At 39.8% G+C, this 70,246-nt stretch overlaps 6 protein-coding genes across 10 annotated transcripts in view; 3 read left to right on the forward strand and 3 right to left on the reverse strand.

The window, feature by feature from the left end:
• The first annotated feature begins 5,480 nt into the window (after positions 1-5,480).
• s1pr5b (sphingosine-1-phosphate receptor 5b) lies at positions 5,481-8,973 on the forward strand. The gene is made up of 2 exons (XM_034688196.1): positions 5,481-5,576; positions 6,924-8,973. Exon 2 carries the CDS (start codon positions 7,172-7,174, stop codon positions 8,399-8,401), a length of 1,230 nt encoding a protein of 409 aa, XP_034544087.1. The 5' UTR covers positions 5,481-5,576; positions 6,924-7,171; the 3' UTR covers positions 8,402-8,973.
• A 4,370-nt stretch (positions 8,974-13,343) lies between these two features.
• keap1b (kelch-like ECH-associated protein 1b) lies at positions 13,344-30,364 on the forward strand. Of its 2 annotated transcripts, none has more exons than XM_034688276.1 (7): positions 13,344-13,419; positions 18,222-19,357; positions 20,040-20,285; positions 21,809-22,485; positions 23,896-24,101; positions 24,447-24,623; positions 28,195-30,364. In XM_034688276.1, the coding sequence occupies exons 2-7, from the start codon at positions 19,052-19,054 to the stop codon at positions 28,458-28,460; spliced, it is 1,878 nt and encodes a 625-aa protein (XP_034544167.1). In that variant the 5' UTR covers positions 13,344-13,419; positions 18,222-19,051; the 3' UTR covers positions 28,461-30,364. The 2 variants fall into 2 exon arrangements, with proteins under 2 accessions (XP_034544167.1, XP_034544166.1); XM_034688275.1 differs by having other exon boundaries at positions 13,408-13,499.
• A 1,509-nt stretch (positions 30,365-31,873) lies between these two features.
• si:zfos-323e3.4 (volume-regulated anion channel subunit LRRC8C) lies at positions 31,874-37,645 on the forward strand. 3 transcript variants are annotated; one of them, XM_034688596.1, is made up of 3 exons: positions 31,874-31,990; positions 32,716-32,877; positions 35,062-37,645. In XM_034688596.1, the coding sequence occupies exons 2-3, from the start codon at positions 32,737-32,739 to the stop codon at positions 37,351-37,353; spliced, it is 2,433 nt and encodes an 810-aa protein (XP_034544487.1). In that variant the 5' UTR covers positions 31,874-31,990; positions 32,716-32,736; the 3' UTR covers positions 37,354-37,645. The 3 variants fall into 3 exon arrangements, with proteins under 3 accessions (XP_034544487.1, XP_034544488.1, XP_034544490.1); XM_034688597.1 differs by having other exon boundaries at positions 31,896-31,990; positions 32,719-32,877; positions 35,062-37,599; XM_034688599.1 differs by lacking the exon at positions 31,874-31,990 and adding an exon at positions 32,090-32,112 and having other exon boundaries at positions 32,719-32,877; positions 35,062-37,599.
• Positions 37,646-42,576: 4,931 nt separating this feature from the next.
• Positions 42,577-46,136, reverse strand: cdkn2d (cyclin-dependent kinase inhibitor 2D (p19, inhibits CDK4)). Of its 2 annotated transcripts, none has more exons than XM_034688601.1 (3): positions 45,932-46,134; positions 45,423-45,579; positions 42,577-43,537 (listed from the first exon to the last, which is right to left on the reverse strand). In XM_034688601.1, the coding sequence occupies exons 2-3, from the start codon at positions 45,561-45,563 to the stop codon at positions 43,184-43,186; spliced, it is 495 nt and encodes a 164-aa protein (XP_034544492.1). In that variant the 5' UTR covers positions 45,564-45,579; positions 45,932-46,134; the 3' UTR covers positions 42,577-43,183. The 2 variants fall into 2 exon arrangements, with proteins under 2 accessions (XP_034544492.1, XP_034544493.1); XM_034688602.1 differs by having other exon boundaries at positions 42,655-43,537; positions 45,423-45,575; positions 45,932-46,136.
• A 212-nt stretch (positions 46,137-46,348) lies between these two features.
• Positions 46,349-52,517, reverse strand: ap1m2 (adaptor related protein complex 1 subunit mu 2). The gene is made up of 12 exons (XM_034688600.1): positions 52,279-52,517; positions 50,537-50,693; positions 50,334-50,401; positions 50,074-50,204; positions 49,799-49,946; positions 49,375-49,501; positions 49,098-49,240; positions 48,060-48,131; positions 47,620-47,778; positions 47,336-47,461; positions 46,904-46,979; positions 46,349-46,750 (listed from the first exon to the last, which is right to left on the reverse strand). The coding sequence occupies exons 1-12, from the start codon at positions 52,318-52,320 to the stop codon at positions 46,725-46,727; spliced, it is 1,275 nt and encodes a 424-aa protein (XP_034544491.1). The 5' UTR covers positions 52,321-52,517; the 3' UTR covers positions 46,349-46,724.
• Positions 52,518-60,489: 7,972 nt separating this feature from the next.
• The window catches only part of ldlrb (low density lipoprotein receptor b), a 12,458-nt gene continuing 2,701 nt past the window's right edge, over positions 60,490-70,246 (reverse strand). Inside the window, exons 2-18 of the mRNA XM_034688595.1 lie at positions 67,782-67,907; positions 67,306-67,428; positions 66,556-66,933; positions 66,154-66,276; positions 65,910-66,032; positions 65,529-65,651; positions 65,247-65,375; positions 64,960-65,131; positions 64,539-64,766; positions 64,312-64,430; positions 64,063-64,202; positions 63,533-63,674; positions 63,284-63,436; positions 63,001-63,192; positions 62,454-62,528; positions 62,169-62,329; positions 60,490-62,058 (exon numbers count right to left, since the gene is read on the reverse strand). Of these exons, the coding sequence (XP_034544486.1) occupies positions 62,020-62,058; positions 62,169-62,329; positions 62,454-62,528; positions 63,001-63,192; positions 63,284-63,436; positions 63,533-63,674; positions 64,063-64,202; positions 64,312-64,430; positions 64,539-64,766; positions 64,960-65,131; positions 65,247-65,375; positions 65,529-65,651; positions 65,910-66,032; positions 66,154-66,276; positions 66,556-66,933; positions 67,306-67,428; positions 67,782-67,907 (2,546 nt within the window). The 3' untranslated portion in view covers positions 60,490-62,019. The remainder of the gene's footprint in view (positions 62,059-62,168; positions 62,330-62,453; positions 62,529-63,000; positions 63,193-63,283; positions 63,437-63,532; positions 63,675-64,062; positions 64,203-64,311; positions 64,431-64,538; positions 64,767-64,959; positions 65,132-65,246; positions 65,376-65,528; positions 65,652-65,909; positions 66,033-66,153; positions 66,277-66,555; positions 66,934-67,305; positions 67,429-67,781; positions 67,908-70,246) is intronic.

Consider the following 70,246-nt stretch of genomic DNA (forward strand, 5'->3'; position numbering starts at 1 on the left):
AAAGGAGCTTAATTGTGATGAATCATTGCCCATCGCTACATCTCCCAGCAACCGCTCAACTGTTGTCAGAAGAAGACCAGATCTCCTGTATCCCATATCCCACAATCCCCCCTCTCTCCCTCCTTCCATGGACTTTCCTCTGAATTCATTCTTCAACTCATTCCTCCTTTTTGAAGCTACTGTGCCCTTTAAGCACTTCTAAAGAACACAGATCTTTGTAAATCGCCCTGGAGCAGCCCCCTGACCACAGCAAGAAGTCGTCTGGAAAATCCAAACAAACAATACACTGATGAGTGGTTTTGACTGTCTGAGCTCATGCAACACAGCCCTGCGAGCCTGTTGAGTGATCGGATACTGGAAAGTAAACATCTTGCTCCAGTGAAGTTAGAGTAACGTGGGGAGGATAGAGTTAATGGGGTGAGGGACAATCTGCTGTGGCTGCTGTGTGTATGTTTAAAAGAAAATAAGGACAACATAGAGACTCAGTTTCAAGCAGTGAGGAATGTTTTTCTTATCACCACAGGGCTGGTCTGGCTGGTCTGATTTGGGGGGCTTATCAGTGGATTAGGCCTGAGGACTGAGTAGCGAAAGATTGCAGTCTGGGCAGAGGTGTGATAGCCTTGCAGAGCCGTCAGGCCTAAGAGTTGAGGGGATGAGGAGCAGGGCTAGAGATAACTTGGCAGGCTGTATGTTGGTGTTGTAGAACCGAATATGCCTCACTCATATTTTTAGGTCTTAGTCAATCAATACATCAACTAGTATGAATTTGTTAAAGGCAAATGATGGCACTGGGGACTTATGTCGGAGATATTCTAGAGTTTGAAAGGAGGTTTCTGTATCTATGGACCTGTACAGGTTTTAACAGTCTCAATTTTATGTATGTTTTTCTTTTCTATATTCAAAATAAAAAATTAAAAATTGTAAACACGTGTGCCAATTGTAATGTCATTGAATTCTGTTCAATGAACATAACTAGCAAATACAAAGGAAGGAGGAAGTGCAGGTCACGTTCATGTGCAGGCCAAAATTCACCATCAAAAACTGAAAAAAAAAAAAATGGTACATCGCAAGAGCAAGTGTTGTTCTGATATCAATGCCCTCGTATTGGTCACCACTAATATGTGTGCATGCCAGTCAATGCTTGGACCTGAAACAGTGGCCCAGTAGCCCCAAAAAGCTAACTTATTTCAGATGAATTATAGTGGAACTCTTACAAACACTGCAATGCTGGCTTAGAGTGTCATGTTCATCAAAGCTAGCAAAATGTCACCCATAAGCATGTCTCCTATCAATGGTTCAATATTAGTGCTACACTTTAGTTAAGTAGAACCATCAAATGTGACAAAAAAATAATTGTAAATTCTCCTTTTCTCATACTATGTGCTTTATCCCGCACTCCACAGACCAACAAACTTTGGTTCCTGGTAATGTGTGAGTGTTAAGTATCGTCCCACAGTCAAATCATCAAATTTGCAAGCTCCCTGATATAAACTCAAACACGGCAAATTATGCATTCTCGTTGAGTCTGCATTTCTACAGACTCAGCTGTGGGATTTTTCTAGAGTTTACTGTGAATTTGGTGACATGATGGATGCAACTGTCCAGTCCCCACCTAAATGTAAAAAAATGTTGATGTATTGAAGCAGTGTTCACAAGTGTCTAAATAAGTGACATTTGTGTCAATTGACTTTAGTTTCATTTAGTTTTAACACTTTTTTTTTTTTTGGCATCTTGAGACATGAAACAGTTAACCAGAAAGGATAGCTTGGAAAACAAGCAAACTGCTTATTCCGCCCACTGATGGATTTATATCTCACTGTGGATGTGATAAGGTATTGCACAGGAAGAAAAGGCTTAAAAATTGCAACTGCATCATGACTTTTTAAATATCAGGCATGATAGGCCACAGCTATCACAGAAAGTGCTTGGAGGGACTTTACAGCGTCTCTCCACTCAGGCTGAGAAATACCAAGGAGGTAAAAATATTTTCACTACAGCTGAAACTTGTAGCCTCCAGTGCTGCCAGTCAAAGATAATCCATCATACATCCCCCCTGCTGGAATCAAATTCCCCCATTGGGTCCACTGTGTTTAGGCCACATAAATAAACCCCTCATGCATTAAAAACGTGGTCACAGGGCTTGTCCATCAAGGTCAACACTACATTCCCACTTGAGAGGAGCTGGCTCAACTGAAAAATGTTAGCCCCACCGCAGTGTGTATGGGCAAATATATTAAAAATACCAGAGAAGGAAAATCAGGTGGTGTTTGTCTCCCAGTTGTAGTATACCAGTGAAGTGGAGAGTTCAAGGCAGAAACAAGAGATGATGATAAAAAAAAAAGAAAAAGAGTGACAAACTAACAGGAAAACAAACTGAGACAAGACAGAGTGATGCACAACTGATCAAGAAACAGAGATGAAAGAGGACAGTGTTTCCTTCCTGTTCAGAGGCCTAAGCGTCTGGTAGACTACTCATCCTCAGTGTCAGAGCCCTGTTCCTCTTCTGAGGCTTTGATGTTCCTTCACCCTGACAGGATATTACACTTTAATGATCTCCTGATAGGACTCCCCTCCTGCGCACTGTTGAGCAGACGGCAGGGAGTGTGGCTGAAACATGGAACACTTTAACATACAAACATACCCAAAGACGCAAAGAGAGGAAGAGGGAAGTTCAACCACAAACCTCAAGTCCTCTCACATAAACACATGCAAACATGGACACACAAATATTGTAAATCTCTAAGACACGCGTTCATGTATATGCAGGGACGTTTGATTACTTTAACCAGGCCTTTTAAATTACTTTATTATAAGGGACTATACTGAAAAGAGTGCAAAGAGGCTTGACATTCCTGATATCACACCATTTAATCTATAAACAATGCTAATTTTTAGTCCTGGATGAGAACATGGCTTTTTTTTCAACACTGTGTGGGATGAAACATTTAATTTATATGTTTTACTTTCCTGAATCCCCTCTGCCTAAGCCTCCTGTGTTAAAACGTAATCGATTATGCTTTTTTTATGCTTGATAGCACACACTTTAAATATAAAACCATGGACAAAATAACAAGAGGCCGAGTCAAAATTATAATACACAACAAATGTTTTTAATAAAACACCATTTCTGTCAAGGCACTCACTTCTTAGCATGCTGATTTATGAGCATGTGCTAATTTATCATAGAAGTTTACTTCTAAAAAGTTATTTCATGTTAAAAAGACAATTGAGTGACAGCTCTGTTTCAGCGTTTCTACAGGATTAGCAGAGCGTAAGAGGAGCGGCAAGAGAAAATGTAATGAAAATTAACACAAGAGCCATTGGGCTTCTCATAGCCATGAGTGCCCACTTCAAATCAGCACAAGTATCTGCTCTATTGTGGACTGCACCAACCTGAAGGATCTATTTTATCATAGGTATATATTGGCTCACAGAAGGAGTGTGACGTGAGTCTCACAGCTCCACTAACCCTGCATAGAAGAGTAAAGTATAGCATGACAGCATTAACTGTATGAACAATACTCGTATTTCAGGGTATTTTTATTTGTATTTTTTTCTCATTATTTTTCCCAGCATGAATGATTTAAGGTTTTGACTGAGGTTGCTTGTGGGTCAGATTGGGTCAATGAGTCGCCAAGGACAAAATCCTGCTGTTTACAGTACGGTTACTTTAAGTTTCCATGTAGCACTAATAAATAGTTGTTTGTGGCAGGAGGAAATCATTTTTTCACAGCTAGAATCGATCCCATATCAACTGCTTTATTGATACAAAGCCCCCAAGAACACTAATAAGTTTGCTCAGGGTGTTGAGATGGTTTGATCTGTCAGAATGTCAGCAGTCACATTTAAATGACATTTTCATGAACCCTCACACATGTCAAACACAAACAGAAACTCTGGATGAAGACCATGTGAGACAGAGGGTCTAAGAACAAGATAGAAAAGTTCTGATGACAGACAGAGAGAAAGAAGGAAGGATTGAAGGACAAAAGTACATGGGTGTGTACTGTCCCCCAGACACGGACATGTAGGAGCCACAGGACTCTTCAGTTAAACCAGTAAGTCTCAAAATAAACAGTTTGATGTTGGGAAAAGCTCTGTTTAAATAGTCAGATTGAGCAGTGTAATGAATCAGAGGAGCAACCGGATAAAGAGCCGGATTTCCAACTGTAAACAAACTTTGGGTGAGAAAAGTTACCAGTGAGAAAAATGGGGGAGTCATTGCTTAAGCAGAGTCACAGCTGCTGCAGATGTGTTTAAGAGACAGTGAGTGTGTGTGTTCCAGTATGTTTAATATTATGTACTGTATGTAATGCATTGTGTACTGCCTGTGCATCAAACTCAGCACTCTCTTTAAAAATACCGAACGACAAGATTTTTTTATTTTATCTCTGCTCTGTTATGTTTTATCCAGAGAAAGCATCTGCAGGCCCTGCAGGGAAAGCTTTGCAGGTAAGCTGCTAAAGCGTGTCTAAGCCTGCAGCACTCTCACTGTCAGACTCTGGGAACTGAAATACCACAATTACAACATACACCATGTGAATCTGATTTGCTTCACTTCTCTGGCCATAGAAGAAGGGGTAGTAAAATAGATCATTGTGGGAGTTATAATTCGAATTTCTAAAGAATTGAGAAACACAGAAGTTTAGTGTTTACATGCCAGTTGGAGTTTGGGAATATTTACTGGACCATGTCCTTTCAAAACTGGTTCTTCCAGCAAAATGGCAGATAGTTCTTTAGCAAGCAGGAAGAATGTGTTTATTGAGGAAATTAATTATCCTGCTTACTTTTCAATCGATCATTCGCCTTGCACTTTCAGATGTTTATAAATGTTTTGCTTTCTTGCAAATGTTTTTTCTGTTGTCAGGCTGGTCACAATGAAACAACTGTGGTGTTTTTGTAAGAGGCAAAATATATTTTACAAGAATACATCACATGGCCCTTCATTTTAGGAAGATGTGGGAGGAGAGCCAGCGCAAAAAAAGTTAACTAATTTTCTGATCTTTATGTTATCATTGTAAACAGAAGAAGAGTCTTCATGATGAAATCAGGAATATTTAGTTCCTGTCACTGTCCTGTGTTTTCCTTTGAGATGTAAAGAAGTCTTAATGCTGCAACTGTCCGGATGTTTTATAGCTGATAAACCTATTGATATTATTGATGAGCATCAATGGGAGCTTAGTGTGGTTATCACACTACCAAGACAATCTTAATGATATATCATACCTATATGCACACACATGTCTGTATGAATGTCAGAGGAAGAGAGAGTGAGAGAGAGAGTGAGAGAGAGAGTGAGAGAGTGAGAGAGAGAGTGAGAGAGAGTGAGAGAGAGAGAGAGAGAGAGAGAGAGAGAGAGAGAGAGAGAGAGAGAGAGAGAGAGAGAGAGAGAGAGAGAGAGAGAGAGAGAGTTTGGGTTAAGACCAGCCCCCTTGAGCCGCTGTTTGTGTCAGGTCTGACTTCACTCCCTCTGCTGTGTCAGTTTGACTGTGAGTCACTGGGTGCTCATGTTTGGATTCCCCTCACTGAGCAGCAGATGAAGAGCAGGATAAGGGCAACGACACAACACTTCCAAGGTAGGTTTTTCAGTTGCTACCTCCATCTGATGCAAATTGTGATAGATTATCATTATTGGCTAATTTATTTCAGATTAGTTTGATAAGCTTGCTTTAGTGTTTCTACGAAAGGAGTTAGTGTTAGCATTTAAGGACTCTTAGATATATGTGATGATATTGGAACTTTGCTAAAATGTTGTTACACCAATCTATTGCTGATGACACACTTGACTCTTTAGGGAAGATATACTGCCAAGACTTTTAAACTACATTTTACAGAGGATTGTGCTGTGGTGAATGAATTTACAATATTAAACCTTGTTAGACATTTTACCTTTTGTTATTTTTGTTTTTAAAATCTGTATATTTCTAAAGAAAAATCGTATAATTTTCCTAAACTTGAATGCTTATTCCTGTTACGGTTACACATGTTTCCTCTTGATCATATTCATGATAAGTAACTGGCACAGAGATATGGCAGTTCATTCATAACCTCCATTCATATTGATTTGTCGTGTGACACTCTAGAGACAAGAGGCTATAATCAGCTGTTCTTGGTCCATACTGTGTATTTGTTTCACAAATTCTTCCACTGACTGAATGAAGTTTTAAGTCTCCAGACCTTTTGTTAAATGCTAACACATGACTCAAAAAAGCAAGTAAAACGTTCCCTCACACGATAGAGACTCAGAGGAATGCGACCCTAATCCTTCCTCATTTTTCTCAATATCAACATCAGTTTAAGCTCAAATCATTAAATCTCAACCTTCAGCCTACTTCTGCTATACATTGGTCCTGCTATTTAAGTGTATTTGCATGTGCAGGAGCATTTGAGAAACACCTCATCTACTCTGTGTAAAACAGCTGCATGTGTGCCAAATTAGGTGCATGTGTTGTGATTGCTCTTGTCTAACAAGCTTACAGTGACGGACATGCACAGTAAACACAGGAGTACAGTTAGATGCTTGTTTGACATTTTCATTTGTGCCTCGAGTGTAACATTATAGAAACAGCAGTAATCACTCTCTTCTGTTTCCGTGGACGTTTTGAGGTCACATCTGTTGTTTAAGTTTAATGTTGTTACAATTTACACTTAAATGCCACAGGAAAGTATGCATTAAATTCACATACCAGCAATATATTTTACTATGTGTGTAAGGGAGAGAGATTTTCAGCTGATATGAACGCCACCAGACTGTTTTTCTAATGTGGAGTTATAACTCATGAAGTTTTTTTTATTTGGGGGGGGGGGTAATTTCAAAATGTGGAAATGGTGGTGAAATGGAAAGATGACTTTTAAATGTTCATATGGTTCAGCTTTCAGTAGTTTTTTTCATATTTTTCATGCTTTTTCTTGTGTCTCTGCAGCATCTGAACCAAGAAAACTCGACCAAAACAGAGCTCAATAGCATCCCCCTCTGGCCAAGAAGAACAGATCTATGGATTCTGTTGGATAAATCTGCTTCAACCTCATGTGACTGCTCCGTTTACTGAAGTTGAGATATTTTTTCATCTTTCTTTCCACTTGGACTGATTCTTTACAGCTCTTCCTGCCGGAAGTATGTCACCAAAGAGGACTTTATAGCATAGAGGAAAGAGGAAACGCATCGTAAAGCATGGAGGCTTCAACTTCTGCTCATGCATGGACTACCCCCTCATCACCCACTCTCCTCACCTCCTCTCCTTCTTCCTTCCATGGCTACCTGCAATTCTTCTGGGAGTACCAGGACAACTCTGTCATTGTGGAACATTACAACTACACAGGCAAGCTGCAGAAAGACCGCTACCGTGAGGGGCTCAAACCTGAGGGCATTGCCTTCCTGGTGGTGTGTCTTCTCATCGTCTTGGAGAATGCTGTGGTCCTCATTGCCATTTGGAGGAACAAAAAGTTCCACCTGCCCATGTATTACCTGCTTGGGAACCTGACTCTGTCTGACCTGCTGGCTGGGATCACATACATGGCTAACATTATCATGTCAGGACCTAATACTCTGAAACTGACGCCACTGCAGTGGTTCCTCAGGGAGGGAGGGGTCTTCATCACTCTGGCTGCCTCTATAATAAGCCTGCTGGCCATTGCAATTGAGCGCCACGTTACTATGGTGACCATGCGGCCATACCATGGGGCAAAGCGAGGGAGGATGTGGGCACTGATCGGTGCGAGCTGGGCGTTGGCAGGATTTCTGGGTGTTCTACCAATTTTGGGATGGAACTGCATTCATAGGCTGGACCAGTGCTCCACAGTCCTCCCCCTTTACTCCAAGAGCTACATCCTTTTCTGTGTTACTGTCTTCATCGCAGTTCTCCTTGCCATTGTGGTCCTTTATGTCAGAGTGTTTCGCATCGTCCGCACAAACACTCAACGCCAGAGGCTGGGCCTGTCCGGCAGCATGAGAAAGGGCCTAGCAAGGAAGTCCCAGAAGTACATTGCTCTCCTTAAGACCGTCACCATTGTGCTGGGCGTCTTTATCGCCTGTTGGCTGCCCCTCTTCTTCCTCCTCCTCTTGGACTTTTTCTGCCCCACTCGTGGTTGTTACCTACTCTACAAGGCTGATTACTTTCTGGGAGTAGCCATGGTCAACTCGCTCCTCAACCCAATCATCTACACTCTGACTAGTAAAGACATGAGGAGAGCTATTCTGAGGTTGCTATGTCGGCCATGTTTGATGACCAGAGATGGACAGGTGAAGAAGATCGGGATGCCGTTCCTAGAGTGCAGTTTCAGTAAAACCGAGGTGACATCGCAGAAGTTAGAGGGTGGGCCGGAGACAACCATTTCCTCTGGGAACAACGTCACCACCCCTTCTCCTATTAAAGCCCTTTACCCCAAGCTCTTCAAGTCATAAGGACTCTGACAAACTGAGGACATAATTGTGTGAATGGGTTTCCCATGCACAGAAAAGAGGACATATAGCAGCATGCTGTTTGGTGTTCTCAAATGTGGAGCCTAGAAAAACACAGAAGGTGTATGAAATATTGTGAGTCTCATCTGACAAGTCAGAAGTGATGGTGAGTGACTGAACTTTAATGTGCCATGGCAACAAAACAAAGGATGCCACTCAAATGTGAAGAGGCACAGTTTGAAGACTTATATGATGGCTCTTCGTAGCTGATTTGCACTGAAATATCACAATGAATGGAGTAGCAGCTTTTGAACTCCTTTGTTTTCTTTGCCTGAAAGACACTTCTGTAAATTCAAAGACTTGTGTGACTGAAAAGTGACATTTCTCCTAAATTTATAGGTCCAAAAACTTGGGTTTGCCTTTGCCCTTTTTGTAGTTTTACTGAAGTACCTTAAATAAAGCACAAACATATGGAAAGCATAATCTGCACACACTTGGATTTCGCTGGTTCGAAGGTCTAAGGTGTGCTTGGTTGGTTCAGACAACATCACACATACCTCAATGTGTGATGCAGGAGGACAGACACATACAGGAGAAGTTAAAGACATGAGTGCTTTGGTATAGATGTGGGAGGAAGAGCAAAAAAAACCTGAAATCCGCTGCTGTTTTTAAATGACAGTTTCTGTCTGAAGCACAGTGGAAAGTTGAATGTAAATTAGGGTATGACTTTTTTAAATGTCACTAAGAGCATTTACTGTAAAATTGCTAGCTGCAGCAACAAAACAACAACATGCCATAATATAATGGGATAAACTGACAGATGTGACAAAAAGGCTCTCTTTTCACCATCACATGCTGGAAGTTGAACTCAGATTCAGCAACAATTGCATCACAATTGAAAGTATAGGCCTAATACATCATGACTTCAGAGTTTGACATTTCACCACCACAAGTTGTTAATTTAGCTATTCATCATTTGCAGCTGCATGGGTACTTTTAAGGACATGAATGTGCCTGCACTTGTAAGCTAAATCATGCAGAAAACAGGGCTGAATGGTCTTTGTGAAATTATTCCAGTACTTCCTTTTCACCTTCAATCATTGTCACACAATGAAGGGTTAGTGCTATTTTTTGGACCTTAACAGATTAAAAAGGCAGTGTGTATTTTGTGTATATCATTTTGTATTTCTGAAGACTTTTGATATCAATTTTTATTATAAATTATGACTATTTTGTACCAATCAATGTGTAAAAAACTTTCCTTTCTTTTCATAAAAGAAATAAAATGTTTTATAATGACTCTAATTAACTTTTAGATATTATTTTTATTATGTGCACACTATAGCACTGCATTAATATAAGTGTGTATGGGCGTTTTCCTTTTTGTGCGGCTGAGTTCTTGCTAGCAGTACTGCAGCTCTTGAAGAAGCACCACAGGAAGTCAGTCCCTTGTCTCACATCTGGTAATGCTATTGGCCTACATACGCCCTTCTTCAACAAGATCTGCATGTCTCAGGACCGCTCCAGCGCCACACAATACACCCTTTATTAAAACACCCCAGTTCTCTTTCTCCTATTCTATCAAACCTGTGGGTAAGATGGGCCCTCACTCTACTCTGACCTGCTGTCTGCACTTGTCATGACTGAAACAGAAAAATATATACATCTGGCTTTAATGTTGAGCCATACCTTGACAAACTAAACAGGCTGCATAGTTGTTTCCCTCTTTCTTTAACTCTCTGTGACCTTAACACATGAACCTATCTTAAGTAAAAGGCATCACATAGCACAGAGATACCTTTAATATAATCTGTATGGAGGCAGTTGATACTCCTGATGTTGACTGTATCAACATTAGGGGTGAGTAATGGCAAGAACCTCACGATACAATACGCATCACGATACTTGGGTCACGATACGATAGCATCGTGATATCACAATATTGTGATATATTGTGATATTCTACACAGTTAACTAAGAAGAAAATAGAGATGGTGTATATGTACATCACACAATACTCAAAATTTAAAAGGACAAATTAAGTCAAAACTATTTAATTGAAAACAGCTTTTCCACTTTATTGTTTTTAAAATACGGAAGTCGTATTTTAGTTCCAACTCGGCTAAAATATGAATTCTTATCTTTACGAAAAATCGATATTAAGAGTTAAAATATCGGTATTATATCGGAGGACAAAGTATTGTGATATATTGCTGTAACGATATTTTTTCACATCTCTAATCAACATGTAGACAAGCATATGGTCAACAGGTCAGGAAATCTTTCCTGCCCCCTGTTTTCTCCCTGCTACTGAAATCTTACAACAAAGTGGACAGGTAGAAGTCATTAACCATGTGTCATGCCCAGCCTGGACAGTTAGGCTTGGGTTATAGAGGTAAAGATGCATGTTGCACTGCTCTTTGCCAAATCACAACAGTAGAATAATTCAGGGTAGTGAGATGAAGCTGAGAGAAGTCTGTGGAGCAGACAGGCATAATGAAGCTTGTCTGGGAGTGTCTATTTTGCTGCCCTGAGGATAACCTCACCCAATTCCTCTCACTGGAACTGCACACAGAGCAGGGGCAGAGTCATCGCTCAGCCGGAGAATTTCTGGTGAGTACTGACTCAGTGCATGTCATATCAGATTTTTCAATGACTGCTTATGCTTCATTATTCATCTCATTGACCCTGAGGGATCCAAGATTTAATCCCTGTAGTAATATCATATCAGCTTTGGAATTTGGCTCAACAACTTGTACGTATTTTACACATATATATTGTGACTGGAAGTTCATCACAGCACAACTAAACCTGACATGACAACATGTATTGTATGTCAGTGGCTTAAGAAGGGCCAAGCAGTTGTGCCTGCAATGTAACACTTAGCTTTAGGCGCCACCTTGTGACTGTTAAATATAACAGCTTGTGCTGTGTACTTGTTTGACCTAAATTAAGTATTTTCCAAAAAAACTTGTGTGTCAGCACCAGGCAGGGGCAAACGTATTTCTCACAAGCGTCTACAGTAGTCTCCTGTCCTTTATGTAATGCGGGAACAATTCTCAATCATCTTTTGGGGACGGAAATTTGAAAAGGGTGACGAGCAGATGATAAAATAAGGAAGAACATTTTGTTTTGTAAATATCATATGCGCCGTTTCAGTCATCACAAAATAACATCTCGTAATTCTCTGTCAGGATATTACATTTCATCAGGACTTTTGGGGTAGCATCATTTATTTTTTTCCCTCTAAAGCAAATCTGAAACAAGATATGCTTTGACTTACCACACAGCAATGTCAATATCACTCCATAACAAAGTTGAGTGGACATATCTGTGCAGTTTATCATGTCGGTGGTATTCTGACTCGCACTTTCCTGCTCTACTCTGGGAATCTGTGTTCAGCTCTTGAGTGACCCAGCACTTGGTACTTTGGTGATGTTAATTGTTGATGAAGATAATGGAAGGTCTTAAATGGTTTGGTTGCTTCATTGTCATGTTCCTTATTTTACAAAAAAAAATAAATCCTTATTTACTTTTGTGCATAGCTTTTACACTGCTTCGTATGGGGTTCCGTTTGTGCCAAAAATATGTCGTCATGCGCACTATGTCTACTGAACATTTGAGAAGACATTTGTCTATGTCCATAGAACGTTGAACTGTCCTTGTGTCATTTGACTTTTTCATTACATTGTGTCGTCATGATGTTTCATTTGATAAAGTGTCATTATGATGTGTGTTATGGTTTGTTGTCTTGATGTGTAGTTTGGCAATGTCTAATAACGTCTTGTTTGACAGCATCTTTACATCGTCACTATGTGTTGTTACTACGTGTCGTCTTGATGTGTTGTTGCTATGTGTTGTTGCTATGTGTTGTTGCTATTGGTCGTCTTGATGTGTAGTTACTATATGTCTTTGACAACGTTGTTGCTATGCGTCGTTACTATGTGTCGTTTGACAACGTCGTCTTGGTGTGTCGTTTGACAACGTCGTCTTGGTGTGTCGTTTGACAACGTCGTCTTGGTGTGTCGTTTGACAACGTCGTCTTGGTGTGTCGTTTGACAACGTCTTCTTGGTGTGTCGTTTGACAACGTCGTCTTGATGTGTCGTTTGACAACGTAGGGGGACAGCGTTGCTCCGCCTCTTCCCGTTGTACGGTTCTGAAGCCAAAAAATCACGCTCTTGGGCGCAGCCATTGTGCAGCCAGAGCCTGTGAAGCCACTGTAACGAGCTCCGCCCTACAGCGTAGCGTCACAAGACGCTGTGTGTCCTTTGAAGTTTCTCTCTACGGCGGCTGTGAATCAAAGGAAACCAGGAAGTAAAACCCCGTTTTTTAAACTCTAATAACTAACGAAAAAGAAACTTTTCAGGAAAAAGAGTCCTTGGACACAAATAATAACTACATATCACCACAGCATACGGATGTGAGAAGCATTCGTACGACATGTATTTATTTTTTAAAGTTTGACTGCTCCCCCATTCAAATGATTGGGGGAGACGGATTTTTTTACCTACACTGCAGCCAGCCACCAGGGGTCAGACACACTGCTGAAAGCCTCACCTCCAACCGAGGAAACTTCTCCCTTGACACAGACAGTGCGCATGACGACATACTTTTGGCACAAACTGAACCCCATAGATTGGCAGTACCTGCACCAAAATTGACTTGAAGCACTTTGTTACCCGTACTGATCTTGTTTCCTCTTGTCTAGATGTTTGCTTGTGTTGTTCTTGTTCTCGTATATACGTCGCTTTGGATAAAAGCGTCTGCTAAATTACATTGTAACATTGTAACATTGTAACATTGTAATTATCTGTAGGTTTGATGGAAAAGCTACAGTTTTTGGCACCTCGCCATAAATTGGCAGTTTATTTCCTACAATCTGAATGGTCCTTCTCAATAAAAGCTTCCTCTTGTTGTATGTATTCTGCTGACATTACGTGTGTACGGAAGCGGGCTCGCTGCTGTGGAGTCAGACTCTTATTGTGAAGGCGAGAGGAGGCCGGTACAATGCTTAGTCACGGTGAGTTACAGCTTTCCCCCCCTCCTTTCTATGTGGCGCACAGCTCGGCACACCGAGATGGAGGAATTGAACTAGACTACGTGAGTTTCTTTGCAGACTGAAGCTATCAACATATGAGTGTTTTTAACTTGATTTAGGTAGATACAAACGAAGAGCAGGCTAGATGTGAAATGTGTTTATGTAGCTCTTTGTTAGCATTCTGTGCTCGGTTCAGCTCACAGTCGTTTCGCTGCTGTCTATTATTAGGAGCCGATTTTGCTGTCAGCTCTATTTCCGACACGTTTAACTTGTAATTTGTGTTGTCTCCGGCTATTTATCATGGGTACAATTACTTTAGTCTCGTCCCACACACAACATAGGATACGAGCAGCTTCAACAGTGCTCCCTGTTTGTTTGTGCATGCCAGCGCTGTGAATGTATTTGATCAAAACAAGCGTAGAAAAGATGAACATTACTGATTGTAGCTGGAGGGATATACGGTGCTTTGTATGTGAAAGCTGTGAGGAGATGGCGCGGAAATCTTATTCCATCTGGGTTTATGTAAGGACTGGCTTCACTTCTGGGTCATGTTTTGGTACAGGCAGTTCCACTGTTTGCTCGGTGAAGAGTTCAGGATGAGTCATTGAGGAGAGATCCCTGCCAAAAAATGCCCATGGAGCAAGTTCATCCCCGTTATTTGTTTATTACTCCTATTTAACTGTTCATGCTTAAAGTTTGAATAACTCTAGTTGTTGTGCAAGCCCTGCTGAATGTCAGCCAACTCTAGCAGGCCTGGACTGTGGTTGTCAAACTGGGGTGCAGGATCTATCAGTCGTCTTTGAAGGTGTTGCAAAGGAGTAGTGAGACCTTGTTATCATCTCTCAGTACTATGAGAGGGGATGAGGGTTTGCTTCATATCATCATACTGAAATTACACTACATGCTGCATGAGATCTGAATGGATGTCAGTTTGAGCAGCAGTACAGGATTATGTGCATTTTCTGTAGATCTTCTTGTTTCAGGTGTTTAGTGGAGTGCATAAATTGAATGAAGGGTGTCCACTTGATTGCATTTCTCTTTCTCTCGCTCTCTTTTATCCTAATCAGCCTTTTATTGGAGTCACTTTTGAGCATTCCTATTTAAGCTGTTGAGTATTAGCCATCACGCTGACTCAGATGTTTTTGTGTAAAGACATGAAGCTGTTTTTTGAGGATCTTTGTGTTTTTGTGTTTCCTGAAGAAAGAGAAACTGCTCCACACAAGAAGCTAGTTCAGGTTATAATTTGCCATTCTCATTGTTTCATTGCTGTTGTCAATACTATTGCAAACTTTTTTGGACAGTCAGTCTACATTCGAATAGGTTTCCTTGAACTTAAGACAACTGTGACATTTTTGATTGATAGAGGACGTAATCTGCAAATAGAGAGGGCAATGGAAATGATTGTTAGTTGCAGCCTTGACTGTTAAGTTGATGTTTTTAAAGATCAACACATTCGCAGAAACCGTTGGGAAGCCTTAAGAAAGATTATTTTGCAAGAATTATTTGTCCAAACTAGGGCTTCACAATACGTTTATCTTTTTACATATATCACATTACAACCATGGGCTACAAACACATTTGAGTAGACTGCCCAAGTCACAAATATTAAGAAAAAAACGGTTGGAAGAGAATATTACACCGTGAGGTGGAAGAACATGGCAAATCTATTGAATAATTGCAGATGAAGATGAAGACAATATATTACTAACAGGTTATGTGTACAACATATCAAACATTAGAATGATATTGTAACTGTTTAGTAGCCTATGGCAAATATGCAGGCAAGAATATATTTATTTACAGCGCTTCATATCTGTGTTTTGATTCTAGCATTGTGGACTGTTTTCATACATGTTAGTACCAATTTATCATCCGTATCTCAAAGAAAGGAGTTATTATCACACCAGATAGATAAGTAAAGGAAATTGTCATGTATTAGAAGTAGGGATGCACGATATTATCGGTATCAGCCGATATGGGCTTTAAAATAATATCAGCCAACACGCGATATCTGCCGCTATAAGTAACCGATAAAGTAATGGGCTGCTGCACACATTTTGGGCTCATGTTTTGAGTTAAATTTGAATTAAAGCAGCAGTCTGTAAGGTACATGTAGCTGACTAATTTAGGAACATTGACTGTCAAAGAGTAAACCATTTTATTTAATTTGGGTTTAATTGCTGTACAGTTGCACTTTTCACATGTTCCCTGGGAACAGAGGTAATGTTTACTTACAATGTCAAATGTGAAATTGGTCAAATTTGTCCTGGTTGTGGGTATTGTTATGCTTGTCTCAGGGAGAGCATCATCAAAGTTTTAAGTAGGATGTATCGTTTTGGGTGAATTTTGTTTGAAAGCAATTGTCATAAATAAATATGCAGTTTTAAGTATTGAGTATTTTTCTTATTTTGCACAAGAAATGAATATTACATAACAAATGTGATAAGAGTATCACCGCAACACTGTACGCTAATTCCAATACAGAAGATAATTGATGATCTCTGCTATTAGGTGTGCGGAAAAAAATATCGGTATCAGTAATCGGCTAAATGAGTTGTAAAATATCGGCGTATTGGATATCGGCAAAAAATTCAATATCGTGCATCCCTAATTTGAAGAAAAAAATCAAAATCCAAATATATAAACTTGATTTGAGATTAATTATTTATTTTTAAACTAACTTTTGAAACTAGCTTAGATAGCCAGAGAGGTACAATCGGCTTGGCATTAAGAAGGAAAACAGCTGCCCATGTTCCTAAAGTCATTGAGCTTTTTTTTTCTATCATACCTGAAAATATTGTATCAAATGCATGAATGAGCAGAGCCATGCAGCAGGTACAGAGCAGAGTCAGGGAGCCTGTTTTCCAGTGAGTAGCTCTCTCTTTCTGCCTCTGAGAGAAGATTGAGCAATATGTTCCCCTGTGAAACTATTTTACCCAGAAACCTGCAGGGAGAAAAGCACAGCGGTAAACAGAAATGGCTGTGTGTTTCATATTACAGTTGGATTAATTGCTGGCTGGCTGCCGTTACGATAAGTTCACTGGTAGCCATTGAGGTCTTTCCATCTGTTGATAAAATAATAATATTCAGACATGATAAAACTTAGTTTGTATTATGTCACAGATTAAAAGTGAGGGCATAACTATCAGCATTTAGGACAGCAAGGTCGTAAAACCTGGCCTGTTCACTGCATCACGTTATCTCCACTTCAGGTAATGATTCGTTCACACAAGCTAGAGGTGCGTTGTTATATAACAGAAAATTGTTACCAAGTAACTCTTCACCAGACAGACAACTAGCAACCATGCATTGCTCTTTGTACTGTATCTCTCTTATGAGCAGCTGATATTCTGAAAAGACGAAGCTGAAATGACAGAAAAGAGATGCCCTACCTGTCATTTCAAAGTGTGCAATAAAGCAAGTAGTCAAGTATTCTTTCATCAGACATCACATGCCATCTTCTGCTCATAACTGCAACAGAGTTCCACAAGTATACCATTTTACTATTTTGTCTGCTAACAGGTTTGACTTTATTTTAATGACTGCTGCACCAAGGACTCCCCCCTGCTCTGACCTCTCATCTGGACTGGTCACAGAGTAGCAACACTTAGTCATGCTGGCCAGATATAAGTCAAGCCATAGTTCTTTGAAACAGATATTCTTCTTTTTTGATGTGGCAATATTTAATCATCCTGGCTTGTGCGACACAGTTCCTAGCCCTACTAATGACATTAATCCTCTTTAACACTTTGCCTTTTAGGGTCACTTTGTCCTCTTCAGCTCATCACATACCATCATGTGATCACCTTTGACTTAGCAGTTATTGTAGAATTGTTATAACCTGATGTTATGTTTTATTGTGGTTAATTGGGTTTCTTATCTAGTCATATCCAAGCGACAACCTCCGGTCTCAAACTATGAGGCCCATGTGGAAGTGTTATAAACTGCAATTAATCGAGAATCCGCTTGAGGCTGGCTGCAGAAACACCGGAAACCACATAGAGACCAATTCGAATAAGACGATCTTTGCAGCATTAATAAACATGTTTACAGCCTGGTTCAAAAAATGGCTTGGCTCTAAGTAGCTAATTTCTCTATTGGCACACACTGTACAAGGGGTGAATTTTTTTCTAATGGTTCAAAAGATATTAAGATTACGAGTTTTTGCCCAAATAAGGACATGACTGACTTGACTCCCAGACGGGAACACATAGCTGTTGGCTTGGAGCCTCAAACCCTGCCTCTTTATGTCACACTCTGCCTGGTTGAGTTCTGCATTTCCAATATGGCTGCCGCCGTCGATTGGCTTCAAAACAGCGCTCAGGAACAGATGGGTGACGTCACTCAAGGATACTAAGTCCATTATTTATACAGTATATGGTCATATCTTATTGTATCATGACTAACACTGCAATGTCCACCCCTAAAAAAACATGCTTCTGATTTTTTAAATCTCTGCTAATATCAGAAGACTTGTAATCACTTACATTCTGCCTTCTTTATTAAGCTCTACGGTCAGGGAGGGACACCTGTAACTAAAAGTGGTACACTCATCATAAAAGTAAAAAGCCTTGACCCAGTGACCCACACCAGGAAGAGCACACCCAGAGTGTGAGAGGCATGATGACAGAACACAGTGTATTGTTGTGTAGATAAGCTTGTGTTGTGTAAGTTTATGATAAAGACCAGTGAAAAAGCTTCTTTCAATGTCACTAAGTGTCTAAAGTTTGTGTCCACTGAATGTACATTTAAACTAACAGCCTCTCTTTCTTTTTCTACCTCAGTGGTCAGCTGAGCCGAGAGCCTCCTGGTAAACACAGCAGTGCAAACAAATTCCTTAACTGGGCAACTTCGAGGAAGGCGTCTCCCAAGAAAGCACCCCCTCCTCCCTCCTTCCTCCCATTCCTTAGAGCTCCATCTTACGCTCGACACTTTTGGCACTCAACCCTGTTTTGTTTTGTTTTCACTCTTCCTCTCAGAAGCAGTAGTGACAAATCTTGCAGGCATTTAAGCTAATCCTCAAATGTGTTTTTCATTTTTGGAAATATGCTGATCCTTCTTACTGGAAGCATTTGGGCAATCTGAAAACAAGAAACTATCAAATAAAGATTCTCTAGTTAAGAGACAGTTTTCTTTGTCAGAACCGATTGACACGCTCCCCTCAAGAATGAAATGAAAACACTTCTGTTGGCAGCACAAACATTGTAACTTAAAGCCACTTTTTGTTCATGTGAAGTTTTTTGAGTTGCAAAACCCTCTGAACCTTTTTATTTTCACTGTTCTGCAAGTTGCTTTTCTGACAAAGCCTGAGGAATCTCAAACCCAGACACTTTGATCATGTTGGAACTGCAAAATGTTACAGGGCAACCAGCCAAATCAGGCTGCTCACATAGCTGCTGCTAGCAATGCGAAACTACGCAGCACGTATGGACTAAAGCTCTGAACAGAACAAGGAAATCCTCATGTCTACACAAACTTGAAGGTGAGCTCAAACCACACAGACCAAAATCATTTCCCCTATTTCATTGTATGCCTGCGCCTGGAGCAAGGATGCCCCGTACCACTGCCCACTGTTCTTGAGAGAGAGTGTAAGAAGGAGGAGAACGGGAAGGAAATGACAGAGTGTCTGACAGAATGCAAAGCGCTGGTGACGCCATCCACGCGCAACGGCCACCGAGTCTTCAGCTACACACTAGAGAGCCACACCGCAGCCGCTTTCGCCATCATGAATGAGCTGCGTCTGGAGCGCCAGCTGTGCGACGTCACGCTGCGTGTGCGCTACAAAGACCTGGAGGCGGTGGACTTCGTGGCTCACAAGGTGGTGCTGGCTTCATCATCCCCTGTCTTCAGAGCCATGTTCACCAACGGCCTGAAGGAGTGCGGTATGGAGCTGGTGCCCATCGAGGGGATCCATCCCAGGGTGAGTCACATGTCATATTCACGCACAATGTAGACACATTTTCATTTTTTTATTGGCAAAATCTACTGTAATCTACAACTAGAACACAATCCATACTCCTCAAGCATTGATCAGTGGTTTAGTTAACACGTTTTACAGTTTCAGCCACACAAGGAGAACACGCAGGTTTAAAAACAAACATCAGAAAGTCGGGGGAAAAAAGCAGAAGTGCCTCAGTGGATTGATGTGTTTTTTTCATTAATTTGAATGTGGTCTTTGCTTGCATGACTTACTATGCCTTAGTACAGTTTTATCAGTAGTTTGTAGAAATGGAAGGAATTTATGAGAAATACAACAGGCTGCAAAAGTAATTCATGGAAGTTCTGCATCAAACTCTGTTCTAAATGTAGCGCATATGGGCTTGAATACTTGTACAAGGACAGGTTAACTAGGAGTGAGTGCTCTTAATTTGACCTGTTTTAGTTAACCTGTATGATAGACTATGGAAAACAAAACTAATAAGGTTAGGTGTGGTGCAGACTTACTTAAAAAAAAAAAAGACAATTGTCAGGCATGGTTGGATAAACTTAGAGTCTTCATTTTCCTCTTTTTCTCTTTTCTGCTGTGCATTGTTCTGTCTCATCTCACTCCTCTCTCTTCTCTTCTTCACCCCGTTTCTCTCCCCCTTGCCTCACTCATTCAGGTCATGGACCGACTGATAGAGTTTGCCTACACGGCCAGCATCTCTGTAGGGGAGAAGTGTGTGATTCACGTGATGAACGGAGCTGTCATGTACCAGATAGACAGTGTGGTCAAGGCCTGCTGTGATTTCCTAGTTCAACAGCTCGATCCGAGCAACGCCATCGGCATCGCCAACTTTGCTGAGCAGATCGGCTGCACGGAGCTGCACCAGAAGGCCCGAGAGTACATCTACATGAACTTCAGCCAGGTGAGGCTCAAGAAGACTCTTAAAGGAATGTTGTTTTGACTGCAATCATAAACTATGTTTTTTGTTTGTTTTAGGAGTGTTCTAGATGAACTTGTTTAGCTGACTGTTATTGTAGGTAGAAGTTGCACCGGTCTCTGTCAGGTGCTGTGTTATTGTTATTCAGCAGCTAATGAGATGTCCATGAATATTAATGATACCATATAGAGGCCGTTCTTCGCTGTTATGGTACTTGGACAGCCATCCTTCTTGGTTAAGGTAATTACCATCATTTAATTTAAAGGCACTGGCGCACTTATTTTAAAAGTTGGAGCAGTTGCAGTAAGGCTCTAATTTTGTATTACCATATTTCCACTACTTAAATAGTCACATTTTTGTGAATGTATCTGCACAGTTCACAACTTAAAAAGAACAAAAGATTCTGAAGTAGGTAACAAATCATTTCTGTACCGTTTGGGGTTATCTAAGTGTTTCAAGTCGCGAGCAAATGCTGTCTCACTTGTTCCATTGTGTTTTCTGCTGGTTGATTTTTTTCCCGCTTCAGACCTGCACACAACTTGCCCGTGCACTTCTGTGATGACTGTAAAGAATGCAAGATATGAGTCATGGTGAGAGTTTACCTGTGGTGGGAGCATACTTCACTGCAAAAGATAACAGAACAATGCAGCACAGAAGGAATGAAACAGCACTCATGCTATTGATCACTGACAGAGAAGACAGAGACAGTTTTGGCATCTCAGAGTCACAAATGTGTCATCTATTACTTGTTTGTTCAACGGCTTTTTTTTTGCATTTTGTTGTTTAATTTTAGTCTTTTTTGTATTGTGTAGTCCTCAACCTATTTAACATTTTCAGGGTGTTGTGTTTGTGTTCATGTCTAAATACGCCTTGTTCCTGTATTTCCCCCCCAAGCAATCAGTATATTTGACATTTCCAGAGTCACACAAAGTCATGACTTTTATCCTGGTATGACTTTGCATTCATAAAATCTTTCTTCTGTCAATGTTCACTGACAGTATAGTTAATATTTAATCAAAAACACACCATGACTGTCTTCTTAGTGCTTATACATTTAGACAATCATTGGCTTATTTATAAAAAAAAGAATACATGAAACTTTTGTTAAACAGCTTCTTGCTTCTTCTTTTTTGTAAGGGTTCACTGCTTATTTTTGGTCTCATGTTTATGTTTAATATCTATAAATAAAGTAAAATTTATCTCTGTGTTTCAGATTTTTTAACAGTTAAACAATTTTTCTGAAGATTTCAACTTCGGCTAGAAATGTCATGGTAGTCAAGTTTTGGCTACCAAGATTTATCTGTGATGAATATATTTTAAGTCTTACTCTTGAATTCAAGCCTGCTTTCTTCAACAGACTAATTGAATTCATACACCTGATATTCTCTTGAGTTTATATTTGTTTGTATTCATTCTGTTTTACTTATTTATCCAAGCTAGGCACATTGATTTATACTACATTTGTACAAAATGTTCAGAGTGTTCCTCCCTGCTTCTGCTCTTTATAGGTGGCGACCCAGGAGGAGTTCTTTAACTTGTCCCACTGTCAGCTGGTCACCCTCATCAGCCGTGATGAGCTCAATGTTCGCTGTGAGTCTGAGGTCTTCCAGGCGTGCGTGGCCTGGGTACGCTACGACCGGGAAAACAGGCGACCATACGTCCAGGCCTTACTCCAGGCTGTCCGCTGCCATTCCCTCACCCCAAACTTCCTGCAGGCCCAGCTCCAGTCTCTGGACTGGGACCCCCAGTGTAAAGACTACCTTGCGCAGATCTTCCAGGACCTCACCCTCCACAAACCCACCAAAGTAATTTCTTGCAGAACGCCCAAGGTGCCGCAGCTCATCTACACAGCGGGGGGTTATTTCCGTCAGTCCCTCAGTTACCTGGAGGCTTATAACCCCTGCACAGGAGCCTGGCTGAGGTTGGCTGACTTGCAGGTTCCCCGCAGCGGCCTGGCAGCCTGTGTGATCAGCGGGCTTTTCTACGCTGTTGGAGGAAGAAACAACGCACCGGATGGCAACATGGACTCAAACGCATTGGACTGCTATAATCCTATGAACAACTGCTGGCTGCCGTGTGCACCCATGAGTGTACCCAGGAATCGGATCGGAGTGGGTGTCATTGATGGCATGATATATGCTGTTGGAGGCTCACATGGATGCATTCATCACAACAGTGTTGAAAGGTAAGTGAAGGAACCTTCAAATAGAAGATGAATCCAGGGTTTATTCTATCTCAAACAACACCCTTGAAAAGATCACAGTCCATTTATTCTGCCAACTGATACATAAAGTGTAAACGGAGCCTGACTTATTGTCAGTAATATCCTTTTACAAGCAACAGATACAAATACTCCACAATGGGCCACAGGTTGGCTTTGATTTGTGTCAGCTTGTTTGAAAAGCTCAATGAACTGAGATTTATTTGACTGTCAATATGTCTGTGGCTTGGCCGAGTGTATTCAGTAATTAATAAGCAATGGAATATGTGACTAAAGTTTATCTGTGAACATCTATAACACTGACTTATGTTCTGGTCTGTTCACTCTATTCAGTCAATGAATTCCCCAAGAGCAGGAATCAGAGAACTTCCTGGAAATCCAAAAGTTTTGTTCCACTTCCTGTAATATATTTTAATATATAATATAAGAACACAAAAATCTTCAATGAGGAAGCTTTCATCTTTTTGTCTTAAAACAAAGCAGTAAGTCAAGTGTTCATTGTTTTCTGTTTCAACTCTGAAGCTCTAATATCCACAACTTGCCTTACTTATTATAGAAAGACATGTTTTAGTTCAATTATAAACTGTCACCCAGTTTATCATTTGCTACTGGAAAATATTTTGTTGATTTTTATTCAAATTCAGCCAAGTCTCAGGAGTTGGCCTGCAAAAAGATAAACTGAAATGAATACAAATAAAAGCCGGAGCACATGAAGCCAACCAAAATAGTTCCACCAAGTGTATTTACCCTGCTTTGAAAGCATGACTCATACCCACACAGGGGCTTTCAGCACAATCTTTAACCTGAGAGGTCGGCTGGAATATTGTTAATTATGTAAACAGTCGTAATTTAAGGTTGAAGATTTACCCAAACTCTGACTTTGGTCCTCAGATGACGCAGACAAAAAGTAGACACAAATGGCAAATATTAACCCGACACTGGGAAAAAGGGAGCACGTCTAACTGGTCTGAATGCTGCTGTAATGACTCAGAACAGAGATGTGAATGAAGCACTGTCACTGACTACAGGTGCTACAAAACTGCCCAAAAGTAAACCGGGCAATAATGATACAACTCCCTGTGGCAGGATTTATTTTCTACTTTTGCATCCTATCAAGCAGACATAGACTTGTTAGTGGTTTGGATGCCAGGCAAGAGTTCTGTTGTTTGCATCTACCTCTTAGTTGGGTGTCTACACATCAAGGGATGAAAAAGATGAGTGTGAAAATCTCATGTATTATACCCTTTGTTTGAAGCATATCAGTGACAGTTGAAACAAGTAGAGCACTTAATTAGACAGAATGGTAAAAAAGATCATAAAAAATAAGAATATTAACAACTAAACAAATCAATCTGTGTGTTTCCTTCTCTGCAGGTATGATCCAGAAAGGGACCAGTGGCAGCTGGTAGCTCCCATGTTGACCCGGCGTATCGGTGTTGGTGTCGCTGTCATCAACCGGCTACTTTATGCTGTCGGAGGGTTTGACGGGGCCAACAGGCTCAGCTCCTGTGAGTGCTACAACCCTGAGAGGGATGAGTGGAAGACCATGGCCCCCATGAACACTGTGCGCTCTGGAGCTGGTAAGGAGAAAACTGCTTATTCATAAAAATCTGGTCTGATAAATTGCACAAGTCTGCATGTGCATGCAAGTTTTAATCAATAGATCAAAGATAAAACTTAATGATAAGATTTTGTGATACCTCAGCTGGCTTTTTAATTTGGTATATTAAGATCAAATGCAGGATTTGTATAGTTCAGATGAATGCTGTATAACTTATTGTCAATGTCAATAATCTCATCCTATGTTGTGCCCTGTGTAACACCACAAGAGACTGTATGCTTGTGTTTATGTGTGCAGAGTGTGATGTTGTGCCCACATCAAAATAATGTGAGACTTAAAAACAGTAATGTTTGATCTGTTATAGGTGTGTGCTCTCTGGGTAACCATATCTTTGTCATGGGCGGCTATGATGGGACCAACCAGCTGAACACAGTGGAGCGCTATGATGTGGAGACTGATACTTGGAGCTCTACTGCCTCCATGAGGCACCGACGCAGTGCTCTGGGAGTCACTGCTTTACATGGACGCATCTATGTCCTGGGTGAGTGAAAGCAAGACTAGAAACTGCATATAAACAGTCAGAACAACAAGCTGAAGCATAACTCTGTCTTCACTGTGATTAGTTTTGGTATTGTTCCTTTTATGATCAGTCACATCTTTATTTAAATGTTCGTGATAAGACACATTCTTGTTTATTGTGGTACAGACTAACTTGGTTAAACTCACTGGGAGAGTCAATGAGAACATTCTTGTCTTTGAGTGTTTGCTGTGTAGTTTAAACTATGGAGATAAGGGTCCGAATGCACCAGCTTGGGGTACCCCTGGCTGTCACCATATGCCTGACTTATGGCCCTTTTCCACCGGCCCTACTCTACTCGACTTGACTCGACTGTACTCAGTTTGTGTTGCGTTTCCACGGGCACGGTACCTCGTGTCAGATACCAGTTTTTCATACCTGCTCTGCTCTGGTTCCAAGAGAGCTGAGCTGATACTAAAAGGTGACGTCGACGGACTGCCGGCCACTGATTGGTCAGAGAATGTTGTCACCGAAGAGTCATGAATGCGACGCCTAACACAGGAATCAAACCCGCCATTTTTAAAAAACAACATCAGTGCTCTTCTTTTGCTTTCCTCTCTCGCTCGCCCTGCGACAAAAACGCCACAGATCGAGTAGCAAGTACACCATTGCCTCCATGTCCTCCATTGTTTGTGATTGTTGTGTTTGTGTCGCGTTCAAAATGACGTGAACGCAGTTTCGCGCAGCTGTGTTATGACGACCCTGCCCACCATGAGTCGGTACTCGGGCTGGTGGAAAAGAAACCCAAACCGAGTAGAGTCAAGTCGAGAAGAGCTGAGTTGAGTTGAGTAGGGCTGGAACTGTGTAGTGGAAAAGGGCCATTAGAGCTGAAAGCTACGGCGGACTTAAAGCTATGCCCTGTGCATCAGTTAGACTCATAATCTGGATGCGACTTTTACACCTGGGAGACTTAAAGGCACTATGAGGAGTTTTTCACCAGCTGAGAAACAGACTGAAACCAACACTGATGCCTCTTTATGATCTTCAAAAGCGAACAAAACCATAAACAACAACCCTGATACCTTCTCTGTTGTCATTTTTAATGCCGTAAACCACTCAGAGGGGGTAGGTGTCATACCACATGATTGACATTTGGCTTTAGAAACATCCATTTTCGGCTGTTTTCATGGCAAGTAATCACATTGAGTGATACATCTGGCTGTTAAAAGACAGCAGGGTGAGGTTTTTGTTGAAAACACTACTTTTGCATGTACAGAACAAGAAATAGGAGGTATCACTTTGTCCACAATGGAGCGCCTAAATTGATATAAATCAAAAGTTCCTCACAGCAGCTTTAAGCCTGAAAAGTCAGACTAGTCGGTCTATCCATAGTAATAACAAATGGAAAAGTAACGGTCACAGAATTAAAAAACAATGGCAGCGTGTCTTGTTTACAGAATGATTAATGAAAGTGCATTATGATAAGAGAGTAATTAATGGACACTACTCAGACAGTGAGCTGACTTAAGCTTTCCTTTTGCACTGTTTGAATTAAAAGCTCTACCATTGACTATGGCATATGTGCAACAGAAACAGGGTGCTGTCCCTGTCCAGCAGCCTGTTTGAACGTAATTTCTCATTTAGGATTGAGTTTAAACTCTACTAACGATTTTGGCGTTGCACCAGCTAAAATGATTCCAAGGTCAGCCTAAGCTACAACTTAATTCTTACACTTGGCTCCTAGTAGGTGTAAAGTCCTCTGTAGAGTACCGGTTGCTAGGAGTGTCGTTTTGAAAGGTGGGATCATTTGGAGGATGAGGAGATACAGAGGGTTCTTCCAGTTATATTACTTTGACAACACGTCATCTGCGAGAGATTACATCCTTTGGAAGAATATGATGACCAAGATTTGAGAGAAATTCTACCACTTGATTTCACTGTTACTATACACACTGTAGATAAAGGATTTAGGCTATAGTTATCACCTTACTATGACACTTTATCAAGATTTAGACATAGACTGTAAAAAATATGGACGTAGTATCCGTGACGTCACCCATCTGTTCCTGAGAGCTGTTTTGAAGCAAATCGACGGCAGCAGCCATATTGGTAATGCAGAACTCAACTAGGCAGAGTGTGACGTTGTGTGAGTCTCTTAGCCAATGGCTGTGTGTTCCCGACCGGGAGTCACGTCAGTCATGTCCTTATTTGGGCAAAACTCATAATCTTAATATCTTCTTAACCGTCATGTTAGAAAAAAAATCACCCCCCAGTACTGTGTGTGCCATTGGAGAGATTAGCGTTGTAGGGCCAAGCCGTTTTTTGAACCAGGCTGTAAACATGTTTATTAATGCTGCAAAGATCGTCTTTTTCCCATTCATATCTATGTGGTTTCCGGTGTTTCTGCAGCCAGCCTCAAGCGGATTTTCGATGTATTGCAGTTTATATCACTTCCGCATTGGCTTCATCGTTTGAGACCGGAGTTTGCCGCTTGGATTTAGATACCTTTTGTTGTTGTTCTGCAAATGTAGCGGCAGTTGGCAGAAGTTCGTTTCAGCTGTTGGTCAGTTCTGAGACGATTAGGCACTAAGAAAATGTAACAACCCCTGCATCAAAATTGGTGCTTTCCTCTGATTGGCTGCTGGAAGTGTAAACGTCATATCTGCAACAATGTTGTGGACTAGTCTACTAGTTAAGATGAACCTTACGTCTCTGTGGTGAAACCAAACCATGACACAACTTAAGCTACAAACTAACTAGTTTCAACGTATGGTTTTGTGTGGACTTTGCACCCTAACTTAGGACACAGCTTCCGAACAGCTGATGCAACAGGCTGCAGATCTATGACAGTGGGGGAGTTCTCTCTAAACATGTCAATGATCATGCAGCTGTATGATGATGGTTTTGATTTACAGACTTCCCAAACTGTCCTGTCAAAAGCTTCAGTTTGTTTGTGTTGATGCTGTTAAGTTTCACAGTGAGAAGGTTTTTATACAACTCTCTGAGTTTTCGTATTTCGCTTCAAGTATTTTTTTCTTTTGGTTAGTGTTATCCATATCCTCAGCAGATAGTAGATTGAAGTTTGTTACTTGGCAACACTCAGTGTTCCAGGAATGTTCACTTGAATGCGCATGATTAAGACCAGGCGCAACTACAGCCAGTCAGGCTTTGTGCACTGGGTGTAAGTCTGGGTGAAAGAGTAAAAGTCTTACATAAGAGATACGACCAACTTATTTAACACCCAGCTGGTGCACTCAGCCCATGGTCTTGGTTCAAGCTGTTTTCTAATTTCCTGAGGCATGTCTGATTAGTCAGTTCAACTCTACAAAAAAATCTATTATAAAAGAATGTAGATATTGTAAAGTTCTTTATTTAAATACCAAACATTTACCAAACCCTGTCAGGTTCATCAATCATTGATCTGTGCATTGCAGTTTAGATTGAATCATGCCAAGATTAGCAAGAAATGCACATTTGAACCTCCAACTAACTGTTAATACTGTTGCATTGTGGGTAATGCAGGCACTAAGTTGTATCAGGGGAGTAAAGAAGGAAATGATCATCTTTCTAAAAGATCATTCTTTTATGTTTGCAGGAGGCTACGATGGCAGCACTTTCCTGGACAGTGTGGAATGTTACGACCCAGAGAAGGACACCTGGTCCGAGGTAACCCATATGACTTCAGGGCGGAGTGGCGTGGGTGTGGCCGTTACCATGGAGCCTTGCCAGAAAGAACTGCCATCGTGTCAGGTGTCTGAGAGGGAGAACACTGCAACTCCACCAACCTATCAGTCATCTAACTCTGGGTTTAGCTCTCACAACAATCAGAGGCACAGCGGGTCCTTCAGCAAAGGCTCATGAGGATCAACATTAGACCTTCTCATACACACAAACACACGCAGACAAGCACTCAGAAACTCCTCTCTCCTTTTACACAAATCAAGACCTTCACAACTGATTAAAGACGAGGGTGATCTGAAACCACACATGCTGCCTCACTGATTCTAGACATCACACACTTTTAAAAATAAGTCACATTATTTGAAAGTTGCAGTAAAATGACAAGAGAAATTTGACTTTCTAAATGGTGTGTTACATCAGAATCTATCTGGAAAATGTTTTTATCAGCCAAATTTGAAAGACCTAAGTCTGTCATTGAAGTCCTCAGTTGGAGCATCATGTCCCTGGTGAGAGATCCTGGGAGAAAAGGGCTGCAGACTAAAATAAAGGGCCACTCACCGGCTCAAAAAATCACCAAGGGCTCTTCATCTTCCAAGAGCAGCCCATGCAAAAGTCAAAATCTGAGGGGAGAAAATGAATAAAGTAGCATTTGTCGGTATAAACCGTAGATTTCAAAGTGCCATTGTGGTGCCAATGGGCATTACCATCAACAGTATACTGATTGGAGGTGCTCTGATGGAGCAGTTCTGTCAGTCACTGTATGGTGCAAAGAACCTTAGAAACCTAGACAGCCATCAGCTGAAGCTTGAACACAATGATGGGCCTCATGCAAAAACTATTTCTGGAAACCTCTTTTGTAAAGATTTCTTCTAACAGTTCCAGGTCAGATTTAGATAACTCTTTTACAATGTTACAATGTTACAATGTCATTTACGCTTTTATCCAAAGCGATGTACATACGTTGCAACGTACATATCTCTACAGGTTATTTGATTGACACCTGTTGTGTCATATGTAAGTTTTATCATTGGGATAATCAATACAACACAAATTCCTGTTCAAGGTCACTTTTCATTAGAACAAGTTGTGTTCACAAAATTCTCAGCCAAGCATAAAATAAGAACAGCCTCATTTATTTTTGTCTTTGGCATCATTTAATCTCACTCCTACGTCAACTCGTGATTAAATGTGTTCATTCAGTACAATGTGTTTTTGCATGAGGCACAAAGTGTCAAGTTTGAGTGTTCACACAGGAGAAGCAGGACCTTAAAGTAACCGCGTAGTAACAAATATGTCCTTTCACTAATGTCCACTGCTTGGTTTATTAAATTGAATAGATTTTGAAAAAGATGTTGGCCAGGAGAGAGTGTCACCTCTAGTGAGGTTTTCAGATAGTTCAGTCCTGTGTAACTGGTGTGGAGTGCCAAGAGTATGAAGAAACAATTTTGGATTGTGTTAGAGGAAAGGGAATAATGTAGCATTTAAAAAATCTCACTGAATGTGTTTTTTAAAAACACTAATAGCTGACACAATGTGGAGCCTCCCCATACAGCTGACTCTTTGGTTCCTCTCTTCCACCAGACCTCAGAAACAGAAGTGACCATGTTTGTCCATTAGTATTCATATATTGTATGCTAATGACAAAAAAAACTTGCTTCAAGAAGTGTATTTGTAACAGCAATTTAAGCTACAAAGGTTTTTAATTGATGTTTTTGTACATTGATATTCAAAGAAGTCTTGTACAGAATTTCAGAGCTCACTTTTTTATTTATTTGTTCAGATCTTTTTGGTTTCTCGTTTCCCTGAACTAACTGACATCAGCTTTGTATTGACTTGGACTCTGGTGTTGTGTTTTGAATAACTAGCATGCCTTGTGACTAAGTAGGAATGCCTGATAATGCTAATTTTGGATGTTTGTAAAAAAAAAAAAAAAAAAAAAGCTTCACTTTAAAAGGGACTGCTTTTTCTTGTCCGTCGGTAGTTGGAATGAAATTTAGAATATTTAAGGTCTGCTTTGTACATTATTTTCAGCAAAAGTTCCCTGTACAATAATACATTGTAAAGTAAAATATATGTTTATTGTACTGCTGGAGTCATGTAATATTTTGTCAGCTCTGATCTGCAGACTTTTATTATTTTAAGACACTAACCACATGAACCTTTATTTTAAGTGAGGTCGTTATGTGACGTGGTCTGTCCAGAATTAGCAGGTTGTCACAGAAGCTTCGACCACTGGATGGAGCTACAACTCTGTTACACTGAACAAAACCTTAACAGCTTTCACTCCAGCATACATACATTTTCATTATCTTGGTATGAAAAAGTTTAGGTTGCCAATTTCACTAAAGATGTCAACAGATCAAGGCCCATTTTAAAATATGTCTTTCACGTAGTGTTAACTTGACACAACTGTGACATTACCCATCCATCCATGATTTCTGCCAACATGTCTCATTTCATAGAACATAATCATAATATTCAAGAGAATAATTGATCTGGATTTGTGTACCAAGAAGTATCTTGTCAAACACAGAGAGGCCCCAGCATCCCTCAACGAAACAAAAGCTCCCTAGACCTAATAAAAAAAAGTTTGGACGGATGACAGTGGACTTTCAAGCAAGCTTCCTGCCACATATTTTACATCGATGCTTCCAGCTTGAATGTTTCAACATTAATAATTTCATGTTACAGGCCCATATCTTAAAATTCAACTGGCAAACACCCACATGATTAAACAATAAATACAGGAATCCTCCCTCATTAGATCTTCATTAAGATATGAGATGAATTATAGAAAAACAACATGGTCAACATTGATGTTACAGTTTATGATATCTCAAGGCTTGAGTGTCTTTGGCCTTTATATTCTTCTAAATTCAGTTTTCTTTTTCAGCAGCACAAAAACAAACATACAAATAGCTGAAGTAAAAGAAGGAGACATGAAACTGAAATAACAATTAAAATTTAAAAAGTGGGGTGGGAGGGTAATAAGAGATAAGTGAAAGTTTCATTGTCAGATATGACTGAGGAACAATACGGAGTTTAAAGATAGTATTATCTTAATTTGATATACAGAACAAGTAACAAAAAAGTACAATAATATATTTCTATAAATCACATGTGATACAGAATTTGGTGAAGGAGAGAATAAATTATTTTCCTCACCATAATTGGTAATGTAGGCCAACCTAATGTATATCCTATACTATAAACTATTAAATTGCTCCCAGGGGGCAAATAGTCTTTTTTTTTAAATTGAACTTTGAACATTTTACGGCTTAATTCCCATTTTCTTTTTTCTTTCCATGTCAATAAACCTGCATAAAGACATAGAAGTTCACCGTACATTAAAAAGTTATCCTTTTCAGAAATACAATTACACTGATACACTTATTTTTCCTTTTTTTATATTAATAAAAGACAAACTTACAATTTTTATATTGTTGGTTTGGGGAAACATTACTGTTATCAAGTACTGGGTTATCAAAGCACAGAGTGTCTTAAAGTCTGCTCCTTTTTTATCTTCTGGAAAGTTTACACTCGTGGCCGTGGGTGTTAAACTGGTTTAAATAAGATTGGGTTTATTCTAAAAATCTTGTCCGGATGTCTCGCGTTGTTTCCTGGTAACTTCACACCGGTGCGCCTGTCCTCAGCGATGAGAAGAGGCTCGCGAATCCCTCCGGGTATCAGTGGATCCTGTGCGGACGCAGGTAAGTGAAACTCACCTGGTTTTAGGGAGAGAGGTTCCTGCGCAGTTTACAGTGATACTTTGAAGACGAGCTTAATCTACTTTAAAAGTGATTTAAGGAATTATAAACACGTGACGCTACAGGTTGGTGATTTGGCACACCTTTCAGGGTGTGATGTTTACACGCCTTTTCTGTTCAAAAACAAGTGGAGGTATTTTAAATGACGATTAAACTCCTGCTAAGTTTTTGCCTTACACTACCGCAATATTTTGTCTGTTATTTTTACATGAAATTCCTATTATATTTAGCACGATACAATTCACATCAGACATTAACCCGGCTAATGAATGTGTTAGGACGTGGAGGAGTTATATTAGGGTGTGTTGGGTAACTTTATCAAACAATTTACACGATAAAGGGGAAAAATTCGTTCCATGAAGAGACCTTAAACCTCTGCTGAGTATATACAGTGTATATATATATTTTTTTTTCGGTTGTTAGACATTGTTGTCAAACTTGTAAATCCAGTTTGGATCCTCCCACAGTCCAGGTCCTGATCGTTCATTCAGTGAAGGCCAAAATTACAACAATTTCCAGTCAGTGTCAACATGGCAAAATAACAATTCTGTTTTTTCTGTGTCAGATTATGTCCTTTTGTGTCATATAACTTTAAAACGTTTGTCTGGATGTTCCTGGGAGACTGCACTGTGTTATTTTAGCCTCAGTGTTTCACTCTTGTCTTTCAGCAGTGTGGAGCAGCAGCCAGGATGATCCCAGTGGGTGAATTTAGAAACCTCGGCACAGAGCAGAACCAGAAGTATCGGGTCCTGAAGCCGTGGTGGGATGTTTTCTCTGAGTACCTGTGCGTTGCTATGCTCATGATTGGAGTCTTTGGGTGCACCTTGCAGGTGAGGCACCTACAGTTTTGATCATAAGTTGGTAATGTTTTGATGTAGAAACATAATTAGAAGTAACCCAACAATAACCTGCCTGAGGAGTGTCAGGGAGCTGTATCATTTGTACCTATTGTAGTTCGCCCCTGGCTAACGACACATAGCTTATTAACTGACCTCTGCGTCAAGCAAAGTCACAGTCTAACTGAACTGACTTGTCTCTCCTGACCCACTTACTGCAGATTCGGATCACTAACTTGCTCCTTAATGTGTCTCTTGCCACCTGAAAATCATTTCTGTGTCATATTTAAATAGCACAAAAGGAAAGCAAAGGAATTAATATGTAATCTTTTACAGAGATGTGTGAGTTTTGTTACCTTTTCACTTCTTTCACTGACAGTGTCTCTTTGTAGAACTGATGGTGTTGGTTTATTAAAGAAAAAAATTACAGACAGTCCATCATCAAAATTAGCACAACTTGAGTGAGGCAGATAAACTGAAAACCAAAAGGAAAGAAAAACCGAGCTAGGACCTGTAAATTGATCCCTGAGGGTGCTGTCTAGAGCAGGAGTTCCCAAAGTGGGGGTCAGGAGAAACAAATGGGGGGTCGTGAGATGTCTTCCAGAATGTTTTTTTAGTTATCTAAAAATATTTATTATTATTTATTTTGGTTTATTTACCTTGTTTTCTTATTTTTTTCTTCCTTTTTGTTTGTACTGTTAATTATTATTATTTCTTTATTATTATTATTATTATTATTATTATTATTATAATTATTATTATTATTATTGTATTTTTTGTCTTCTCTTTGTTGGTTTTGTATAACTTATATATAGTTTGTTAACTTGTGGTGAACAAAGGAACACTTCAAAAATGCAATAAAAAAAGTTGAATGACAAAAGTTATCTAAAAATAGTACATTTTACCCATTTATAGTAAAAAAATATTGACAAAAATAGTAGCTAGACTTGAAATAAAACCTTGAAAATAATGAGTTTTCTGCTTTTCTTTTTGCCAGATGACTCATAAGTTTAGGGTTAGGGAACAGTTAATTATCAAAAGCATCAGTAGCAGTAGGTTAATTCATAACTGCACAGGAAACACAGCCACATCCTCATATAGGTAGGCTAATTTTCTGCAGACCAGCTAAATGAACATTAAATCACTTTGAGGGACAGTGGGGGTCGCGAGTCTTTGGCACCTATATTTTGGGGTCGCGGGCTGAAAGGTTTGGGAACCCCTGGTCTAGATCATCCCAACATGAAAATCTTACTGGATCAGAAGTAAAAATGTTGCCAAAAGAGAAACGCACAAACGAAAGTTTAAAAAATGTCTTCCATTTAAAATTGCTTCATCAACCTTTACCATAGAACTGTCGAGGTTGGTGATATTTCATGCTTTCATTTTAAAAACCTGTCCCATCAAAAGGATGAAATGTTTCAATTCCACTTACACCTCCTGCTCCCTATTGATGAACAAATGTGTATAACACACAAGTAGTCTCTGACAATTGGGATGTAGGTACAATTAGGAATAAATAAAGGAGTAAAATCTCAGACTCTGATAATCTTGTACTGCTGCATTTCAGGTTTTAATTGGTATAAGTGTAGGAAACTTAAATAATATTTAATTTCAATTATTTAAATTTACATCAGGCCATATTTCAAGGTAATATAAAAAAATTGACAACTCATTGCCTACTTTTAGGCAAGTCTAAGTTAGCATTTAGCAGCCTCCTAGCAGATACTAGAAGGAGCGTGAATGATAAAGATACCTTTTAGCATCTGCTTTTAAAAACATTATGAACGGTTTGACAGACTTATCCTTGTAAAACAACAAAATATAAGATAAACCATTGGCTAACACTACACAACGCTCACACCACAGCTAATGTTAGGATTTAACCCCTTCGTTGCTAACATTAATGCTAGCTAACCCTATTTTATTGTGGAAAAAACGTGCAATCAACCGGTATACAGTAAAATGAATGTCTGGATTTCCTGTCTTCTTTTATATAACACATACCATGAAGACACGGCTCAATGGCACTATAACAGCATTTTAGCTTCCCACAATAAGCCTGTAATATGTAACAATACGTTTTTGCAAAGTGTTTGTCTATTTGGTGTGTGTATAATGACACACCTTCAAACATTCCAACTACTCAACTTTAATTTCTTACTTTCTTTATTTCAACAGCTCACACAAGACAAAATTTCATGCCTGCCTAGTCACTTCACCAGCCCAACGCCTGAAGCCATTGACTGCAGCCACATCCGGACCTACAGGGAGAATGAGACGTCAAAGCCCGCAGTGGCCAAACCTGCTAAGCCCATCATCCAGGAGGTGATCGGTCGCAAGAACAACCTGGACATCCACCAATATGTGTTTGTCAACCACCACTGCTATGAGAGGTTTGTGCACTGGTTTGCAAAGTTCTTCCCATACCTGGTTGTGATCCATACTATGATCTTCATGGTTGCAAGCAGCTTCTGGTTCAAGTTCCCTGGGACGTCCTCTAAAATAGAACTCTTTGTTACCATCCTGGGGAAGTGTTTTGATTCACCATGGACCACGAGGGCCCTGAGTGAGGTTTCTGAGGAAAGAGGGGAGGAAAAACTAGTCAGCTGGAGAAGGAACACCATGTCGAAAGATAGCACAGAACGACGTACAGACAACGAGGAGACTGCAGGGCTTCTTCTTCGTTCCTCTTCTGTGAAGTCCAACCCAGAAAAGAAAGTTCCAGAGCCTCAGTCCACCCCTTCGGTGTTAGATAAGAAGGAAGGTGAGCAGGCCAAAGCACTGTTTGAAAAGGTAAAGAAGTTCAGGACTCATGTAGAGGAAGCAGACACCCTGCGGATCATGTATGTTCTTCAGACATCACTGAAAGTCTTCAAGTTCCTTTTAATCATCATCTACACCACAGTTTTTGTACCAAACATCGAGGTAGTGGTTCGCTGTTATGTTTCTCCAGAGCTGACAGGGTTTGATATCTACTGCTGTAACCATAACAAAGCCCATATTTTCTCCAAACTCGCCTACTGCTACATCTGCTTCGTGGGAGTGTACGGAATTCTTTGCATCTATACCCTCTACTGGCTGTTTCATCGACCCCTGAAGGAGTACTCCTTCGATCAAGTCAGATTGGAGACAGGTATTAACGACATACCAGATGTTAAGAATGACTTTGCATTCCTCCTGCACCTTGTGGACCAATATGATGCCCTTTACTCCAAAAGGTTTGCAGTCTTCCTCTCTGAGGTGAGCGAGAGCCGTCTTCATCAGCTCAACCTCAACCATGAGTGGACTGCCAAAAAGCTACGTACTCGTCTTGCCAAGAATGCCAGCAACCGGTTGGAGCTCCACTTGTTAATGTTGCCAGGACTTCCTGACACAGTCTTTACGATCCCTGAAGTGGAATCGCTCAAACTGGAGCAGGTTAAAAATGTTGTTATCCCAGCAAGTGTGGCAAAACTAGACTCTCTGAAGGAGTTATCACTGATCTACTGCCCCACCAAGCTCCAACTTCCTGCCTTGAACCACCTCAAGGAACACTTAAAAGTCCTCCATCTAGCTTTTGAAAGTCTAGATGAGGTTCCAATGTGGATGTACACTCTGCATGGGCTGGAGGAGTTATATCTGAATGGTCCTTTAACAAATGAGGTGTCTAAAAGTGCTTCTCTGGAATCCCTTCGAGAGCTTAGAGCTCTGAGAGTCCTCACCCTCCAATCCACCCTTGCTAAGATTCCACCCAGTATAGTGGATGCTGCGTTGCAGCTGCAGAAGTTGAGCATCCATAATGACGGCATCAAGCTCCAAGCATTCAGCACTCTGAAGAAGTTAACCAGCTTAGTCTCTTTAGAGTTAGTTGGCTGTGAGTTAGAGCGCATTCCAAGTGCTATCTTCAGCCTGAACAACATGCAGGAACTGGACTTGAAGGAGAACAAACTCACCACTGTTGAGGAGATCCTGAGCTTACAGCACTGCCGCCGTTTAGTGACCCTCAGACTGTGGCACAACAGAATCACCTACATCCCAGATCACATCAGTAAACTGCATACTCTTGAGACCTTTGACGTGAGCTGGAACAAGCTGCGAAAGCTCCCCTCTCGCTTGTTTCATTGCACCACAATCAGGCACCTGGACGTCTCCCACAACCAGCTCACTTCTCTTCCTTTGGAGATCGGCATCCTCCAGAGTCTTCAGTTTTTCTCCGCTGCTTTTAACTCTTTGGAGACACTGCCAGAGGAGCTGTTCTCCTGTAAAAGGCTAAAGACGCTGGTTCTTGGAAACAACTGCCTGTCTTATCTCAGCTCCAGAGTGTCCAACCTCGCCCAGCTGGTCCGCCTGGAGCTTAAAGGGAACCGTCTGGAGTCTCTGCCTCATGAGATCGGGGATTGTCCCATGCTCACTATCAATGGACTAATCGTAGACGACAGCCTACTGGATCCACTGCCGCTAGATGTACGAAGCAAGCTGAGCAATAGCTGAGTCTATATAGCTCTCATTGACTCTGAATCTCTTCTCAGTGGAGCATGGAGGTCAGTGATGGTCTGACTCACGTGGAGAGGAGAATTTAAAGGGAACTAATCCATTCCACTGGGTGGAATTCTTTTCATAGAAACAGGTCCAAAATTGAAACCAAGTTGTATTAAAAAAATCTGAAATCATGAAATATGTGTTGACATATTTTAGTGATTGAAAAATCAACTTATGCAGTTTTTTTTATGTATTTTCTTTACAAAGAAATGTTTGTTTTTTTAATAAATATTTTACAAGGTTATAGCTCTTCTGCAAGTGTATTACTTGATTTGTTCTTTGTAGCCATGTTTACATGTGCGGATGACACTGAAATTTTAGAAACAGCTGTCCCAATGAGGCATTTCTTCCAGGATAAGCATTGAGGGTTAGTAGAGTATAACGTTGCAGAGATAAGACCTGACCGTGTGACTGTTTGTTCCAGCGTGTTCACGGTTTGTTTACAGAATAACTTGAGGATTCTTCACAGCACAAGCCACGTTACTAACTTAGCCTAACCTGACCTAACTGCCCTGTATCCTGTTGGACAGGTTTGCAGCGCTAGTAGTGTTCCCACAGCACAGAGGCTCATGTTGCTCCCTTTCAGGCCCTAAACAAGTGGAGGTAGAGAAAGCTTTTCAGTCATAGAATAAAAGCCATTCATCTCTCTGTTTACATATTCAATCAAAATGAGAGGAGACTGTTATTATGCATTTAATCAGATAAACATCAAGTCTGCGTTATATTCAGTGTGAATAACATCCATCCATCCATCCATCCATTATCTTGACCGCTTATCCCGTTAGGGGTCACGGGGGGCTGGAGCCTATCCCAGCTGGCTTCGGGCGGAAGGCAGGGTACACCCTGGACAGGTCGCCAACCTATCACAGCGTGAATAATATGATACAATAATTATTTACAGAGAGAAGAGAGATTCAGCTAGTCTTTTATAGTGCCGTTTAGATGAGTAAGACATAAAGCGTAGTGATTACTGATGTAGTGTGTTATACTCTGTACCTGTACACTCAGAGAACTGAATGAAACAGTTGGATTATCCTTGGAGTCCTCAGATGTAAAATTAGCTTAATATGTCATGCTTTTTATTTGCAATGCTAGAGCCTGTTGAACACACGAAAGAAAAATAATGAATCAAAGGAGGTCATATTGCTCATGTTTAGTTTTAGGAAAATGGAGTACATGACCGTTTACATTGTGATTCATCTTAATCAGAAACTCCTCTGTTCAAGATTTCCCAAACAACAGAAAATACTTTGTTTCTCTGCTCTCCTTCCCCCTCGAGATCCTTCCGTGTACCTGTATGACAATAACAATCTCATGCCACAGATAGTGATTCCACCTTTCAGCTTGAACTAGAGTTCAGTCAAGTCTTGGCTTGCATCTCAAGCTATTGGCATTCCTCAGTAACACTGGAGCATAAGCTAACCTGCACACGCTGTCACCACACACCTCCAAACCTGTCAAAAACTCTCCTTAATTTGATATTTTCTGATCAACAGGGATTGGGGATGAAAGTTGTCCAAAATAGGCCTTGAAAGATTAAGAAGATGAGTTGAAGAATTCTAAGCCTCAAGCAAGGCTGCTTCGTGGATCATTTTTCTCTTTTTTTTCTTTCTGAGGTTGGCAGTCGAGTGTAACACCTGCTTTAACCAAAATAGATGTGATTGCATTGTTGTAACCAAGGAAAAAAAAAACCAAGCTAGAAATAACAACATGCACCTTATCCCTCTTAGGAGGTTGTTTACTGATAATTGTGAGATCCTTAGTTTGTAGTCTGAAATTCTGCCACGTCAGTGTGCTTTCAGTTCTGGTCCTACCCATGCAGTGTTAGCATTTGAGTAGGAAAATGAGATTGGAAAGCTACTTCCTGCCATGTGAGTAAGTAAGTTTGAAAGGTTTGGATTCAGCTCCTGCAGGCTGTAATTTCCTGCAGCTTGAGAAACCGAGTTGAAGTGTGAATTGTGAAGTATATGTTGAGAAAGCGGCTTATGGTGCCTGATCATTGGTACAGGTTATTGGTATCAAAGTTCATAAAAATGCACATCTTTTTTCTTTATTGTTTTACAACTTAGTGACTGTCTTTGTTGATCTAACATCTCACTTTAAGCACCCAGGAAGGTGAAGTCTGCAATTTTATAGAAACGATTTCATCTGTCTTTTTACAGAGCTCTCTTGCCAGAATATACACTGAAAGTGTTATTGACTGCTATTATTTTCCTTTCAATGCAGGCCATGATGTGAGTCCTCAATAAAGAAGTAAAAGTCCAAGAAGGGCAAAAATTATGGGTTTTATAAAGAAAATAATAATTTATTTGGCTAACTCAGAATGTTGGTATCACATTTTTTACAGTGTAGTTTTATTGTGAATGGGTCTCTTCTCTAGGTGGACAAAAACACATGACAGAGATACACAGGAACAAAGCTCAGAAACTCTTTCAATGTACACAAAGTGTGAGTTTTTTAAACAGTGAGACAACTTCAAAAATGATCTATACATATATCTATACAATTTCAATTTTCTGGTGAAAACAAGCTGATTTCAGTTGTTTCTGGAAATACACTTTCTGACTAAACCTCAGATGATACTGACTCTTATCAGCCTTTTCTACGCATTGTCACCTGTGTCTCACTTCAGTTCCTGTAAGTAGAGACACATCTGTTAACATTTTCATTCACTGTTAAATTCCTTTGTTTTACTCCTTCGTATGAATAACTAAAATTCAGTCTCTTGACTCATACCTTATCCTCACTCAGTTTTGTCATCATTACACATTTGCAAACATATTCTGTATCCTTAAGAGCCATGGAGTAAGTAGGCTGATACTAGTTTTTCTTGTCTACTCCCACTCCTTAAAACTGGTCACTGTGACTCTCTCCCAGCCTGCAGAACAAAGGAACCACCACAACAGTGTTTATATAGGGAGTATTTGCATATCCAGCACACACCCACATTTGTGCTCAGTTAAGTTAGATAGCGCCTCCTAGTGGCTGGAGACAGGCCTGTGTGGGGCTGCATTTCTCAGTACTAAGTTTACAAGTCTTCAGCAATTCATATAGCTGCAAGGGAGTCAAGACATATTGAATAAGAATTTGTTGTGGTGTGTTTTTATGACACAAGATGAGGGAGTTTAGACCTCTGAACAGTAGGGGTGAGTCTGTGGTTGGCTGACTAGCTGGGACAATATGGGTTTGGAAATGAATGACTCTGGTTTTCCTCTTGAACAACAACAGCTGAAGTACCTCTGAGGGAGGCATTTCACCTCAAGCTGCTCCTGAACTGCCCAGAAATCAAATACTGTGGTTGTGACTGTGCAGGTGTCCACATTTGGGATTATGTAAATCTGAAACTAGAAGGTGAAAACGACACTGCAGACTGCAGGCTATTACACCTAGGGTTAAAAGAAGTATTGTTTGATGTTGCTTTGTTAAAAGTTGTGATACCACTCTTTAAAAAAATGACAAATTGTGTAGATATATAGTATGGGAAAGAGCTCATTTGAATTGCTTCATATTTTGAGGCTACTTCGTGCATTTGATAAACTGAATTTACAGTATGTGTTCAAAACTGTCACACAAAGTAACTAGTTAGCTAAAACTGGCAAAGAAGTGTGAAAACTGGAGTAAAAAAGTACAAATGTTCTGGCTAAAGGAGTAAAAAAGGTGTAAGGAAGTCAAGTGAAAAATAATACAAACAATTAAGAATTCTAATAAAGCAATAATAGTGTCAAAAAAAGTTTAACGCTTCACATTTGGTTGGATAAAATATGTCAGATAAGCTGATTTTATAGGTTGTATGTGAGCTTTTGTCATTAATGTTGGTAGTTATTGATTCATTTGTTTAAAAAAAGTTGCAATAGTTTCCTCTGAAATAATACAAAATTGAAGTAACTGGATAGAAGAAATATAAATTATGGAACAGAAGTTTTTTTTTTATCAATTCAATTCAATTCAATACAATTTTGCTTTATTGGCATTAACAAAGACATGTTATTGCCAAAGCACATACAATTCATTCCATATATATTCATAACATATTATATTCATTACATATTATTCGTATCTCTTTGTCAATTGAGTGAAGAAACTGAAAATGTACATGTGTTTCAGTCCAGATGTGTAGATGCAGGTGAACAACATATTAACATACACGGTCTATTTGTGACATCATGAGGCTTTGCACAGCAGCCCGGCAGAGCAGCAGTTTAACTGTATCTCCTTCCTTGTCTGAAGCAGTTGGCCCGTGGCACACAAGCAAACAGGATAGCCATTGTACTGTAAGAGCCGAGAGCACAAACATCAGCAAACTGTGCCACCGTTACCTACAAGCCTGAACAAAACAGGGCTCTCATTCATTTTGATCTGTGTGCCCTTTTATAGAAGGCGAGGTTTCACTGCACAGAGAATTCCAGTGTGGCGTTATTATAAATGTCCTTCATGAATCACCTTGGGGAAGTGCTGAACACTTGAGGATGCCTGCAGCAGAACAAAGTACAGACAGAGCATTGTTTTTTTTCTCTCCAGGGAGAATACATCAGATCATTATGACTGTAGAGGGAAATGTTTTTTTAATATAGTTAAACAAAAGCCACTCTTGTACAACCAGATTATCAAATTCATCTAATTTATGCTTCAATGGTGCTCATTTTTGTTTGTTTGGTGCTCAGTGCCGAAAAAGAACTTGTTTTATGGGTTCAGATATTTCAACAAAAGTAAACTGATGTGTCCCTACCTATTTGCTGCATAACTCTTCAACATGAAACTATGCACACTACTTCAGCATTACATATTTCATAGTGATCCTTCACACTTAACTTATTCTCGTAGGGAAGTGGAGAAAGGGTTTTCTTCAGTGATCAAAGAGAAAGAGCTAACAAAAGATACTGAAAACAAAATTGTTTAATTGTTGTTTGACGGCTCAACCCTGCCTGATATTAAAACATATCATGTTGAAGAAGCTTAATAACACCTTACTTTATGCTGTTTTAAATATTTCAATTTCTAATAACTGCTTTAAAAAATGTTATCTATAGTTAAATTAGTCTGTCCACAAATCTCTAGAAAGAAATCAAACTCAAGATATTCAATTCTGTTAGGGGCCCAGAAGTTAGTTTGCTGCTGTGAGCTTAAAAAACAATTAAACCAAACCTGTTCAAAATGAAAACCAAGAGTCAGAAAATTAAAGTTCAACACTTTATTTTGTGCTTGCTTCTTCAAATACTTAAGTGAATAATCTCACTTTGGATTTAAAAGTATTTATATAAATAACATTTTAACAAATCACGATAAATGTTGATATATACAAAATCACAAGAATCTTCAGTTCTATTCCAACAATAAATAAGAGTTAATTCAAAGTCTAAGAACATCTAATGAAGAGAAACACAACTATGAAAAGCAATGAGGGTGCACCATGTCAAGTTTTTTAAAATGTTTAAAAAAACGCATACATTTCATAAACTGTTACAATTCTTACACAATAGAATTAATATGATAATTATAAAAACAAACACTGGGGGAAACTATTTACAAATGTGCACTCCCAACGAAAAGGGACAACAGAGATATAAGGTGCCAGAACCGCACTGTGCAAAAGAGGAGTCTACTGTATGTAGGCACCCATCCATTGAAAATAAGCTGCCAAGACAATATGTCCTGTGTCACATATTAATGCTGAGCTTCTATTAACAAAAAATAATCCTTTACACAGCTGTGAATTCAAGTTGCCAGGTTTGAAGCAAAAAACAAAGTCGGGTCAGGGTGACTCCCAAGGCACCCGGCACCCAGACTAACTATGAATGTGAGCGAAAAGCAAGTCAATCATATCAGGCACACATGAAGCTCGAGCCACGTCTATGGCTGTCTGACCGCTGATGTTAGCATGCTTCAGGTCAGAGCGCGGAGCCAAGAACTCCACAACATCACGGTGGCCCTCATGGATGGCGATGTGGATGGGCAGGGCACCACTCTGGTCCGACACGTTTACCGATGCACCATACTCCACCAGAACCTGCAAAGTGTCCAGGAATCCTGTACGGGCTGCATCGTGGACCGGCGCTATCCCGTGTTTGTCCTGGATGTTTGGGTCTGCTCCTTTTTCCAGCAGCAGACTGGCGACCTTGGAGTTTCCCATCATCATCACCTGAGAGGAGAGGAAAAGGGTACCGATGGTTAATTCAACCTGTGTATAAATCAAAAGTGGGGACCCTTGATTCTCATCTTTATTCAGTCATTTGTCAAAATAATGTCAACTTGCACACACAGCTCATTAACCTGCAACAAATCCTCAAAACAGATGGAGATACTTTAAGTATTCAGTATAATTACATTACATTATCATAATTGTTTTAATGCAGTTGTCTTCACTTATGTAAAAAGTGTGGGAGAAACATTAGAAATACCTTACAGATTCAGAATAATTCAGAAAACACCTTCAAAATGAGCTGAAAGTTAATAAAACACCTGCCAAAACAGTTCAAACACAAAGTAATAATACCCCTAACATACACTAGGTATTGCTTACAACTGGTGTGTTTTGTTGGTGGACATGAATTTTCATGTGTTCTGCTAACCCCAGAGTTGCAAAAAATAAAAATAAACATGGAAATAGGCTTGACTTATATAACAAGAGTGGACATGGCATAATAGCATTTTGTGGTTCGGCCTATCACAGTGACCAGACTCAGAGTGTTGTTTTGGTTTTTAGACTGCCAAATAATGTTTCCGTTATCACAAGAAAACACGATTTGAGAAGAAGGGAAATATAAGTGGAGATCTTGAGAGAAGCAACCTGAATGAAGTTGTTACCGTGGGAAAAAGGAGGAAATAAAATCTGTGGTTGCATGTCTTTCTTTTCTGCCTGAGGTTTCTGCCTGTTAAAAGGAAGTTTTTCCTCGCCACTGTAACTAGCTAAATACTGCGATGTGCAATGCTCATGATGGATTAAGGTGGGGTCAGACTGAGTCTTACCCTGTCTTGAAGTTGTGTCTCTGTTCATAATTTGACATAGAGTGGTCTAGACCTCCTATGTTTGTAAAAGCGTCTTGAGATAACGTTTGTTGTGATTTGGCGCTATACAAATAAAGATTGATTGATTGATTGATTGATTGATTGATGTCCACTTAAGGCAGGGGAGTCAAACATACGGCCCGCCAGATGTTCCAATCCATTCCGCGGAACGACTTTGCAAAGTGAAAAAATTACAGAGAGGACATTAACTGCAATTGTTCAATAAATATAACTATAACTACAATTTCAAATTTGTCCTCTGGGGGTCGCATACAATCATAGTGCTGACAGAGCGCCCTGAACGGTGCTCCAGGACTTTTTTTTCTCAGAGTGAGAAAATAGATGACTTGCTGTTTGCATAAACCGGTTGAGATTCATAAAGACTTTTTAGAGCACTATAAGATGATCCACTAACTACTAACACTAGCACTACACTCCTGCATACAACACTGTCCAGCAAGCAAACTGTGCATGCTGGAGCTGAGGGGTCCAAAATAATCAACTCTACCTTGTTCATTATTATAATCTATCTGTTCGTTTGCAGTAAACATTACACTCTGTGTGTCAGGTAAATGGGTAACCTGTGTGTTTGGTGTGTTTGCAGCAGGTTTCAGGGCTTACAGGGTAAAATATTCAGCCCACTATGAGTCTCATCATTGCAAAAAATACAACAGCTGTTTTTGTGCAAAGATGGTTTATCAACTGTGAACATTTTGAGAATGTACTTTATTTGCACAAAAAAAAGGGAAACAATTTGAGTTGTCCTCCTCTATAGGTTATTATGCTATGATTTTACTGGTCCGGCCCGCTGGAGATCAAATTGGGCTGTGAGGCCCCAGAACTGAAATGAGTTTGACGCCCCTGACTTAGGGCTTCCGTAGCAGACAGCTCAATATATCGAAGTGTCAGGAGGCAATGAGATGATTCTGTAACGTATTTCTACCAAAGCATTAAGTGTGTAGTTTATACCTCGTCGTATACATATTATCTATTGAAATATAGTGTGAATTAATCCTCACCTGTAGCGCAGTTCTGCCAAACTCATTGAGAGTATCAGGATGCACTCTGCAGTCCTCCAGGATCCTCTGCACTTCGCTGCTGTCTCCTTTGGCTGCTGCCGCCGTCAAAGCTTTACCGGCATCCATCTGACTAAGGACCATTATAGTCTCTTTCTGCCTGGTGGGTAGGAGATGTATAGCATCAGTTAAACTAACACTTAATCACGGGTCTCTCTCGTTGACAGACAAAGTGTAAAACAGGGAGAGGTGTTTTCAAGAGGTTCAGATCGGATAGATAGAGCTACTGCTGTATCCGCCTAACGTAAGCTTTAGTTCCCCTATGACGCCATGTTATCTTACAGCTAGCATAATGTTACAACAGGTCGGCTTAGGAGGCAAAGAAACAAAGTCTGTATGTAGACATTTGTTCTTCCAACAGACAGGCACCTCAAGTCAACAGTATATCACAAATAATTAGCCTCCGGGCTAACCGCTGCGTTAAAAACAAACTACAGAGATGCTAAGTTTACCTTAACGGTTCTTTTAGATCCTCAACGTCGTCAAGATGATCTGTCCCGCTTTACTGTCCAACGACCAGTAAATTTTAAATATAATCTAAACAATAAATGTTTATAAACATTAGAAAATACATTTGCGCGCTGAGATCTACACACAGCAGTGTCTCCAGTCTACAATTTACAAACATTGGGAGAACACACGCTGACCAATCACAGCGCGCCTGGAGGGTGTGTGTCATCCTGATAGGGTCAAAGAGGCGGAGCTACAACTGGGTTACTACGCCATCACTGTGGTAACAGCAGCAGTCGACCAATCAGAGCACACAGCGAAGAAAGCGGGCGATTCGTATACGTTGAAGTCTTCAGAGGCAGCTCATTCACATTTCTGACCTTTGGATGTATTTCTCCAGAGACAAGTGAGGAAAAAAGGCGGGTTTAAGTTTTTAATTTTAGGCGGAATTTAGCGACTGTGATTACATAATGCATTACTACAGTATAAGGACAGAAGCTGCCCAAATATGGTGTTAGAAACTCTTGAGAAAAACAAAGGGGCAGAGCACACATACAAATAAAACTAATGACATATTGTTTCAAGGCAATAATTTGCTTTCACATTTACAAAGTTAGCAGTGGTCCCACAATAGTCACAATAAAATTAAGTTGCACATAGTTTTTTAAAAACAAGATCAGTGACATTAAATAGAGCAGGTGAAATTTTGGGATAGTCCTTCAGTCAAAGTTATATGATCATTGATGCTTCCCTGGAGGTCTTGCAAGTGCAGTATATACAGCAATCCCTCTGGGTTTATACATTGGTCCTCAGCTGGTAGTCTAAATGAATAAAATGAAAAACAAATGTTTATTTAAGTAAATGGGAAATCTGAAAAAGCAAGATATTTTGCATTAATGTGAATTTAAGATGGAACATTCTGAACCAAAACACTGTTATATTATATTGAATTTTGATGAAAACAATTAATCTACCTCCACTCTGGGTAATGTACCGAACCCAGGGTAAAGCCTGGTAACCGCTTTTTTCAATAATCTTCATGTATCGCACCTGGTGAAAAAGAGCGAGGGAGTCAGAGAGGCACAACATGTTGAGACAAGAAACCATCATTAATTAAATCAAAATCTAGTTGGCCAGTCTGATCACAAAGTATCAGCTATTACAGGACCAGACTTGACTATATAATGTTTGTTAACTGAACACACCTGATGCAAACCAGACACGTGATGGTTAAACTTTAAAACTACTGTATCAATACAAACAAGACATAACATGCTCTGACACACTTTAGATTGAGAATAAATGTATTTTGCGCTCAGATTGGCTGAGACTACTGTCCTTATTTCTGGGTTGTTTGACATTAAATGACTCAGCATAAACATAAACTTGTGTCAACTTAAACACACCTGTATTCCTGAGACTGTGAAGTATGGGATTTCAAATTTGACAGTAATGGGAGGTTTGCCCTCCAGCTCGGCATTCTCCACACTGGGCAGACCAAAATGTGCTCTCATTAGAAATTCTTTACCTCCCTGAATGCATTACAAAGACACAGATATTGAAGAGTTACAACACAGTAAAACAAAAATCGAATTATTATATTTGATCTGGATGTAAATTCAACAAAGCAACATACATTTAAAAAAAAAAATTACATTTAATAATATCAGTTAAGCAGTGTATTTCTCACAGGGAAAGACTTGATGGTCCACACCACCAGGTTCTTCTCGGGCACGTATTTGGCATGACCTGTGCTGGTTTTGAACTTTGGTGAATCAGCATCGCTGGGGACCGGGACCCTCACCTCCACATTATTTGCCACAGACTGTTTTTTAAATTGTCCCTTTGCCTAAAAATAAAAGACAATGTGACAGGGTATCTTGTGAAAGCCTTGCATTCACTGTTGCTCAGAGGCCCCTCGGCAGGAACAGCTTCTAACAGTTTAGTGTACTTTGTGGAATCAGCGTGTATAATTTAAGAGACAGATTGCTTTTGCACTCATTCTTATGCTTTTCATGTTTTTACACTTTTCATGCAAGTTTATCAGCAGTTTATCTTCAATAACACATCAAATAATTTGAAAACTAATGTAATTTTGTGCATCTGAATGTAATATAAGTCGGTCATTACCTTAACCATGATTTCCACTCTACTGTGAGAGAATTTCTCTATGACTGATTCAATCCATATCAGAGGCTTCACCTGTACAAGAAAAATATTGTTTCAGTAAGAAAACCATTTTACAATGAATTCATTATATATAAACTTACTTCAGTTACATCTGTATAGTATCCAGTACACGTGTTATTTTAAAGGGATTTCTTTGCCACTTATGTGTGGTTGTGCAAGTGGTCATGCAGGAAAATGTAGTTTACATCAGCAAAAAAATTATGTTGATTTGTTATTTCTGCACATATAAATTGTCCCCATGAACAATAATTAACACAGGGTTTAATTTGTAGTTGCGAGGTTCAACATGCATTGTATTTAATATATTTTAACGTTTCTGTGAGGAACTATCAATTTGTGTTCATTTGCCACCCTTCCCTGGGGTATCACATATCTTATTGCTGTTTTGGACATGTAAAATGTGTGTTTTCTAAAAAAAAAAAGATCTCCCTGTTTATTAAAACATTTAAATTTGTTACTCATCAGAAATCTTTGCCATGGAAAATGTACCAATAAAAAATGCTGTTTGCGTAGCAGTACTTGACCAACACTTAACCCCCACCAGCAGTTTTACACTTGATAATTAACTATAAAGATATAGTCAGTCTTTATTCTGATGGTGTCGTTTGCCTTTGTAAGTCATACAGAGGCATCAATTTTAATATCAGTCTGCTCCGTAACCCACTAAACTCCTCAACAGGAGTTTTAAGTGTCTTAACTATTCTGCAGAAAAATGGTCTATGAAGTCATATGACGTAGAAAGTCTAAAGAAAAGTGAAAGAACCTCACATTTGTTTTGAAGTAGAGTGCTTAAATAAAGGTCTACTTGCAATGAGCAACATGATCAACGTTTAATCCCTGGCCATATAGACATACACATCTTTATAGAATGAAATTAATGTCTTTGAAGGCATGTTATAAATGCAGAGTGCAAGCTATGAATGTGGCACAAAAACAAATTATATAGTGTTTAAATTAAAGGAATTAGTTCAGACTAACGTGGGTATTGATGCGATAGGACATGAGTTCTGATTCCCCATCAGGAGGAATGAAGGAGATAGTTCGATCGCTGTCAAAGCGAGAGAGACGGACACACTGGTGGAATTTCACATCCTCCATCATCACCGTCTTTCCTTTGTCACCTGAACACAAAACAATAAAATGTACGACTGGTATTAATTTAAATATAACCAAAGCAGAAAGATAAGCTACATACACATTCAGCTAGAAAAGCTGAATAGATGGGTGGTTAGAGACAGAGGATGTGGAAACTTACGTCCAGTGAGAGAAAAAAGCACTCGGTCATTGAGGCCCAGCCGCAGCTCAGGCATCCCAGAGAGCATGGTTTTCAGCTTGATGCTGCCCACAATGTCACTGCTCATCACACTTCCATTAGCATTCACCTGAACAAAAAAACGCACAGTAAAGAACTAAGCTGAATATTTCTTTGTTAAAAATGAATAAATCTCATGATTGATTAAGTCAGAAAAATTTCACATTGAGCACAAGACAAATATATGAAGAGATATTGAGACAAAGAAAGTCTGAATTTACTTAATCCTCTTCTTTTACTGTGGCATAAAACACTTAGAAAGTAGCAGCACCTCTACTTTGTGATATATAACTAAATATTAAGCATAAATGGATTCAAAGTTACAAAAACATAAAAAAAGGAAAGTTTCTTATAAGTCTTATCTTACCAGTACATTGATGGACTCGATGACATCTATAAAAACCTCATTCTTCTTGTATTTGATCCCTTCTGACCTCCAGGAGACAGCGTTGGTGACGGTGGTCGGCACCTTGGATTTGGTCACCTCAAGCTTTGCCCCTTCTTGAGTGATGTATCTGCAGGAGATTAATCAAGAAAAGACGGCCTGCTGTGATTCAACACCACCATCTTTTTCAGCTCAACATAAAACATTTAATTTCCCAGTCTACATAATGTCTACATGTGTGTATAGGGGACCCTCACTCTTGCAGGATCTTGCTGTCTGTAGTCTGAGGGAAGCCGAAGTCCATCAGCTCGTCCAGCAGCTCATAGACGAGCACAAAGTTGTCTTGAATGCTCTCTTCCTCCAGCTCTTTGAAGTACTCTGTGAACACCTGGAAAGTTAAAGGTAGATTTTTAAAGACACTCTCTTCACAAAAATGAGAATTATTCCATGGAAATTATGCAATAATTATATCAAACAAACTTTTAAATCAATAGTTATCCATGCATGGGAGACTCACCTCGACCATTTTGTAAAGAAATGAATACACAAGAGAGGCGTTTGAGTTTTTGTTTGTAGTGGCCACCACTGTGCAGAGCTTAGGTCAAGGAGTACAATCAAATTATGTAATTCATTAATATGTGAAGTAATAATTGTAATACCACATTTTATTTATGCCCCTCGTGATATGGCAGATTCCAGCAGCATGCAGGACAAGGATACAGTAGAGGTTGCTGTGTTTGATCCACATGAAGTGAATGCTGCCATGTGACAGCACAGGGCACAGAAGACCTTCCTCTTCATGTGTCATCAGTAGAGGCATAAAGTGGTCGATCTCAGCCATGTCCACATCGCCTTTGTAGTTCCGGCAAATCAGCACCTGATATGACAGAAGTAGGCCATATAGTTAATAGTTAATACGACTTTTACTGGCTAAGTTTCCCTCACTACCATCTCAGAGCAGCAAGAACAACACCAGTTTTCTGACAACAAAAACAATGTGGTGATCAATGATTTACTGAAAACAATTATATCGGTAGTTGTTTTTTGTTATTGTTTTTAAAGTGGGGTTGTATGAGGTACTTGTCAACAGTAAGTGTATCACCCACAGGGGATCCTTGAAAGCTTGGACCCCTTTGTAAAGAAGCCTAATGGAGAACTGGTACAGAAGCTAGGCCATCAACTGCTACAAACAAGGTCAATGTCACACAATAGAACAACTTTTAAGACATTCCAACCCAAACAGTAATGTCGGTGAAAGTGTTCACGCTATTTAGAAAAATTTCAGCACTTTACTTTTCCGTCAGAGAGCCTCTTCATACTTGCACTGACAGCGAATGTGCCAACACCTGCAGGGCACAGATCAGCTGTTCAGATCTGCAGGCTGAGTAGACTCGTAAGGGTTCCAGCTTAGTATGAAATAATGATTCTTTACTAATTAATACGCAGTCATTACCAGAGTTAGTAACTATTTTTTCATATTCAATTTTGATACCTGAGTCGTTCTTGGTAAAAGATTTTGCTTGTGAGTTTTTCAGTAATAAAACTCCCCGGAACATTGTTTTTAGTTTTTCTAAGCAAATACACTTTATAAAAGTGATATTACTTTTACCTCCATCACTGTTCCAGTCCCAAACAGAAGCAGCACGTTCTCACCAAAGGTGGGAAAACTCTATCTTTATAAGTTTCTAAAGCTTCAGAGGACTTGACATTGAATATAATCTTGTTCTTTAGACCCTCAGATGATTTTAGAGGATTTCATACAGCACACTGTCCCATAAATGAGTCAGGGTCCTGACCAGATCTGCCTCTTAATATGCATCAGCGACCTATTATACTAATGGAGGGTATAATATGACAAATGCAAAACAGGTAGACCCTGCTCAAGATGCAACAAACTGCAGGTAAGTTGGGCAGCATCAAACTGAGGATCAGATCCAGTGAAATGTCACACACCTTTCAGAACACACACCCTGTGAGTAACAAAACTCCTAAAACCATGTGTCCTTCCTGTTTGTCATTAACAATACCTTGTGTATCAGGTTACATGTTCTATCGGCAGAGAAGGGGTGTTGCATGCAGAAACAGCAAAAAATGTGTGGGTGATATAGTTTATTAAGGGTGGTGATACACTATTATAAATAGAGGCGTCGGTCAAGAATAGGCCTACAGGTGCTGCAGCACTATGTCACTCTCACTTAAGTTATTTAATGCAGCAGCTCCCCCTTTCCACTGGCAGACATGTATCCGGAAGTCAGGAAGAAAATCCCAATGAATGAGTGTGTCGCAAGCTTCTAATTAATTTTTAACCAAGCAAATGTTTCTAATGATTTAACAGTTAAAGCAGCCGTGACAAACATAAGCGAGGAGTAAATGTAGATTTTTAACTTGAATAGCTTTTAAAACTGCGTAAAGCCAACTAATTAGTTGCGATAGGTTACATTGATCTCGTGTATTAATCTTACCTTCCCCTTCAGGTCCAACACAAACACAGCGGAGGCAGACATCGTGTTTAAACCCACGAGAGCTCAGTACACGAAGTCAACAACTCAAACAAACTGTGTTTAAAGTCCAACTCAAAGCGTCAGTGTTTTTAATTTCGTTTCCCCATCCAGACCAGAGACATTTATCATCCCGAGCTGATCATGGACTCCACCGTGTCTGTTTCCTGAAGGTGCCGTGACGTCATGCCAAGCAGGTAAAACATTCACCAGCTCACCTGAGAAAAGGAGGGGGTAATTGGAGGGAGCTTGATGCTTAGTTCATCCACTAGAGGGCGCTACATATAAACAAATCATGGCAGTGCGAGAGAAGTGACTGGGACTTGTGAATCTTGGTGAGTTGCCGTTTTATTTCAGAGTTTTTAACATCTTTTAAATAGCTTTTCTTGTGGGTTTTTTTGCAACAGCACTTATGCTTAAGACAGATGATTAATCGTATGTGCTCACGATCTCATTTTTTATCCATTAATGAATATTTCTCACATTAAATCATTTTTTCTGCCTTGATTTAATAATAAAAACATCTTAACATGTAAAGAGATAAAAAAAAAAAAAAATTGAAGTAGCGAATCTGTGGGCGATTTGTATTTGTATCTTTTTTTCTTTTGGATGCATTTGACCTATATATTTATATTTAACTAGGCTATACAAATATAGAGGCAAATATAATGTTACTTATGTTGTTTGATATACAGGTTTTTTTCAAATGTATTGTTTTAGTAGTGGAAGAGTTGCTGTTTGGAGCTGGTGTGCTATCTCTGGGAGGGTTCAGCAGATTAGTGCGTTAACTGAAGCAACATTCTGACAGTCATATTTTTGCTCAGTACATTAACAAATTTTATCCATAGTGCCCTGATTCCAACATTGGTATTCTTTTGAACTTCATACTATTGAAAATCACAAAAATACTCAAAATACAGCCAGCTAGCACATTTCTGAATCCTGTCAGAGACCTTGTAACATCATCTTATCTGTACAGTTATAAAACTGAGGTTCGTAACAGTAGTGTGCAGCCTTGACTTAAGGCATCATTGCCTCAGCAAGGAAAAAGTTGGGCAGTTTTAGAAAAACACTTAAAGAAAACAATACATTTTATGATAAAAGTAAATCATCATGTAGATGGAGATTTCTCAATCCTCCATAAAATGAATAGTTAATATCAAATTGTCGGGGATACATTTTGTCCTCTATGCTAGATTGTTGAAAGAGTAGTGGAGAGATACTTATATCACAGACAAGGATAATCATCAATCTCTTCTTGCGAACTGGCTTGACAGCATCAAAAATTGTTTGCAGCACTAATGTCAAGAAACTGTTATGTGCTTATGCCCTGCCACTCTCAGCTAGTGTTCACATGCTTTATGTTGAAACAGGAAACTTAATGATTAGAAAGGGAAAAAACATCTGGGAGCAGTTCTTTTTGTAATATTCTACTCTCTTTTCATAATGCATGGATGGAAAATCTCCAGATTTGAGCTAGAACCCATTTTTTTCTTTGCGTATATATTCTGTGAATCCTTAACCTTTATTATCATTTAAAGTCCCAATTGTGGATGGAGCTGTCTTTTTTTGTATTTATATTTATGCTGATAAAAAATACTTTATTACCAACTTTGGAAGCTCCTAAATGTCCCTTTGCCTTTCCCACTATCTCCTTTCCCTTTCTTTTGTTTAAAACTACAGATCATCTGTCCCAACCTCTCGTTGTAGTTGTGCAGGGTTTTTATTTCCCAGAAAGCTACACCTCTTTTCTTTATCTGAGAGCGTGTGACCTGTAGGTCTGACCTCATGGTTACAGAAACACTTGCCAATCACATGCTTGGGGAGCTCCTTAAGCCATAAACCTTGCTCTACAAGATCTCAGTGAATTACCCCCAACCCTGCTTTGGCCTCCCTTTGGTCTTATGCCCCAGATCTCAGCCTTGATTTATATTCTTGTGTCTGCTTCTTATCAGGCATGTGTAGGAAGGCAGTGATGAAGAATAACACACGGCCTTAACAAGAGTGTGTGACGTGCGCGTTAGGGCCAGATGGAGATAAGTGTATTTTAATATCCTACACCTTTTGTCCATACAGCTTTGGCTCTTCTTATCTGGACACTGTTTATCTAATGACACACGAGTTTACCTTAGCCATAAATGAGAAAACCACACCTAAAACATGTTGTGTTCTCACAGGATGTGATGTGTTGTATGACTATCATAAAATACTATTCTATCAAGACCTATTTGACATATTCTATAAAAGCCAGTACATTTGACCCACTTCCCAGTTTGTCTTCATTTTGGTGCTCTCCCCAGTCCAGTTCGGTGTCTGCAAATATTTGGGTTCTAAAAAGCGACCTCACAGCCCAAAGCAGTCTGAAACAACAAGAATAACTTTTTCTATCTTAATGTAAACATTATTTTTGCTCCCTTCAGTTTCTGCTACATAAAGTCTGACTCTTTCTGGTCCATGTGATATGGATTCCACAGGAGCCCCCTATAGCAGCTGAGGTCCAACACAAACATATGGGGAACACTTCACTGGTCAGACAAAATGAAAAACGTGACTTTCTTTACTGCTGCAGCTTGACTTTGAACTATATTTGACCTACTTTAGAACAAGGCAGAGGTTTCCTTATCGATTGTAAACATGTCTACATCATCACTTGAACATGGATTACTTTGCAAAATTAAATATGTCAACTAAAGTCCTAATCATTAAGCGAGGATTGATAGGGATACAGTAGACTTAGAATTAAAATGTACAGTGAAAAACTCAAACTAACTAGACAACCAAAGAAAACACAAAAGGTTATCAGGTAGCTTTTCAAATCATTTTCTTTTCAAAGAGATTCAAAGAGGCCACCTTGGGTTTTGAAACATTATTGTTAGAAGAAAATTGTTGAAATTAACCAGAAGAAACAACTTCTGAAGGTGATCAAAATTTGATACCAACAAGATGTTCATTGAGGAATATTAACTATTACTATTACTCTTATCAACCCTGCGCTGCCAGTTTACCCATCCATGTGCAGAGGCTTGTGGTCCTCACACTGGTTACAGGATCAATTTCTAATTCTGTCTAAATGTGATGCATGTCACTCACTACTCTCTCCCTACATTCAATGTTTCTCTTTCAAGCTGTCCTAACCAAGAAAGGCCAAAAGCCCTCAATATAACCTTGCAAAGGAGAAAAAAACCTGTCAACTGTGTGAAGTGTTATTAGTTAAGCCAGCAGTTGCTATGTTCAGTTTATGTATGAGCTACAGAAAGTTGAACTGATAATCAGTCAGTGCTTATTTGGTGGCTTAGTAACTAGTTAGTGCCATCCAAATTGTATGAAGCTCTACACTGATAAAGCAGGCTAACTGAAAGGCATGTTGAAAAACAAGTGTAGTAACTTTACATTATTCACCATAAGCATTGGGACCTCATGACATGTGACCTATATTTGTTGCACCACTAGTGGTTCTACCAATGTTTAGGCAACACAAGTCATTTTTTTACAAAGAAAAGGAGAAAAAGAAAAGACAAACAAACACTGATGTCTATTAAATAAACATATCCATCTTTTGATGATCATCTATGCCACGTTTTATGAGGTTTTGCCACAAGTATTGCTGGTAAATGTAGACAATTGAAGCAATAAATGTCCCCGTTGTGGGACGAATAAAGGAGTATCTTATCTTATCTTATCCTATCTCAATACATTTCTCAGCTCTTGTCATAATGATATAGAAAGCCATTTTTTTCTGCTTGGGTGGCTGTGCCAGCAAAGATTCCATGTTCCAGGATGCATTGCAAATAAGCGGCTCTGGCCTCAACTCTGCTGTGTTTTTTAGCTCATTTACACTGTAGCTCAAATAAATATAACCATACCACTGTAAATGGATTCTCGCCATCTCTTAAGTCATATTTTGGGATGCTATTTTGTTGTTTTTAATGATGTTACTAGTTAGGCAAGAGTAAGCCTTGCAGTACATCTGAGCTACCAAGTACAGATTTGGCACCCGGGAGACACAAATAATTAGCATCAACTGCAGACATTTCATACACCTTAACTAACACATATGAATAATCTATGGTTAAAATCTGGGGAACTTCCCTTTGAGCTCTCACCACATCTCTTTACATGAACACATTGGGCAGCTGTGGCTCACTGGCTGTGTTGGTCATCCCTCAATCAAAAGGCAGTCTATATGGTGTATTGTGCTTAGGCAAGACTCCAAACCCCAAGAGGCATAGCAGTCTGTACACGTGACTAGCACTGATGGGCAGTTGGTCAATTTTACTATCAGCCTAATCAGTGAAATGTATTTTATTTAATGGTCACAATTCAGGTGTGAACTTGGTTTTTTGAAAAATTATAACACAAATATCATACTCTAATGTGAAGGTGTTATGGGAAAGTCTGCTCCCCTTGCAAACTGTTTGTCCTCAGGGTTAAATTAGCAGCATGGAGGCTCAGAGTGAAAGCGATATTAGTGAGACTTCCTGTGAACGTTCCTCGATCATCGTTGTGAGAGCTAGTTTTGGAACGGATACAGGAAACCCAACAGAGCTGCTCATGACTTTAACCACCTTTCACTGAAATCACAGATGCAAGGTCAGTTTACAGTTATTACTAATAACAGCATCTTTTTGCAGAGTGCACAGTATCAGTCTCCCCCCCCTGCTGCCTCTTGCTGCCAAGGGATGCTGTGTTTGGCCTGAAGGTTGCCACGCAGACACCAGTGATGCTATTGTTAAAACCAGTTGATGGTTTGTTTAGTAACCTGACAAGGGAATATCTTTAACTCTCCTCCTCCTCCACTCCCCACTATCATTTTTTCAAGGACACTCCCCTTTACTTAGTGGTGTGAGATAAAACTCCACCCATTTTCTGCCAGATGACCAATAGGAGGACAATGCCTATATGTAAATAATGAGGTGAGGAGAAGGTATGGATGACACAGAGCATGGCTAAGGACAAGTGTCATCTGTCACGTAGTCCCAGGTGTATCTCAGCTGATTGCCTCATGAGTATAGCACTCAGAGATACTCAGGTTCATTTGTTTTCAATAGAAAATAATAAAGCTGCCAGTGATGGAAAGCATTGACATGCAGTAAGCATTGTCAGTGATTAAGGGGATGATTATTTTTAATGATGTCAAAAATAATTAAAAATTAAATTGATGTAAAATAGTAAAGATAACATTTGGCCTTGATCAGATGAGATGCTGCTGGGCGTGAAGTTCTTTCTCTGGAATGTGGATCCCTGATGATCCGGTCAGACAACATACTAGCTCCGAGTGATAGTGGTGCGTGCAGCGTGCTCCTGAGCAGGGCCTGCCACTGACGTCAAACCCAGCCTTCAGCCACTTACACACACGCACACACACACACACACACACACACACACACACACACACACACACACACACACACACACACACACACACACACACACACACACACACACACACACACACACACACACACTGAGAGAAGGATAAAGGATCAAACTGCTTTAAAAGTTTTATGCACTCAAGAGGTCCCTCATCGTGGAGGAATATTTTGTTTTGTTAAGAAGTGTCACAGCCACAATACGGCTGATGTTCTCCCGTCTCTCCTTGATTTCACACAAACTCACACGCACGCACTCACACACACACCTACACTTTCTGTGAAGAAGGCCTACATTTCTAAGCATGTGTATTTTCACAACTCAATGTCCTAAAGTTAGTCAAGCATTTTCTATACCACTAAATCAATGTTTTTATGGCCTAGAGTGGGTCATCAGAATGTTTGAATCATTATATACACAATGTTCTCAATGTTATAAAAGGTGCTACCACTTTAATAATTACAGTAAAATAATCTGAACTTTGTACAATGCTGGGTTGCTGCACAAATATCAATATTCTTTTGTTTGTTTGTTTGTTTGTTTGTTTGTTTTGATTTGGTAGTTATAAAAAGCTATCACTATTAATAAGCTGTGTTTCCTGTCCAGTTATAAGCTCACGATATTACCTTTAAGGGGCAAAACATCTATGAGGGGTGGTCCCCAGTTGATGACCCTGCAGCTAACCAAAACACGCACTGGTGGAGGTGTGGCAGGCCGAGGGCCATGCAGGAAGAGCATCTACCTGTAAAACAAATTAAGCTAACTGGGCTAGCATTGTTCTACTCACAGTCACTATTAGTTGGTGCAAGCCAGCATCTTGAGCATCAACTACTACAGCTATACTTGCCCGTACATAACTAACTTGCATTGTGTTAGTTAACCACCTTTGTGTTGTATCATAAGCTACATAATTTATTTTTGGTTAAAATTAAAACTGCTTGTCATAATACATATGTTAGGGTCATCAATCACATTAGCTATTAAATTAGTTTGCAAACTAAGTCATATTCAGGGAGCACTTTTCTAGAGATAAAACCAGTGAGGAAATGAGCTTAGGTTAGGGTAGCTGTATCTTAGTGATAAATTGGTTGCTTTTTAACATCAGCTGACAAACTTTGACTAAAATGGCAAGCTTGTGTATCAACCAGGCCATTCCTTAGGGTCTGTGGGAATTAGTTCAGTCAAGAGCTAGCTTGTGATGCCTGCGTTCTTTTTGTATGTGAAGGGGAGTTGAAAGAAGGTAGGCTAAGGAGCTTTCATCCTTTGCATTTAATTGAAAGATCCTTTACGTATTAAATCAATTCACAGCCTGGTCGTTAGAGGCATATAAGATCATTTTAAGTCATGTTAGAACCAGTTCACACATAGCAATACAAAGACAATGTAGGGTTTGGACGTATTTGCATGCATTTTTGCATGGATTTAACATAGTATTTTCCAATCTTTTCATTGTACAGGCTCCACTTGTTTGTCTCAGAATTGAGATGCATAAAGCATTATACAATGAACTATCACCTGCTCCATTTGTACAATGAAATAGAGTTAGGATCTGTTAGAACACAATGTTAGCATCAGTTCAGCTTATCAGAGTAAGTAAAAACATATCAGCTGATAAAATCTTACAATAATCAGTCATAAGATGTGAAACATTTGAAACAGCACAATCTTTGCCATGAAAATCAAGTTAATCTAGTCTCTGGGTTATACAAGCACTCACCTAATCTACTTTAATTATTTTGTCTTATTTGAATACTTTCCTTTCAAAAGTGTTTGTACTGACTCTTGGTCATTTGATGCTAAATTTTGAGCCGCATAAAACCAACTGATTTTAGCTCTACTTTGCTAAATCACTTCCTAGTTGTTATCAATGCTTCACTTGTGCTTCCCCTCTGCACTCTGGTGCATTGTGGCTAAAGGAGCACAGCCGGGGCTGTTACTTTACTAACAGCTGTTCACATGAATTATGGAGGAGGTTTATGAGATTAGAAAGAGGATGTTTGGGGGTTGCTTGCTTCCAACTACATCCACCTATGATTTTTTTATCTCCTTTTTTTAAGATGACTTGTGTTAATTGTGATTGATTTAATAACATGGTAGTACAATAGCCATAGAGTCTAGTCAGAATGTAGAGGAAACTTCATGGCAATTTCCCTCGTCATTCAGACCAGTGACACTGTGGCTTTATGTCTTTGTAGCATTTTTCTCTCATTATAGCTGCAGACTTGATGTTTTCATTCCATGCACTTAACAATACAGATGAAAAGAAAACATTGATGTTACAGCTTTCATCATTTGCTCCTTTAACCATCTCTGCATCATGTGATGAATGCAGGAGAGTGAGAGTAATTCAGTTGAAGGTAATTTTAAGAGACATAGAAGATATGACATAAACTCAGTAGCTTTTATCCTGAAACAAAACCCACAGATGATACCAGCAGTGGGTTTAAATGTCAGGAAACACAATTATTTGTGCTGGCTTTGGTACAGGAACATAAAATGCCTCATCATGTAAAATAGATCTGCTCTTAAGATTAGGACAGAGAATAAGAAGGAAGGGTCTGCTGTTGATTGCATAAAGCATCCATCCAATCGGCCTGCATGTAATGGTTGTGTTGTAGATGGACAGCGATGGTAACATTTCCTGGCAACATAAACAGGTTTCAGGGAGTCAGTGTGCCAAGTGTTAGAGTAATGAGCTTGTCAGTGGACAGCTCTGTGAGACAGTGCTGACATCAGTTTATATCTCATTTCTGCAATTTAGCTCAGTCATGGTACAACCTACTCTCAGTAAAGTAAAAGACGGGATACGTTTCTTTCTTTTATTTTAGAAAAAGGGGGGAAAAAAGATAAATACAACCAAAGACAAACAAGGCAATGTGCATTGTCAAGCAGGCACCTGTGCATCATCTTGGTTCTATACATACAGTTTGCTGTGACAAAGAACCACCTGCATTGAACACCCTCAGTATGTGCCTTAATTTCACAGTGAAAAAATAAGTCCTACAAACAAAAAGGCAACAGCAAAATAAATTATTTGATTGATCACTAAAAAAGTGTAAGGAACAAAGACAGCGTCTTCAGTTTGTAACAACGAGCACTACTCTGCAGTGCCTTAAACACACAGAGCTGAGCAGGTGTCCAAAGGTTTGATTGAACATTGGATAAATAACAGCTGTAAAATGTGAGAATCAAACAGGTTTAGCTAGAACAAACATCACCATCGAAGGTGCTTTTCTGTAGCATTACTGTATTTAGATCCAGATGACAATAATCGATGACCCTCTCTTAGATATTTCCATAAATAAATAAAGGAATCTCTAACATATTTACAATAATTCTCCAATTAAATTTACAAATGTAAAAAACACCGAACTGAACATGAGTGTTTTACAAAGTATTTACAGGAACTATGTACAGTGTTTTATAAGTAATCAGCTACAATTACATCTTCACTCAACTTTCTTCATTTTGGTTGACTTCATAAAACTCTGCAGCATTTTCACTTAAAATGTAAACCATCTGTGACTCTCCACACTCCAACATGTAACCTGTTTGAAGCTAAGAGCACTTTGTTAAGTGTGATTTAAGATTTAGATAGACTATGATGCATGATAGTGAAGACAAATGCCTCTGATATTGGAGCCACCAAAGGTGCAAATCTGTACCATGGAATAAAGAAGTTTACAATTACACATTTATGTACAACAATAATGTTAATCACAGCTAAAAAATAGTAACTACCGCAGAGGCTGATTTCAATGTATTGGGGTCAGTAAGGACTTCATCCAATAGACTCCACTTGATAAGAGTGTGGTTGGAAGGCACAGGTGTGACTTAAGACAAAAAGGGTCAGGCTTTTCAAGTTAAACTGGCTAAACATGTCACTCTTGTCATATATAATGAAGTAATTAACAGTCAAACTGTGTGTTGGTGTTGAAGTATTCAAACATCTGCTTCACAGACCAGAATGCTTCTATGGACAATTTTCAGCTAGCTTCAAAAGAGGCAAGGCTCTGAGGTTAAGATCAGTGTCTTCAGAAACTGGCATTAGTCCTTCATTTAGAAACCAGTTTATGGTCAGACCAAATGGCTTCCTAGAGTTACTTTTTCATGCTGAAGTTTTGAAGATCTTCTTTTTTCTTTTGTTCTTTCTTCAGACTTGGACGGCACAGTGCTGAGGTCAGAAACATAAGCCACAGAATGAGGTCACCACGGGGAAGGGGGGGGGCTGTTAAGCAGCAGCAGCAGCAGTGGAAAATAATGGCCTTAGTTGCGTCACATTTGCATTAAACAAAATCACTTCAAAATAAAGGTGGTGTCTTCTTCATCTTTGGGTCATGCAACATCCATGTCCTCCATGCTTAGTATTTGCCTCTGCAATAAAAAACAAATAACATTGGTATAAGCAACGCTGTTAAACGGTCTACAATTTCACAGACTATATTTCACTGAAAGCAAAGTTACTTGGTATTAAACGAACATACCTGAGGATACACGTAGCCATCGGAGCTGGTCCTGCAGATGTGGAGCTCGTCCTCTGTGGTTTTCTGATACACAGGGTTGTCAAAGTGGATAGTGTTGGTGTTCTTCAGACGCCAGTGTCTCAATAGTAACATTGCTCCAAAGACCAGCAGGGCCAGCATCACTACAGAGCAAACAGGAATTGAAGGTCATTGGTGATAAGCTTTGAAAGTGTGTCTGAATTAAAGAGACATTTATGTTGTTTGTGAAAGTGAGTTAAGCCATGAAGTGTTGAATGTAAAACTTACTTATTGGCAACACAACATATAGTGCAATAGGATGGGATGAGGGAGCTTCTTCAGGCAAAGCTGCTAATCTGTTACCTGAAAGAGCAGAGAGAACAATATTTTTTTTCCATTTTCCTGCTTAGCTTAGCTTCAGGATGCTTGAGAGACAAGAAACTGCCCAACAACAGCCCCTGTAAAAGCCCAACTAAACTCATCGTAGGTTACAGCTATGCTAGCTCACCCTCAAGGCAGTACTCATGAACAGCAGCTGCTTCAAGCCAAGTATTAACACCAGCATGCTAATATGTTTAAAGAATGAATTAAGTAATATACTGCAGGTATTATGTTAAAGTATTGAACAAAATAAATTACCAGATGACTGCATTGCAAAGTCAGGGTATCACTAAATGTATTATAACAACCAATATAAAAATACTAGCATGGTTGAAAACTAACTCCTTTTTGCATTAGTAAATGGACATAAGATGAGCACAATAAACCATCTTATTGTTATCATTTTATCAAACATAGCATTTTTCCAGCAGTTTCTCAAAATCCCTTCCCATACCTTGAGCAGTGGCAGCAGGCTGCTGTGTGCTCTGTGTGGGTTGGCTAGATGAGGCACTCTGGGGTTTTTCTGGAGCTCTGGTGGTAGCTGTAGTTGTGGTAGGAAGAGGCTGAACGGGCTTGGTAGCCTCTGTTGGAGCTTTGGGTGGAAGAGGTGCAACAGTTTTCTTCTCAGGAGGAGGGGCAACTGAGGCTGCAAGGATTATGAATATAAAGATCAGATAACTCATAACTTGATGCTAACTTTGTGTTTATTTGTTCTTCAATGTACAGAGGACACCTACCAGTCACACATCTCTTCATATCAGATGCCATGGTTGAGTTGTCAGGACAGGCGCAAGTGAATTTGGGGGAGCGCTGGTTGATAACAGGGGCAGGTAGGCACAGAAACTCACAACCTCCATTGATACTGTTTCTCTCTCTGCACCAGTTTGTACCTGCAAGATAAGAAGGTGAACTCAAGCATAAGAAATAATTTCATGGCCTCATTAATGTTTTTTAAAATAGGCCTAGAGTGAGTGATGTTTTTGTACCGATTGGCTGCTTGAGGTCATGGTACAGTACAATGTCTTCTGGCTGGACCAGGTCCATAGCTAGCTTGGTGATGTTCTTTCCTGTCAGGCGGTTGGCACTAAAAACAGCGCTGTTGGTCATGTCTGTCCAAAACACTTTCTCCTGTTTAAAAGATAAACGCCCCTTGATTAACAACATTCTTCAAATTGATTAGTTTGTCATTTGCACACATTTCCTGACACTGATTAATTATAAAGTCTGATTAAGAATTAGCACCAATGATCCAAGTTTATGGAGAATAAAGTACAGACTCAGCTCATTATACTTCTAAACCATTTCAGCTAGAGGAATCTTACAGTGCATTAGCTGGATTTCACTGGTCAGAGAGGGATCATAGTCTCAATGATGATTATGTTAATGCTTGTAACCACAAGTAGCCAAGTTCAGTTCAACTTTCCATTAAATGGCAAGAATTAACAACATGACCTGAGCACATTAAACCCTCAATGACTTCATTGTCATATTGAGACATGTTGGCTTTGTTACTAACCTCAAACACAGCCAGAGAGAGAGGGTGGGAGAGTTTCTCTACACTGTGAATTAGATTATGTCGAGTTCCCCCATTCATATCAACACTGGACAAGGTATGCAACTTGGAGTCCACCCAGTACAGACGCTGGTTATTCATGTCTGTCCAGGAAAACACACAAAGACAGATATATTAGACTGACCATTAAAACTGCATGCTACCACAGCTTAAATTGAGGTTTTTGAATACATTCAGTTCACCCATGCTTACCAAGGGTGATGCCATTAGGCCACACGATGCCATCCGTCACCAGCACAGTGCGATCAGCTCCATTCAACCCACTCCTCTCTATCCTGGCGTCCTCACCCCAGTCTGTCCAATACATAAAGCTGGAGAGAACACAGGAGAATGGAAATAATGAGCCAAAGATCAACAAAATCCTTCAGTTGATCCTAAAAACAAGAAACGAACCATCAACCCGTTGTGTTTACACTTACTTGTTTACTGGGTCAATTGTGATGGCTCTGGGCTTGTCCAGGTTTTCTTTGATCAAGGTTCTCCTCTTGCTGCCGTCTGTCGTTGCCACAGAGATTGTCCTTAAATTGCTGTCAGTCCAGTAGATGTTGCCATGGATCCAATCCACTGCAATGCCTTCTGGCGCCTCAATCCCACTCCCAATCACTATAGTATGTTGAGAGGACTCACTGGCCACATCTAACTTGGAGCTATCAGTATGAAAAGGTTGAGAGTTTCATGTTAGCCATGGGTACTGCTCTGTCTGTACTTCAGCCTACATTAAAGTCTTTAACTCAAATTATTGTCATTGACTTGACAAAGCTTTCTGCCACAGATCTTACTAAAACTCTGCAAAACCAAGACAAAAAAGAAGATCCAGGACGTTTTTGGAGTCTCTCTGACCTGTAGATTTTCTTCAGGGACAGATCAGACCAGAAGATCATCTTGTTGGGCACGTCTATGTCCAAAGCCACCGCGTTCTTCAACTCAGGGATGAGACGGATGTACTCCCTTCGGTCCACTGTCATCTTCCTCACCTCATGTCTATTGGTGAAGTAGAGGGTGGGCACAGTGCCTGGAGGACAAAAACAACAGAATAATTAAACATTGCATATAGTCCTTAATTCAAATCTACAGGATATTTCAGATAATAGGACAAGTGTGGGCTGAGACTTTCTTTCAAACTTTACCTGATTCAGCCTTGCACGTCTTGCTCATTGGGTCGATCTCATAGCCGGTCTCACAATCACACTTGTAGCTGCCGGGTAGGTTGATGCAGATCTGACTGCAAGTGTCCGGCACAGCACATTCATCAATGTCTGTAGGTGGAGCAACAAGAGGGTGGTTGAGTGATAGATGGCCTTTTCCTACAAACTCAAGTCATTTCAAAGTACATCTAATTGGCCTAAAGCTTGCTGAAGCATACTCTCTGAAGCATACTCTGTTTTCGTTTTCAGAATTGCCCCTCTCACCTTCACAGGTTTTATTGTCCATCTTCAGTCTGTATCCAGAATGGCAGGAGCAGTTGTAGCCAACCTTTAGATCATTGCAGATTTGGGAGCAGCCGCCTCTGTCGATCAAGCACTCGTTGTTGCCTGTGGAGACACACATACACAGAGCCTTATAATACAATCCATTAAAAAACATTTTCCTTTTAGTAGCTCAAATTGACAATGAACCCACTCTTTTAAACCCCATCTCTCCAAGCCAGTCAGCCAAAGCTGCTTAGCTAGTTGTCCTGATCATATTTTCCGGGCTGTGCTGTGGTTAAACTTTCTCTAAGTGTAAACCCAACCTCTGACACTCTTCTTAGTTCTGATTCTTGGTGGCTGGTAAAGCAAGTCTCAACTCACCACACTCTTTGACAGGTTCATCAGACCAGTCCCTGCAGTCCCTCTGTTTGTCGCACACTTTCTCCATGCTGATACACTCCCCGCTTCTACACTTGAACTTGGTGGGGCCTTCACATACACTATCTGCAGAGAGGAACAGAGAAGTACGAGTTCAGCTATGACTCAATGATCTAAAAATGTTTTACAAAGACTTGTCCATAGGTCATGAAGAAAATAATATGAGCATTCATCTCTTTTGGCTCACCTATGTGACAGCCAATTTCATCACTGAGGTCCCTGCAGTCATGCTGTCTGTCACACTGGAGGCTGCCATGGATACAGGTACCATCATTACACTGGAACTGATCTGGACCACATGTGGGAAGACCTAGAGAAAGAAGACAAGTTGAGTAAGGCATGAAAAGAAAGAAGCAGTAAGAGGACACTGGACTGATGATCTGCAACGATTCCTTCCTGTGACTGTGATTTTGTATGCTCAAGAATGAATAGGCTGAATGTTAGACTCCGTTTTCTAAAGTGGGCGATAAATATGAGTCAGATTAGATTTATCAAGAAGAATAGGTTTGCAGAAGAGGGGATGGATGAAGTTTTTTTTTTTTTTTTTTTAAATTGGGAATTAATATCATTAACAAGAAAGCCAACTTACTGCAGTTGACCTCATCCGATCGGTCCTGGCAGTCCATGCCTCCATCACACCTCCAGCTGTTGTTAATACACTCCCCGCTCGTGCACTGGAACTCATGGACACCACAGGTCACCGCTGTCTTCACATGTGTCCGCCCCTCACAGTTCTCCGGCCACTCATCAGACCCATCGGCACAGTCACGATCTCCGTCGCAGCGCCACAGCGCCGGGACACACACTGAGTTGTGACACTGGAAAGAGAGAGAGCTGCAGGTGGGTTTGGGGCAGGAAGCCTCGTCTGAGCCGTCGGAACAGTCGTTGTCTTTGTCGCAAACGAAGGCGGTGGATATACACTGGCCATTGGTGCACTGAAACTCGCCATCTTTGCATTGTTTGGCCGCTGTGGAGGAAGAGTAGAGAGGGGGAGATGCGTTTATGTGCTGTTTTAACAAGAGATAGCCAGTAGTATAACACAACAAAGTCATCGTCTGGATCCAATTTTTTTTTTACTTTTTATTTAAAGCTGCTGTTGGTAGTCGTGATATAAACATCAGTTTGGAAAGAGAATTTGAATGTCAACACTACAGAAAAGCAGAAAAAAAGTACAGTTTTTTTAGACCATTCCTACCAACAGCAGCTTTAACTTTAGTTGAGTAGTAATTTATTTCTATATTTATTTGTCTACAAACATTATGAGATTTTGTTATTGTTGTTATTGTTATTGATCTGTTTGTTGTTAGGAGTGTGTAGATACGTCAGGAAATAAACTTACTGCAGTTTGTCTCGTCAGCACCGTTCCTGCAGTCAGCCTTGCCATCACAGTGCCAGCTTCCAGGTATACACTGGTGCATGGGAGCGCCGCAGTTGAACTCTGACTGAAGACATGTTTTGGTTGCTGTAGGCAGAAACAGAAAGTGTTACTAAATTAGTTTATTTATTGGCAGAAAGGTATGTCTTGTGATAAAAGTGAGAATATATTGCTATAATGAACGACAATTGTGCCTTATCCATTTACTGTTGTAGCTACTGTAATGTTTGTGATGTTTCCAACCTCTCAAATGTGCAGATTGACGTTTTCCTTATTCAGATATGATAGCAAATTAGAATCTTTTGGCTGTTTGAAGTTATAATTCTTAGTCCCTTATTGGTGTTACTTTGTGAGTTGATTAATGTTGGGTAAAATAGTTCATTGTTGCATCTAGATATATATAAGTTTGGCTTAAATTTTGGTTGGGAAACATAACCTACCACAGGTTTCTGGTAACTCGTCTGTTCCATCACCACAATCGTCTGTCCCATCACAAATCCACCTGTGAGTGATGCACCTCCCATTCCCACACTTTAACTGAGTGGAGCTGCATGTCAAGGCTGCATCTGTGAATGATGACATAGTTACATTTTTAAACACAACATGATAACAAACTACAACTTGCACTTTCTTGCTTGTAAGCATGATGTGGTAACATGGGCTTGTGTCGACTCAAAAACTAATGTCCTTTTGCTGTAAATATTTAACTGAAAATTACACAAAGTGACAATTAAAGGACACCGTTTTGATAAGAGACAGTGAAAAAGCCACACCTTCTCTTTGCTGGACTAAGAGGAGACTACCAAATGAAGATAACAAGACTTTGTGGCTCCCTGGCTCATGTTTAAACCAGATATGATAACATGAGACAAATGTTAAATATTTGGACAGAGAAAGCCCCTCCTAATGCATCACAAAATAAACAGTATAGTCTTCTTTACTCTGCATGGCACACATGTAGTCATTACTACAAAACTATATATATATCCATCAAACCATCCAATGTTTTCACGTCGAGTTAGGACCTTCAAGGCTATATTTATTATAGAATTAAAGTTGAAATGTGAGAAAAAGAAAATAAGAATGCATGGAATAATAAACAGCAGATTCAATAGAAAAGAAACAGGCTAAAAACTGTTGGATAGATATTGGATAATTGTTGAAGATGTTTTTAATTGACATTTTTTTATTCTTTAGAATGTTTTGTTACATATCTAAAAATAATATATTGATATCTTAGATCCCCAGGTGTACATACAGGTTTAGCAAATAGTAATGTTACCATAGATAAAGTCTATTGTATCATATTCTGTTGGATCATATCATATCATATCTTAATGTATCGCACTGTAACATTGTTTATCCCATTGAAACATATTGTATCATATAATATTGTAACCATATGTGTTTGTGTGACAAAAGGAATGCTGGCTTAGCCAAACTACACACACCTTATTTCACAATGGGGTGACACATTTCAGGTATGACACAGGACTCATAGTCCTCTTTTATCATGACCGTGCCAACAGCTTTACTACTCAGTCTGAGGAAAAAAAGTCTGAAGTGGTGAGGCCTTTGACTGACCATGGTGTATTTTGGGCTCAGAGGTCACACCCCCAAGATGATCACACCTCGGTGAAGCCTCTATTCAGAGCAAAGAGGACCTCAACATCACATGTGTGAGATCAACACAGGCCATTTCACACTCCTGCAAGTGTGTAGCAAGTTTTTTGTGTGTGTCATCCTCCATCATTTTTGTCCCAACTGTTCCTCCTGACATGACAGACTATCCCTTTAAGACAATAGAAGGGAGGAGTTGAACAATCACACCACCAGGAGCTGATTGGTCTCAGAGAGGCATTCCTCATAACAGCATTACTACGGCGACCCACAGACAGAGGCGGGGACACTAAACACAAGGAAGTCTGTCAACGTGAGTGAGACTTAGTGATGCTGGCTTAAAAAAACAAAACAGGTCTGACTCATAACAAAATTTAGAAGACAATACCTTCTGGGCTCACCACCAAAAGTTGCCTCCTTTCTGCTATGAGAATGTGTGAACAAAAACAGAAGAGTTTGATATACTTTTCTTTTCTTTCTTTTTTTTTTTTTTACTATTCTTGGGAGTTTCATCTTTTAAAATTTTGGCTGGTCTTTAGAGACGCTTCCAGTGCACTTCTTTTGGGAAACCACAAATGCTCCCACACATACTTGAAAGAGAGACCAGGCATCCTGCCAGCATGAGTTCCAGGAACAGAGTTTCCAAAGCTGACTCCAGCTGTTCCACAAGATATGTGCTCATTGATTTACAGTACAACATTTAAAGACTTCCCTTTTAAGGAGCAGCTCATTCATTCCGTTTCTAGAAGAAGGAACAAAAGTAGGTCAAACGCAAGCACTTCCTGACCTTCCAGTGTCCACTGTTTTCATTTTCTACTGCTAATCTTCCCTGCAGCCTCCACATGTGGGTCACGAGTCTCCCAGGAACACCCTCAGCAAGAGGAGGTCCCCTCTTATGCTCTATGTTGAGTCTATTCTGTGGTGATACGTTTGAGGGGTTTAGCTTACGAAGGAAGAACTCATAAATCACTCTTTTACATATGAGCATCTCAAGTCCAATTTTCCAAATCCTTAATATTAATTTAACAAATTTTAATTTTAAAGACGCAAATTGGCCACTCAGTGAGCCTTCCTGCCGCTTTAAAGGTGTTCTTAAGGGGCCCTGGTTTAGCTTGACAGTTTGAAAGCATCACCCATGTGCAGAATCAAAGTACTAGCTGCATCAGTCCATGGTTTGACTTCAACCCTTAGCCCTTTGCAGTAGGTCAACTCCACTTTCTCACCAATATTTTCTTCACTTTGAACAAAAGCAAAGGCCAAATTAATTGTTCGAAGTGTCCTTTAG

This window comes from Notolabrus celidotus, chromosome 7, assembly GCF_009762535.1.
Source record: "Notolabrus celidotus isolate fNotCel1 chromosome 7, fNotCel1.pri, whole genome shotgun sequence".
Taxonomy (NCBI): domain Eukaryota; kingdom Metazoa; phylum Chordata; class Actinopteri; order Labriformes; family Labridae; genus Notolabrus; species Notolabrus celidotus.

Bases quoted from the DNA above. Each gene is read 5' to 3' on its own strand.
- s1pr5b (XM_034688196.1), top strand. From the start codon at position 7,172: ATGGAGGCTTCAACTTCTGCTCATGCATGGACTACCCCCTCATCACCC.
- keap1b (XM_034688276.1), top strand. From the start codon at position 19,052: ATGACAGAGTGTCTGACAGAATGCAAAGCGCTGGTGACGCCATCCACG. The intron at 22,486-23,895 runs GTAAGTGAAGGA...CCTTCTCTGCAG, and splicing joins CATCACAACAGTGTTGAAAG to GTATGATCCAGAAAGGGACC. The intron at 24,624-28,194 runs GTGAGTGAAAGC...TTATGTTTGCAG, and splicing joins TGGACGCATCTATGTCCTGG to GAGGCTACGATGGCAGCACT.
- si:zfos-323e3.4 (XM_034688596.1), top strand. From the start codon at position 32,737: ATGATCCCAGTGGGTGAATTTAGAAACCTCGGCACAGAGCAGAACCAG. The intron at 32,878-35,061 runs GTGAGGCACCTA...TTATTTCAACAG, and splicing joins TCTTTGGGTGCACCTTGCAG to CTCACACAAGACAAAATTTC.
- cdkn2d (XM_034688601.1), bottom strand. From the start codon at position 45,563: ATGGTCCTTAGTCAGATGGATGCCGGTAAAGCTTTGACGGCGGCAGCA. The intron at 43,538-45,422 runs GTGAGGATTAAT...CTCTCCTCTCAG, and splicing joins TTGGCAGAACTGCGCTACAG to GTGATGATGATGGGAAACTC.
- ap1m2 (XM_034688600.1), bottom strand. From the start codon at position 52,320: ATGTCTGCCTCCGCTGTGTTTGTGTTGGACCTGAAGGGGAAG. The intron at 50,402-50,536 runs GTATCCTTGTCC...AGCTCTGCACAG, and splicing joins CAAACACAGCAACCTCTACT to TGGTGGCCACTACAAACAAA. The intron at 49,502-49,798 runs GTAAGATAAGAC...TTTTTTGTTCAG, and splicing joins TCGAGTCCATCAATGTACTG to GTGAATGCTAATGGAAGTGT.